We start from the raw sequence: 67,415 nt of genomic DNA, 5'->3' as shown, positions 1-67,415 counted from the left end.
CCCAAGAGCTCTATTATCCCTTTGTACAAGAAGCTTTGAAAAAACTCTTGGTGATTGCTTGCCAACCGCAGCAGTCAGATCTGCAATAATTCACCAACCTAGTCTAACCAAAGTTGTCTGCCTTTGTTTGAGGGATTAAACCTGTTGATTGCCTGGAATCTCAAAGGAGAAGACCTGAGCTTGTCTCTTACACAATGTCCTATTTTCCTCCCCAAATCACCAAACTCTTCTTTTTGCTTAGATCTATGTGAATCTATGGAGGCAAATATTTTTGTTGCTGAGCAAATTTGCATTACTTTCACTGGTAACCTGTTCATATGCCAGTTCTGATTTTGTTGTATATTATCTATCATTTACTTTGGCCTGTTCCTTGCTACTGAAATCAAACTAAGAGTTGCACAAAGACACATATAAAAATTGTTTATCCTTAAAACACAAACATGTGACAGTCACAACATGAACTGTGAACCTAATGGAGTAGGTTGAAAACAAATAACAAGTCTGTACGGTCTGTTGGGTCTACAATCAGCCAGGTGCTTACCATGCTGCCTAGAATTGGAGAGCAGAGCACTGGTGTCAATGATTCCCCAAACAAGTCATCATTCTGACATTACAAACTGGAGAAAACCAATGTGAACTTGGAGTTCCTGTTTTTAGCTTGTGAATGGTCTCCACCAATATTCAGCTTTGAGTTCTTCTGGAGGCTGCAGGTTCTCAAAGCAAACATCCACCAGCTAGGAAAGAAGGGTGATCCAAGCTGTAATCATACATTTCTAGACTGTTCCGATGTACTCATTCATTTGTTCAACAACTAGTAAGTGAGTGTCTACCATGTGACTGGGCACTCTATAAGATACTGGGTATAATCAAGTAAAAATATGAACATAATCTCTGTCCTTATGGAGCTTTAAAATATAATGGAAGAGATGCACTGTAAACAAAAAATCAACAGCAGACACTTAACCGTATTCATTTTCTTCACAGCAGATACTCATAAATGGCTGTGAAGAAAATGAATACATTATTGAAGGGAGTGAGATGTAAGCCAGAATCAAATACAAGGGGTGCCTCAGTGGCTAAGATGGTTAAGTGTCTGCCTTCAGCTTTGGCCATGATCCCAGGGTCCTGGGATCAAGTCCTACTTCCGGCTCCTGGCTCAGCAGGGAATCTGCTTCTCTCTCTCCCTCTGCCTCCCCCCTCATTCTCTCTCTGTCTCTCTGTCTCAAACAAATAAAGAAAATCCTCAAAAAATTTGACATTGGGGAGGGTATGTGCTTTGGTGAGTGCTGTGAAGTGTGTAAACCTGGTGATTCACAGACCTGTACCCCTGGGGATAAAAATATATGTTTATAAAAAATAAAAAATTAAAAGCTAAAAAAAAAATTTGTTTAAAAAAATCAAATACAAGAAGGTTGAAAATCCTCCAGTATCAACATCTGCAAGGTAAAAGAATGTCTTTACACTTTTTCAACTTTGAGCCCAGCAGAGCAAACCGGGCAAGAAGGAACAGGTTTCTTGCCAATGCAAGCATCTATTGTGTGCAGAATGTTTCTTTGGGAATGTGGGGACATTGGGGCACAGTTTGTAAATGCCTGAAAAAAATACTTTTACAAATTAAGTAGTATTTATTTACCATAGAGAAAAGAGATCCAAGTGGTTGACTTACACTACGTCTAAACACAGGGAAAAAAAACAACAAAATGAATTGAACAGTAAGACATTCACTCAATCAACAAACTCTATCGATAGCACTGAAGTGGTGATATGGCAGATTTGTTTTTCCACTGAATGTACAGTTTAGTTTGATATTAAAAATGGTTTTCAAGCACATGCAGCTTGTTATGCAAAGGACCAAATCCGTTCAGTTTTTTAATAATGCCACTAAAAATAAAATATGGTTTGCAATATGAGAGATTCAATTAATACATAAGAGAAAAGTGAAGTGATGATTGGATACTGAAGTAGATCTGTCACGATTTTTATTTTCTTGCCTATTTTACAATTAGTTACAGGATAGGCAAAAGAAGTCCTTTTGTAAGTGGAACAGTAATACCAGAAGGGAAAAGATCATGACATGCTGCATTAACACACCATGTGAGACAATACAATAGCCATCTAAATGGTAACCTAAAATAATCAAGTTCTTCCCTTCAGTGAGAGAGGAAAACACACACACCCACACGCACACACACTTTCGAGGGACAAGAAAACATTTTATTTTTTTTTATTTTTTTTAACCCACTGAGCCACCCAGGCGCCCCAAGAAAACACTTTAATGATTTGTGGGAAAACTACAAAGGAAATAACTCTGAAAAATGAACACCTGGCCTGTTCTGTGGGAACTAATAGTCTATTTCTCTTGCTTAGCTTCACCAGGAAATAACTATCCTTCACTTCCTTTTGCGGGAAGTAGGGGAAGTAGGTCCAGGGTCCTTAGGGTAGTGATCTAGTTGTCTTCTCTGAGATGGAGAGAAGTGACTTGTGGGTAATAACTGTTCACATAATCTTTTGGCTGGTGCTGTTAAATGCTGATGTGGATCAAGCAAATGATGAAGTTGTGCCTCGTGAGGATGGTTCAAGCTACGAATGGGTAGCAACAAAGGCTTGATCATTATCTCAGAAAACATTCCTGTGTTTCCTGGGAAGAGAGGCTTAAATCGAAGACAGTGTTTTTAACTTTTCTGGGGGTAACAGACCCATTGACAAACTGATAAAAGGACCGACTGCTCCCCCCAGAATAATCCACATATGCATGTTCACTCAAAATTTTTACACAATTTTAAGGGATTGACAGGCTTCCATGAATTTCATCCACAGATTTCCAGAGATTCCCTAAGTAGGATAATGTCTCTTTTATGTTGCGTATTAAAGGAAGTTAATGACCTTATGTTAAAACTATATACGAAATGAAAAAAAAAAAAAAAACCACTAGGAGAGAAATTTTAATTAACCAGAGAAGATGATGTAGGGTGGAACAGAAGTGTTGCGGTGATAAATGAGAATTCAGTATGGAATAGCACAGTGAGGAAATACTGAAACAAGATGCATAAATGCAGGGAACCTGATAGGGGAAAGATTGCAAGAGGACCAAAAGTTGACTGTTGTTTTATATCCTTGCTAACAACCATCTCTGATCTTATGGATCTATTTGAAATCCAACTAAATGCAATAAAATGCTTAGCTACACAGTCAGTGGGGTTCATTGGGAATTTAGGCCTTTGCCATGTAATTTTACCCTTTGCTGAAGTTTTACTGAACTTCGTGATTTACAGGACAATGGTATTCTTCCAGCACTCCCTGCTGCTTATGCAATATGAACTGATATTTGATTTTTGCAAGTGAATAATAATAATGGACTACAAAAATGCTGATCATATCTAACATGTCCTCTGGCTCACATTGGCTTACTGGGGCTTATCTGCTATGACCTCATTGATGACTTGTTAAAAAGATCACACTGAGCAATACACTTGTAATGTTGCTCAGTACATCACAAAACTGAATTTTTTCAGAAATACAATAAATTATGAGATGTGCAAAGACCTATCAAACCCCATCAGCCCTACAAAAAGTGTCTGTCTAGTGGAAGATAATAGTTAAGCACACAAAAAATGAGGAAAGAGTAAGAAGAGTAAGTAAACATAGAAAACATTAGCACAATAGATGGCAGGTGAAATGGACAGATGTCATAGCAGGAGAGAATGCGCACATGCTAAGAACTGACAGGTGTCCACCTTACTGACCAGAAGTTTCTTAGAGTGTTGATGCCATACTGTGAGCTTCAGGCCACAGAGAACCATTTCCAGCCTGACCTGAACCAGTCTGCACTGCAGTCTTTCAGGTTTGGGGGTGTGGGTAGGGGTCAGTCCATCATCAGTGCTGTGATGACAGAACAGAACATCCCTACTCACTGAGTATATGTCCCTGCTGTACTTGTCTAAGCAGGGCAATGGTGTCTCTAGGAGAATTATGTGGGTGGTGCTCTCGCTTCCATACTATTCCTCTTAAATAATATTAACCAGATAGCGCTTCACATCAAGATAGTCACAAAGAAATACAGAACCTTGAGATCAAAAGGAGGAAAGAACTATTGCCATCAGTAATTCATCTCTCAAACTTTCTTCAAGAGTTTTTATCCTTCAGAAACTGTGGGGTTTTTAAAATATTTTATTTATTCGATAGAAAGAGAGAGCGCGTGCACAAGCAGGGGGAGCAGCAGACAGAGGGAGAAGCAGACTCCCTGCTGAGCGGGGAGCCCGACTTGGGACTTAATCCCGGGACCTGGGATCATAACCTGAGCCAAGGCAGATGCTTAACCAACTGAGTCACCCAGGCACCCCTAGAAACTGTTGTTTTAAAAAGATCTTTTGGATTAGTAATAGTTACTGCTGTTATTACATATCAAACATATGCAAGTATTTTGATTTTTTTAAAAGATTTACTTATTTATTTGACAGAGAGGAGCGCGAGCAAACACAAGCAGGGGGAACAGCAGGAAGAGGGAGACGCAGACTCTCCACGGAGCAGAGAGCCTGATATAGGACTTGATCCCAGGACCCTGGGATCATGACCTGAGCTGAAGGCAGACACATAACTGACTGAGCCACCCAGGTGCCCCTGCAGTTGTCTTTAATAGTAGAAAATATGTAGTAACGGTAGACTCAAAGTTATGGCTAAAAGTGCTGTCCGTAATTCAAAACTAAACCTTGAAAATGACAGAAACTACAACAGTGGAGAGAATATGTCCAGTGACATTCTGAAGTAATGGATAGATTGTATCTTTCTTCAAGTCTAACTCAATAATGATCTAAATTCTAGGGAGACAATAACCAACCAGTGGTATTGTTCCAAGCGTCATCTCTGCCACCAGGCATGTATTTATGGTGTTTGAGAAAGAGCTCTGAGCAAGCCGACTGTAGAACTCCAAATTTAAGAATTAGTAACTTTCAGTTTGGTTTGGTATGGGGAAGGTGAGAGCTGCTATGTTCTGAATGTTTTATGTCTTCTTAAAATTTATATAATGAAACAGAACCCCAAAGACTTTGTTATTGGGAGGTGGGGGCTTTGGGAAGTGATTACATCATGAAGGCAGAGCCCTCCTGACTGGGATTAATGCCCATCTAAAAACAGTCTTGAAAAAATCTCCCTGTCCTCTTCTACCACGTGAGATTTATAGCAGGATCTCACCAGGTATTGAACCGCCAGTGCCATGATCTTGGACTTCCCAGCCTCAAGAACTGTGAGATAAATGTTTGTTGATTATAGGCCACCTAGTTTATGGTGTTTTTATTGTAGCAGCCCTAATGGACTAAGACAGGAGTTAATTAGTGAATGCCTAGTAGAATATGGAGCTTTACAAATCAATTCAGTTCAAGTCTCAAAATGTAGTGTGAGAAAGAATAGTTGCCTACCTATTTTATAAATTAGAAAATTATTGTTCAGAAGAGGTTAGTAACTCATTCATGGTCACATGCTAAGTAGTGGGCCAAGCCAACCAGTTTGTCTGCTTCCAAAGTCTGAGTTCTTTCTGCCATATAACACTGCATTTTATAGGATGAGGGCTTGCAAAACCTTTTTTTCCTACCTCCAGAAGTCTCCTTTATAGAAGTAGATTTTCCTACTTAGATTATTTTTACTAAAATAAGAAAACATGATTTATCTTTAATTTTTGTCAGATAACAAAGTCCCTAAATATTGTTAAAATTGTAACCAAAGAGAAATCATTGGTCCAAATTTGTCACTGAGTTTTCAAATACATGTCAGGTTTGAGCAATAGGGTCACATGAGGGTCATACCTTCAGAATCACTCTGAGTTCTTTAATACCTATTACATACTTTTGCTGGACAATGATCTGAACTTACTGTTTTTTTATTATATTTTTGCCAAAATCATGTTTGAATTTGTAACAAAGATCACTGAGCCAAAAAAACTGCACCAATAAAAACAAATATATCCAACTGCACACATATACATGCACAAATGAGTAATAAGATTATGAGGGGCAAAAGCAATTATTATACATTTGAAGAGATTTCAAACCCATGTATATTAAACTTTCTGAACAACTGAAGTTAACTGGTTTGGATCCTAAGAGGAAATCCTGCTAATGGTAAAAGCGTAGGACTTAAGGAACATTGGACATTGTGTGAGGAGCTGTGATCTCTCCACATTTCGGTTCGTGTGACCTCACATGTCAATAGAACATAAGGCTAATCTGGGTGATGAAAAACACTGTAATAGTCATTGTACTCTTTTATCTTCCGAAATGCCTCTAAACATGTCTGCGACCTATCAACAACCTGGATGTATGGGATTTGGAACTACCTACCCATGATATATTCCTTCTTAATCTAATGACTGGGAAAGATTGATTTTAAAAAGGTAAGCTATAATTTTTAACTTTTTCTTAATGGTTCCTAAGTCACTGAGGTGTATCTATCCTCTGTTAGATTCTAAAGGAAATCCATTAAATCATGTTAGCTCAGATTCCTAAATGTTTAAGAACACGTAAATTAAAATTTGTTCCAAATTTATAAAAATAAAATCCACAGACTATGGCAATGTCGACAATCTGTGCCAGAACTTTCTTGTTCAAAGCCAAACACTGTATCAGGTAAGTTTTGTCTCAAATTTAGTTTTGCCCATTATCACCAAAACTATTTCTTTCTAACATATGTAAACTAGAAATGATAAATACCTACACTTAACTGAATTTTATTTTTTCTTAATAGAGCTTTACTGGAAAAACGAAAGCAGAATGCTATTTTTCTAAACAGTTTATAAACAACACTGAAGCTTTTGGACCTTGAATGCAAGACCTTTTGGAAACGCAATACTGTCCATGCCTGAAGTGGGCAGCCTTTCCCAAAGTGTTCCCTTTTGAAGATTCTATATTCTACTTCAAAAGAAATGCCGACATGACCCAAAGACTTTGGCATATCAGTAAAGTAAAAGAGTACTAAACCAGAGAAGACCTGTATTTCTAATTCTATAATTATTTTCCTACTATGACTGCTAGCATCCATTTTCAAGAATGGAATGTTAGAGTCTGATATGTTCTTACTGGTGAGGAACTGTTTTGACTATCATCAAGCATCTGAAAACTGAATGTTTCCGGCCTTTGACACTGCCCTATACCTTACATGGTGTTTACAGGTGAAATAGAAACCATGTTGTTGGCACTCTCTGAGCGTAGTGATTCCTAAGAACTCACATGAACAGAGCAAATGGGATTGAAGTATGGCACTATTAATGATACCAATGACCTGCTTTGGGAGTATTCTTGCTACCTCCCAGCCTTGCCAGACCCCTGATGACTTTGTGGCTGCCACTTCTCCAGGACATATCATGATTGGAGGTTTATTTGCCATTCATGAAAAAATGCTGTCCTCAGAAGACTATCCCAGACGACCAGAAATCCAAAAGTGTGTCGGGTGAGTAAAGTGTCGAAGAACACATTTAGATTTCCTGATTATACTATAACACTAAGGCATGTAAGCATTCACTTGTGTTAATATCTAAAATTATTTTAATAAAATTTAAATTCTTGTGTTTTTAAGTTGCATATAGTTAGTCTTGTAATCCTTCCTTAAAAGAGAAATATGTCAGCACTGTATGTATAATCAACCTCTAAGTGCAGAGGTAATGAATACTTTCCCTTAATATATGTATTTAGATTTGGCTAAATACAAACAACCCCTGAAGTCACTTGAGAAAACCAATTAGGAGACACCATAGACTATCCATTACAAACATATATAGCATGTTTCTATTTATATTATATATATATTTATTATGTATTAAGATTAATGCATATGAATTTACATTATACTATCTATTTATAGCATGTATTGTTCATGTTTATATCCCCCACAGCATGCATTTTGTTTTAAATATAAATGCATTATTTAGTGTTTTGTTTAAAATGGGCTACATTTAAAATTTCTCTCTATACTAGCATTTTGTCAATGCTGCATTCCTTTCATACTTGAAATAATTAAATTCCTTCATGATAAGTTAAGACCTTACTTCAACTTAACGGGTTCCTTCTTCAGTGATGAACACTTTTCACTGAAAGTTTGACTATAGAAAAAACATGGCACAGTGTACTACAGAAAAGTAAAGCTGGGCAGAGGATGTTACAAATGGATTTTCTTTAAGGAGAGCAGGATATTTGAATTCTAATTTCAGTTTGGGAACAAACTTACTCTGTAGACTTATGCAAATCACTTAAACTCTTTGAGTTCCTGTTTCCAGTTTTCTCTTTGTAAACTAAGGGACCAGATAACTTCTAAGGCCACAGGCAGCATCAGCCTCTGTTCCTATGGCAATGTGTTCGCCATGCTTCCTTCCACTGGGAAATCCTGCTTTCTACCTTGATGTTTTTGTATGTAAATTTGACTTTCTCTTCCCCCCTCTCTTTTTTCTTTCTGTATCAAAAAATATTTAGCAACTCCTCTAAGAATGCTGTCAGATAAAATGTGGTTCCACATCACACTAAAATTCCTTCCTGGCATTTGCCCTAGAAGTTGGGCACTTTGAGCTACTGTCTTTTTAAATGTTGAGTATCAAAAATACCAGCAAATGCCTCAAGATAAATAATGAAGATTTTCAGAGCACTAAATTGGTACCGAAAGAAGATTTGAGGCCCACAACTATAGGCCAACTATTAAGGATGGAAAATACGAAAAAATCATTGATCTAATAAATTTATTCTGGAAAAAAAAATTGAATTGAACTTTCTTTCACCTTATTGACACTCCTTAAGAGAAACAGTATTCACTCAGCATCAAACAACTATTTATTAAGTGCCTACATTATCAGGCCCTATTCTAAGCACTGGGATACCAAAATGAATACACCAAAAAGGTTTACATTCTCATGGAGCTAACTATCATGGTGGGGGGGGACCCTGAAAATACACATTTTAATTGTCATACAATGCATTTTTTTGTCATGATTCATTACTTTAACTTTTCTCTCCTTGTTTCTTTCTTTAAATTAAAAACTTAATACACACACACACAAAAAATAAAATTAAATAAATAAATAAAAGCTTAATGCTGATTTGCCAAAATTCACTTTTAGATAGTCTCCAATGGCAAATAATATTATTAAAATACTTTAATTTATCGTAATTCAATGAACTAAAAGGACACTTAAAAATACCAAAACCCTGAACAATAATATTCTCTCCTATGAATGGATAAAGATGTGGTGTGATGGAATATTATTCGGCCGTAAAAAGAATGAAATCTTGCCATTTAAAGCAACATGGATGAGTCTAAAGAGTATAATGCTAAGTGAAGTAACTCAGTCAGAGAAAGACAAATACCATATGGTTTCCCCCATATGGTACAAAGGAAAAATAAAGAGACAAACCAAAAAGCAGACTCTTCACTACAGAGGACAAACTGACGGCTAACAGAGGGAAGGTGGATGGGGTGGGAGGGAATGGGTGAAATAGCTGAAGAGAATTGTGGAGCGTATACTTACCATGTGGAGCAGTGAGTAATACATGGAATTTTTTTTTTTTTTCAGTCCCCATGCACTTCTCTGGTTTATTTGTGTTTATAGTGTTGATTACAGTCTTACATTCTATATATTTAACTTCCTTTTCATTTTTTTTTTATTTTTATTTTTTTTAATTTTTTATTTTTGATAAACATATATTTTTATCCCCAGGGGTACAGGTCTGTGAATCAACAGGTTTACACACTTCACAGCACTCACCAAATCACATACCCTCCCCAATGTCCATAATCCCACCCCCTTCTCCCAAACCCCCTCCCCCCGGCAACCCTCAGTTTGTTTTGTGAGATTAAGAGTCACTTATGGTTTGTCTCCCTCCCAATCCCATCTTGTTTCATTTATTCTTCTTCTACCCACTTAAGCCTCCATGTTGTATCACCACTTCCTCATATCAGGGAGATCATATGATAGTTGTCTTTCTCTGCTTGACTTATTTCGCTAAGCATGATACGCTCTAGTTCCATCCACGTTGTTGCAAATGGCAAGATTTCATTTCTTTTGATGGCTGCATAGTATTCCATTGTGTATATATACCACATCTTCTTGATCCATTCATCTGTTGATGGACATCTAGGTTCTTTCCATAGTTTGGCTATTGTGGACATTGCTGCTATAAACATTCGGGTGCATGTGCCCCTTTGGATCACTACATTTGTATCTTTAGGGTAAATACCCAATAGTGCAATTGCTGGGTCATAGGGCAGTTCTATTTTCAACATTTTGAGGAACCTCCATGCTGTTTTCCAGAGTGGCTGCACCAGCTTGCATTCCCACCAACAGTGTAGGAGGGTTCCCCTTTCTCCGCATCCTCGCCAGCATCTGTCATTTCCTGACTTGTTGATTTTAGCCATTCTGACTGGTGTGAGGTGATATCTCATTGTGGTTTTGATTTGTATTTCCCTGATGCCGAGTGATATGGAGCACTTTTTCATGTGTCTGTTCGCCATCTGGATGTCTTCTTTGCAGAAATGTCTGTTCATGTCTTCTGCCCATTTCTTGATTGGATTATTTGTTCTTTGGGTGTTGAGTTTGCTAAGTTCTTTATAGATTCTGGACACTAGTCCTTTATCTGATATGTCGTTTGCAAATATCTTCTCCCATTCTGTCAGTTGTCTTTTGATTTTGTTAACTGTTTCCTTTGCTGTGCAAAAGCTTTTGATCTTGATGAAATCCCAATAGTTCATTTTTGCCCTTGCTTCCCTTGCCTTTTGCGTTGTTCCTAGGAAGATGTTGCTGCGGCAGAGGTCGAAGAGGTTGCTGCCCGTGTTCTCCTCAAGGATTTTGATGGATTCCTTTCGTACATTGAGGTCCTTCATCCATTTTGAGTCTATTTTTGTGTGTGGTGTAAGGGAATGGTCCAATTTCATTTTTCTGCATGTGGCTGTCCAATTTTCCCAGCACCATTTATTGAAAAGGCTGTCTTTTTTCCATTGGACATTCTTTCCTGCTTTGTCGAAGATTAGTTGACCATAGATTTGAGGGTCTATTTCTGGGCTCTCTATTCTGTTCCATTGATCTATGTGTCTGTTTTTGTGCCAGTACCATGCTGTCTTGATGATGACAGCTTTGTAATAGAGCTTGAAGTCCGGAATTGTGATGCCACCAACGTTGGCTTTCTTTTTCAATATCCCTTTGGCTATTCGAGGTCTTTTCTGGTTCCATATAAATTTTAGCATTATTTGTTCCATTTCTTTGAAAAAGATGGATGGTACTTTGATAGGAATTGCATTAAATGTGTAGATTGCTTTAGGTAGCATAGACATTTTCACAATATTTATTCTTCCAATCCAGGAGCATGGAACATTTTTCCATTTCTTTGTGTCTTCCTCAATTTCTTTCATGAGTACTTTATAGTTTTCTGAGTATAGATTCTGTGTCTCTTTGGTTAGGTTTATTCCTAGGTATCTTATGGTTTTGGATGCAATTGTAAATGGGATTGACTCCTTAATATCTCTTTCTTCTGTCTTGCTGTTGGTGTAGAGAAATGCAACTGATTTCTGTGCATTGATTTTATATCCTGACACTTTACTAAATTCCTGTATAAGTTCTAGCAGTTTTGGAGTGGAGTCTTTTGGGTTTTCCACATATAGTATCATATCATCTGCGAAGAGTGATAATTTGACTTCTTCTTTGCCGATTTGGATGCCTTTAATTTCCTTTTGTTGTCTGATTGCTGAGGCTAGGATCTCTAGTACGATGTTGAATAGCAGTGGTGATAATGGACATCCCTGCCGTGTTCCTGACCTTAGCGGAAAAGCTTTCAGTTTTTCTCCATTGAGAATGATATTTGCGGTGGGTTTTTCATAGATGGCTTTGATGATATTGAGGTATGTGCCCTCTATCCCTACACTTTGAAGAGTTTTGATCAGGAAGGGATGTTGTACTTTGTCAAATGCTTTTTCAGCATCTATTGAGAGTATCATATGGTTCTTGTTCTTTCTTTTATTAATACATGGAATTTTTGAATCACTATATTGCACACCAGAAGCTAACATAACACTGCATGTTAACTATATTGGAATTTAACATAATAATAATGTTCTCCTTAATTTGTTTAAAAAAATTTGAATCTTTACTATATATTAGGCAGTTTGTAACCTTTAATATACAGTGGTGGATGACATAAACTGAACAGTAAATCAGTAACCAAGCAACTCAGTGCCCTGAAGTAATCACAAATCAGAAGTCAACTGGGAAAACCCACTAAAAGAGGAAATAGCTATGTTTCATAACTCAAGTGTGCACTTTATCCAGGAGAAAGCTGCTGAACTTGTACCCACAGCCTGTTTTATATGTGATTCTGACGAGTCTTATTAATCTGGTTTCCAACCACAAAAGCCAGGCTAGTGAATCTAAAGAGCAGATACTTGGACAGCAATAAAATGGCGACATCTAACTATAAAAAAGAGCAAATATCAAACAGATCTTCATACTGCAGGATACTAAACTGAGTATTCAAATTATCCCAAAATTAATCAAGAAGAAGTTAAATCCTGTTCCATAGACCCCATTTGAGAAACAATATACCCTTTAGAAAAGTTTCCATCAAGAACGACTTTTAAATAAATGAAGTTTAGTAGAGTTTATCCTTTAAGAGTTAAGCTTTACTGACCCAGAAATCATCTATTTTAGAGCAGAGGTGTGAATAAAATAAGTTATCATCATAACTTATTGTGTGAGTATAACACACAATGTAACTTATTATCACATCATAACTTACTATGTGAATAAAATAAGTTACCATCATAACGTCTATAGAAGAGTTATGTTCTGATTTTTTAAAAAAATCTTGTTTCCCAACAGCTTTGAAATATCAATTTTTCTTCAAGCTCTTGCCATGATTCATAGCATTGAGATGATCAACAATTCACCACTATTATCTGGAGTCACACTGGGGTACGAAATCTATGACACCTGTACCGAAGTCACAGTGGCAATGGCTGCTGCTCTGAGGTTTCTGTCTAAGCTCAACTGCTCCAGAGAGATGGTGGAGTTTAAGTGTGACTATTCCAGCTACATGCCAAGAGTTAAGGCTGTCATAGGTGCTGGCTACTCGGAAATAACGATGGCTGTCTCCAGGATGCTGAATTTACAGCTCATGCCACAGGTGGGTTTTGTGTTACCACGGATGTTGGTTTTGAGTATATTCTTTTTTTTTTTTTTAATTTTTTATTTTTGATAAACATATATTTTTATCCCCAGGGGTACAGGTCTGTGAATCATCAGGGTAACCTGGGAAACCAGTTAGGGAGTTGCTTGTACTTTAACCTTTCTTTCTCTACAGTCAAAGAGGGCATGGTGCCCTATTCTGGATGGTATAGTGGACAGAGCACTAAGGAAATAGTCTCCCCCTCAATCTGTCAGATCAAGTTTCTGAAGGTTCTCAGCAGGATTCAGATAAGACTGAGAACTCTGAGGGCCTCAACTGCCTTGTTTCCGAATTAACATCAGTTGGGTACTATGAGGAAAACTGAAGAGAGACTAAGGGGTAAGGGGACATGCAGGTCAAGGAACACTTCCTGAAACTCGGATGAGAGGGACAAGGAAGGGAAGATGGGTAGAAGAGGACAGCATCTACGCTGAGAACACAGTAAGGACCAAGAGGAAATGTCCAAAGAATAACAAAAGGTAAATACAGCTAGATCAGGAGTATAGAAAGGAGTTCAGTAAGATGTGTATTTGCAGAGATAAGCAAAGGCTAGTCATTCAACATCTTATAAGCTGTAGTATAATTTGCATTTTCTTCTGAATATGATGGGAAGCTTTGAGCAGGGACTATGGAGCTACGTAATCTCCTTGTAATGCAAGCCAATACACACTCAGGAAGTAAGCAAAAAGGCCTCTTAAAGACCAAAACCAACCTCAGAGAGCTCTTCACTAGAGTCCTGCACACTCTACTCTACTCAGAGTCCAGCAAGTCCCCTTAGCTTGTATTTTGCATGAACTTACCTTCTCATCACATTGCTTTGTGACTCACTGGCCAGTGCTTTCTAGGCTCCGGGAAGATTAGAAGCCAAAAGTTAGAAAGGAAAAAGAGTTATAGTCAGATTTTCAAGAAATAGCCATCTGATAGAAGAGAATAGGTAGAAAAAAAATATATATATATATGATAGTAACTGCATAAGAACTTAGAACATCTAACTTTCTGGAGTTAGAGTCAGTAAGAGCACATACCCATGAAAGACGCTAAGAGTTCCATTATCTAGCCCAGTGAAACTGATTTTAAAAAATGTTAATATCCAAAATGACAAAACAAAAGAATTATTTCCCCAAAGAGCTCAGAGATAAGGCTTTGGCTCAAATTTTCTAGATTATGTATAATGCTAGTTAGCTGATAATTAAGAAAAGTAGACTATTTTCAACAATGATTATGGCATGTAAAAACATAATCTCCATAAATTTGACAACACTAGACAACACAAAAGGAAAGGGGACTCCCCGCAGGGAACACTAATTTTACTGAAGCCCAGGTGTCAAACGGAGATGAGCCCAGCAATGCCAGGTATAAAATGAGGTCTGCGTAGCAATGTCATGGTGGTTAGGTTAAGGCAATGTTCACTATGTGCCAAGGTGAAGAGTGTAAAGACGATTTAGGAAAAGATTACAGAAATTCACAGAAATGAAAAAGCATATGAACAGCCACCTGGAGTTCATCAATACCATGACTAAACGATTCTGTCAATTTCCAGGTGAGTTATGAATCAACTGCAGAAATCCTAAGTGACAAAATTCGCTTTCCTTCATTTTTACGGACGGTGCCCAGTGACTTCTATCAAACTAAAGCAATGGCCCACCTGATTCAGAAATCTGGATGGAACTGGATTGGCATCATAGCCACAGATGATGACTATGGACGACTGGCCCTCAACACTTTTGCAGTTCAGACCACAGCAAATAACGTGTGCATAGCTTTCAAAGAAGTTCTCCCGGCCTTCCTCTCAGATGACACCCTCGAAGTCAGGATCAATGAGACACTTGAGAAAATCATAGCAGAAGCCCAGGTTAATGTCATTGTGGTATTTCTGAGGCAATCCCATGTTTTCAATCTCTTCAATAAAGCTATAGAAAGAAATATAAATAAGATCTGGATTGCTAGTGATAATTGGTCCACGGCCACCAAGATTACCACCATTCCCAATGTTAAAAAGATTGGCAAAGTTGTGGGGTTTGCCTTTAGAAGAGGGAATATGTCTTCTTTCCATTCCTTTCTTCAACATCTGCACATATTTCCCAGTGAGAATAACAAGGCCTTACATGAATACGCCCTGCTCCTGTCTGCCTGTACCCATATCAAGAACAGTGATTTGAGTCAATGCATTGCCAACCATTCTCAGGGGACTTTGGCCTACAAGGCTAACGAGGATATGGAAAAGAACTTCTCCCTGAGAAATGATTTCCTGTGGGATTACACCGAGCCGGGACTTGTTCACAGTATCCAGCTCGCGGTTCTTGCCCTTGGTTATGCCATTCGGGATCTCTGCCAAGCTCGGGACTGTCAGAACCCCTACGCTTTTCAACCATGGGAGGTACTAACTCACACATCTGAGAAAATTCCCCTACAGTCATTTCTTTCCTTGCTTTAATTTGCAGATATTTATATTAACTGCTCTTAATTGTATTGCTTTTGTAAGTAGTCTGTGTTCACTCTGTTCAGTGTCTGAACAGCCTGCATTTCTATCATTAGTAGCTCTTTCTTCTTGAGAATTGTTATTTTGCCTTCACTATTACACTGACCCTCAAAAAGATCCAGTTGATAGTATTTTCCATGAGTTTATGGATTTGTATCTGATCTTGTAGTATTTCAGTGCTTTCATTTGAATTATCCCTTGTAGTGCTCTTGAGAAACACAAGACAGGGCATGTTTAATGGTCCCTTTTATTATTACTAAATCTTACCAATAAGAAAACTAAAGCTAGAAAGTACTAGAAATATGACTCTAATCTGGGCCTTCTGCCTCCATGCCCTTTGTTTTTCATGGTATCTCTGGTGGTTTATAGCCTTTAAAGCCTTCAGGTACAACTCTCAGGACAGTCTTCCTAGGACTCCAATCTTTCTCAAATGAATGTTAGTTAGATCAATCATCACAATTCTTCTGATATCTCAGGTTGAAATGAGCTGCAAATCCTGAGTAAAGGAAGTCTTTTCCTTTCTTCTCTTTGATTAGTTTGTAGAAACTCAAATTCAAGCTTAATGTGACCCTTTGAGTGAAAATTTTCCACTGTGTTTTTTAAATGCCGATAAAAAGATATTTAAAAGCTAACTGTTGCTTTATATGAAGATAAATTTTACTCATTAAAACAGATTTCTCAATAGTGTGTACTCAAAGACAAGGTTGTTTTCTTGATGCAGAATCATGTTCCAAAAGTACAGTTATTATAAATGCAAAAAGGAAAAAAAAGGGGAAAGGAGGTAAGACTCCATTCTTACCATATACTTGAGTTCCAGGACAGGCTATTTCTACATTAGTCATTTTCATTTTAAACACTCCCAAACACATGCTCCCAAACACGGCCACCAAGATTGCCACCATTCCCAATGTTAAAAAGATTGGCAAAGTTGTGTGGTTTGTAGAAGAGGGAATATGTCTTACATATCAGCTTACATTTTGGGTGGATCATGGGACGATCATAGGGTGTTTCAAATTGGTCATTTTAAAACCAGTTTTGATCTTGTAAATGCAAGGGGAAAAACCTAATAAAGATGTAAGACTAGAGATTGGAATTTTTTAAAAATTAAAACTATCTTTTTAAAATATACACATTTATGTCTAGCTATTTTAAGGTATCTGTTTGAAAGCACACTCTTTGTAATGTAAAATTTTAGTGAGGGATTGGTTAAAAACTGAAAATTAAGTGAACCATAATAATGAAACCATTAAACAGAATTTTTGGAATGAGAAGTTGAGGAGTAATAGAGAGAAATTAGACAATCGAGAGAAATTACACAGATAGGATAAAGGGGAGGAGCCATAAAGAGCCTTATAAGGAAAGAGAAATTCAGATAGAGCTATTGATCCACTAAAGATCTGGGAAACTATTTTAAATCAGAAATAAACCTCAAACATTCTGAGGAAAAGACTTGAGAAAGTGTAATCTGAGCAGAGTCTTCTAAAATGTTTTATTTAAACAGCAGGGGTCTGGGGTTGCTCTTTTTTCCCCCTGGGAGCCTGGTTATCTAGAAACAAACAAAAACAGATTGGAAAGGAGGAATATGTGAGTGACTCACTCCTTTGATCACAATGTGAGTGAACCACATCTGTGCCACATTCAGTGGGACAAATAATGCAGACAATTGCCTTTTTATGAAGAAATCTCCACACACTGTAAGTTTAAAAGATCAGCAACATTTAAGGTCACTAATCAAAGATATATTCTTTAAGATTATGTTGACCCCTGGTAAAATTCACTCATATTTAAATATTACTTTCTAAATAATTTTACATTCAAATAACTTTAAACAAGTTTCTCCCAATATTTGAAGTAGTTCGTACTTTGGCTCCACATTTGGCAACACGTGTGAGCAGGATTCAGGAATGGTGCAACAAGAATTGTTTTACTTCAACAGATTTTTAATGTTACTCAAATGTGTGTGACGATACCACCTTCTTGTTGTGACCAGTGATTAGGGGGTTTTTGTTTCCTTTACTTGTGATGATGTAGAAAGTAGTAAGTGATGTATGTGGGATGACAGAATGTCTAATAGTCAAATTTCTAATTCATACACTGACTTAGCAAATATCTATTGGGTGTCTCAGTGTCCCAGGCATTGTGTTGAATGTTGTAAATATTCTGGAAAACAAGATGATTCTCTTCCTAAAAGAGTCATCTGTCTACGGGTGTATACAATCAAATAATTAAGGAGCTGATTACAATGCAGAATGATACATTACTATGTTTCACAGAGACACAAAATGGTAGAGAAGCACATAATGGAGGAAACCAATCTGGCATTAACAATTTGAAGAACATTCTCCAAAGATCATGACATCTCTGAAGAATATGATGGATGGGTAGGAGTTAGCCAGGACAGAAATACTCCAAGAAGGGAGAGAAAACATGGCATCTCCAGGGATAAGAAAATAGTGCCCAAGAATCAGGTTTTTTTGTGGAAACTATAGATAAATGAAAGTAGAGAGATTAGTGAGGGATCCATCATTAGGGCCCAATCAATCAGAGCATCTCAAATTTTGATGTGCAGCTGAATTGCCTGGGAACCTTGTTATCATGCATATGCTAATTCAGTTACCACTGGGGGGATACCTGAAAGTCTGCCCTTCTAACATCTCTCAGGTGATGCTGTTACTGCTGGTACAGGGACTTCCTTTCAACAAAAACTCTGCAAACTCCGTTTAAAAGTTTGGACCTGGTAGAGCAAAGGAGAGTCAATTAAAGATATTTTTAGACAGGAAAGTGTCGTGATCTGCTTTCCATTGCAGAAATAGCATTTCATTTCCACTGTGGTGTGCACTGATAAGCGGGTCACAAACCTAAAGGTAGAAGGACCAACTTGGTAATCAAGGCATTAAATAAGGATGGCTTATACTCCAGGTACAAGTACGGCAGGTACTGTGTGTGACCATGAGATGGAGACATGCATATGTAGGTGTTTAGGAGGAAGGATGAGGAGTATCAGGAGATAGACCAGGGCAGACAAAGAGAAGCAAATATGTTGCAAGTGATTCTATATTTGGACAACTGGTGCCATTTGTCGAGATGGAAACAGAGAAAAGTAGAGGTCTGGTGGGGTGAAGTATGAAGTATTCTGTTTTGGAGATGTTGAATTTGAAGAGCTTCTGAGACATTCAGCTGTAGCAATGGCAGTCAGATACTAGTCCAGAAGTCAGAAGAGCCATATGCTGAGGAGATAGTGATTGTGAAGTAACAGGAGAATCATAACTAATAATTTTTAGAAGATTTTATTTATTCATTCATTTTAGAGAGAGAGAGAGAGGAAGAGTGAGCAAGAGAGAGCATGAGCGGGAGGGAAGAGCAGAGGGAGAGGGATGCCGACCCAGGCCTCAATCCCAGGACCCCAGGATCATGACCTAAGCCAAAGGCAGATGCTTAACTGATTGAGCCCCAAGAACTAATAGTTTTTAAGGGCTACTATAGTAGGCATTGACATATATCACCCCTAATCTCCATAATATTCTAGTAGGTCCACCATTTCATGCTCCTTACACTCCATCCTAAAGAAGTAACGAAAGGAAATGTTACTGGTAACTGATACTTGCAGCCATTTAGAGATGGAGGGGAACTCCCCAATAAGGGGAGTGGCTTATGGTCATCCACACAGGTAGCAGTGAGACTGCCCCAGCCTTAGTCCAGGATGCTTTCCACTATAGCACGGAAAACTTTATGAAAGAAGAAGACATGAGTTGAGCACCAGACAGATGCAAGGCCGTGTCCTCTGCAACCCTAATTTGCTCACCAGCACAACTTCCATAGGGAGATGTCGTGGACATTAGAGCAGTCAGGAAAAGAAAAACACATTAACCACAACAGCTTAAGTGGTGTGGTCTCCTGGGTCTTTCGTTTTTAAAAGCAAGTCATCACCATACACAGGGTGAATGCCATAATCGTGGAAATGCAAATTCCAGTTTAAGATTTAAATTTACAGTGACTTTCAGAGTCTCCATGGGAAAAAAATCGACAGAAAAACCCTTTCATAGCTTCATAACTATGTTCAAAATTACCTTAGCAACATTGAGCAACCATGTTCAGAATTACCTTAACCCAGAGCAAGTGTTCTGTCTTACTTACCAGATCAGGAATACACTGTTTTGCTTGCCTCCACCCTCTCTCCTGTGAAGACAAGCCTACAGTTACGTTGGCTTATGTACATCACACAGTGCTACCATTATTTACAGATTGGGTATGTGTCAGAACTTTACCCTGGAAAATCTAATTAAGTGCAGCAAAAAAACAGGAGGATATGCTCCCTAAAGAAGTAAGTTTTCAGGGGTTCGTGTGTGTGAATTGCTGAAGAAAGGAAGCAAGGAAAAATGAATACACATTTTTCAAAACATTGATGGTAGATCCTTGTTTCCTTTTTTAAAATTTTTGTTCCCTTTGCATTTTTTCTTCCAGACCATTGCTGGAAAAAAAAAACTTTTGTGGGTTACTTCCACCCTGTTGAATCTGATATCCTGCTTCTTTAAAGTAATACTAATCAATTTATATTCATTCAAAGAACTAAGAAATCTGTGGGGACATATAATAAAGTCAATATGCATTGCTTAGAGATTTTTCCAAAGTGACATTTCGTCATTGACCTGACTCTTGTAACTAATAAATTTACCTTAAAATATAACTGGGTGTTCTTATGTTCTAATGACAAAATTGAAGGAAAGAAACATTCATAAAAGATTAACTGAGGAGGAATAGAATAAGAATAATTCTATTCAAATAGAATAATGTCACCTCATTCCACAGATTTAGCCACAACAAAAGCCCTCATAACCTCTTTACTCCTTCTAGAGGAGTAGGCCCAGTGTGGTCAGAGAGGGTATTTACTTAGCTGTGGTTACATATCAATTTAATGATGAAGCAGGGTGTTCCTCCCTCCGGGTCCAGTGTTCTTCTTCTGCAGCACAAACTCAATACAGCCACCCTGTTTGCCAGGAAAACATTTCCTGTCCTAGCTGCATTGCCTACAATTTCTTACTGTACAAATTGGGTAACAAGGCAAGTAATTTTTCACTACATTTCTTTCCTCTCAAGCTAAAAAATAATCATTTTATGAATTGCATTGAAAATAGAATTTAGAGGGACACCTGGGTGGCTCAGTGGATTAAGCCGCTGCCTTCAGCTTAGGTCATGATCTCAGGGTCATGGGATCGAGCTGGCAACTGGCTCTCTGCTCAGCAGGGAGCCTGCTTCCCCCTCTCTCTCTGCCTGACTCTCTGCCTACTTGTGATCTCTCTCTCTCTGTGTCAAATAAATAAAATCTTTTTAAAAAGAAAAGAAAATAGAATTTAGAGATCACTTTATTAGACAATCACTGAAACAGATTTGAAAACCATTGGAGATGATAAGATCCATACCTCCTATCAAACGGAGTAACAAAGTATGGGTTTAAAGGGCAGTACCTTCCACCTACCAGCTCAACTTCTCTGGTTGGGACACACCCCAAGAACAAGGTGCTATTGTCACTGGACTGTCTCCCACATTTGTACCTCTGTCTCCTTAGCCCTCATTTTGGGCATGGTGAGTATAATAACCACCCACTCAGATCACCCACTCAGTCTTGGCCAAGGATCCAATTGTGACTAGAAGGAAAGGATGAATTGTGCTGCCTTCTATAGTTTCAGAAGACAATTCATGACTGCTTTTGAGTCAGAAGCAAAAAATAAGAAGATATTGAATTAATATATTGTAGACACAATGGAAAGACCTGAAAGTCAAATTGTGTTTTCCCAGATAAGGCCCTTGGCCCCTTGGCTGGTTGTGCTCATCTAAGAAAAGAGGAAGATGATCCTCGCTCAGCGTGTTTCACTGAGTTATTATGGGATAGAAGGATATCACACTTCTGAGTATTAGAAGGAATATATGAAGGTCAGGTGACACCATTAATTGATAGACTCAAAGTATTTTTATTTATTGTCACAATATCCCTATTAGCTAATTAACAGGGTTAACAAATATTGATCAAAACTTTACTAATCTTAATCTTTGCCCAATACTGGGCTGAATTCTTTTTAGGTTTAATTATAACTAATCCCTATAAGGCAGACTTCATTTGACAGATGGGGAAGCTAAGGCCCAGAAAAAAACTGTGGGTGTCAAGACCACATCACTAATGAGATACAGAACCAGGATTAGAGCCCAGGCAACTGCCCTGAAGGATCCATCCTGAAATTTTATAACGTGGGAAAAAAAGATGCTCAGATCTCAATGTGATAAACCGGAGAAGCTGCCCTCCATAAACATTACCTTGATTTCTCAAATTGGCAGAGCAAGACTTTGGCAGAAATAAGGCTAGAATTCTCAAGTTATTGCCAACCTTCTCAACTAGTTACCAAACTCATGGATTCAGAATGTCCTTTTTCTACCTTTTAAATGATATTCCTTATAAGGTAGTGTTATAACTGGCATAATGGATAGATATTTCTATTAGTGTCTATTTCTATTTTTATATCTTACAGTTACTTGATGTATTAAAAAATGTGACATTCATTGATGAAGGAAATTTATTTCATTTTGATGCCCATGGGGATATGAATACCGGATATGACGTTGTGCTCTGGAAGGAGATCGATGGCCACATGACTATCACCAAGATGGCGCAATATGATCTGAGGAATGATGTCTTCATCATCACGGACCAAGAAACAAAAAACGAGTTCAAAAATCTTAAGGTAATTTTGTGGTAGCCTGCTTTATAATATTCAAATCAAATGAGCACCACAGCTGCAAAAGTCCTTAATACCACCAGAATCTGCAGTGACCCTACTGTCTGTTTACTGTCCCCAAATTCCTTCCTCAAATTCTCTGGTCAACTTATGTCTTTCTCTCTTGTACATGTTCTCCTCCTTACCCTGATTTCACCAAAGCATAATCCTGGGTAAATTCAACTCTCTGCCTAGTCAATAGAGTCCCCATATAGCTGAACTTGGCAAAACAAAAACAAAAACACCTTGTTGACTGTTTTCGTTTTAAATTCATGATCTCTAATCTCCAGTGGACCCTTAATGCTGCTGGACAATCAGACTATTAGTCTGATTACCTTAGTCCATTAACTTGCCCCCCTTTCTAGAGAGCTATTCCATAGATTTTCTTCTATCCCTGAACTCCAACACATCTTCTCCATCTTCATTTTTGGTTGACCTTGCTTCCTATGTTGCTAACAAAATTGTAAAAATCAGAAGAAAACTGGAGAGTCCGCCTGCCACCACATCCACCTTCCTTCCAGCACTGTGTTCCTGGCCAAGATCAGCTCCTCCCTTGATCCTCTGGTTTCCAATTCCTTTCCACTTGGACTTGATGATACTGCTCTGGTGATTCTCCGTTCTCTCCCACATCCTCAATTATTTTCTTTTCTCCATTACCTACATGATGATATAAATATGCTGTTATTCTTTTCAACTTCAAAAAAAAAGAAAAAAAACTCCACTGATCCCCACTTCTCCTTCTACACACTGCCCCTTCCTCTATTTCTCTCTATAGCAATTATCCTTGAAAATTTTAAATACATTCACTGACCCCAATTTCTCTCCTCCCATAATTCTCTTGAATTCTTTCCAATCCACCAAAATTCTATCTAGTTCACCAGTGTTAATAAATCCAAACATCATCGTACTTCATTTACTAGTTAATAGTTCTCCTCTTTGTAAGATGCTTTCTTTCTTTGTTTCCACAACACCATGCTCCCTTAATTTTCTTCCTCTGTCTCTGGCCACTCCTTAGTCTCTTTTGCTCCTTCCTTATTGTTCCACCTGCCTATAAATATTGGCATACCCAGAGTCCAGACAGCTCCTCTTCTGTGTCTGCACTTTTCCTTAGTGATCTCACACAGGCTTGTGGATTTAAATAATGTCATTCGTTATATAGAAGGCAAATGACTTGCAGCTTTTTAATCTTCTAAATTTTAACCCAAATAAATATACAACTGCATAATTGACATCTCTCCTAGGTGTCTAATTGTCCTCTTCACGGACTACCTCCAAAACTGAGCTCCCAAACCTACACTCATCTCAACAAATGGCAATGTCCTTTTAGTTGCTCATGGCAAAACCTGGTAGAATCTTTGTCATGCTTCCTATCCAATTTAAATTTCACTTTCAAACCCATAGTCCAAAATATCAGATAAACCTAAATCTTTTGATATCCCAAAGTTACTAATACCAGACTTTAGAATGTCTTTGCTGTCTCTTATGTGGGAGGTGGGGAGGAGAAAGGAGGTCTCTCTTTTATCCCATAATGATGTCCTGCCTGCTGCAAACAGATCAAGAATAACTGTGATAAGAAGAATAATGCCACCGCTTGTGGACACGGGGCTACCAAACCTTGGCTTCTTTTCTCCCTTAGCCAGATCATTTTCATCTCCCAGAGAAAGGGCAAGTTAGCTTAGTCCTTGGATTGTGTTCCTGGCTTAGGAAGAGCTATTAAGAGACTCTAGGCAAATCCTCATTTACCCATTTTGCGTTGGCTTTCCAAAAGTAAAAGTGAGACAATAACAGGTTTATTTCACAAGATATGCCACAAGAAAGGGACTGTAAATGGAAAAAAAAATCACAGCTGAAGTGCAAAGAATTATTAGTTAAATTGGAAAGGGCTTCATAAAAACAGGATGCTACATATGATTCACATTGTGACATGCACAATTATAACCTAAATTCTCAGGATTATTAAAATATTATTTATATATCTTTGGTTGCCTTTTTCATTAATACACTACTGGTTTTAAATTCAAAATTTCCACTTTTTTTTTTAAAGTTTATATAATATATATATATATATATATATATATATATAAGGAGAGAGAGAGAGAGAGAGAGAGAGAGAAACTGTGTGTGAGAGAGAGTGGGAGGAGGGGCAGAGTAAGAAGGAGAGAGAGAATCTCAAACAGACTCCCTGCTAAACGAGAAGCCCAATTAGGGGTGGGGAGTGGCAGTTGATCTCAGGACCCTGAGATCATGACCTGTGCAGAAATCAAGAGTTGGGTGTTCAGCCAACCGAGCTACCCAGGTGTCCCTCCACTGTTTTGTTTTCGAAGTTTAGACTGGACAGAGACCTTGGACAGCATGATTAATAACCTTCTTCTAAAGAATATAAAAGCCCAATAAGTTAGTATTTCTTATATAGTTGAACTTTTTAATACAATGCAAGATTGGAAATCTCTTCTTTAGTTCCATCATTACACATTTGTCCCTTTGCTAGGAACTTTCTGAAAGAACTAATTTCCCTTATTTTCTTATAGAAGCTATTCATGCAACAAAAATTACTTCTTCTTAACGCAGTTTCACTATTTGAAATATTTTTCTGTCTTTTAAACTTTATATTTCTCCAGATGACAAAACAATTCTATTTGCTATTTTTAAAGAGATCACTATTTAGTAAATGTATTTTCAAAATTTATTACTTAATTAATTAATTTATTTTTTATTAATATATAATGTATTATTTGTTTCAGTGGCACAGGTCTGTGATTCGTCAGTCTTAACACAATTCACAGCACTCACCATAGCACATACCCTCCCCAGTGTCCATCATGCAGCCATCCCATTCCAACAACCCTCACTTTGTTTCCTGAGATAAAGAGGCTCTTATGATTTATCTCCCTCTCTGGTTTCATCTTGTTTCATTTTTCCCTCTCTTCCCCTATGCTCCTCTGTCTTGCTTCTCAAATTCCTCATATCAGTAAGATCATATATATACAATGGAATACTATGCAGCCATTAAAACCCCCCAAATCTTCCCCTTTGCAAGGATGGAACTAGAGGGTATTACACTAAGCGAAATAAGTCAATCAGAGATAGACAATTATCATGTGATCTCACTGATATAATAAACGTATTTTTAAATTAAGTTAAATTTGGGGCGCCTGGGTGGTTCAGTCGGTTAAACATCTGCCTTCTGCTCAGGTCATGATCCCAGGGTCCTGAGATCGAGTTCCACATCAGGCTCTCTGCTCAATGGGCGAGTCTGCTTCTCTCTCTCTTTCCACCCCTCCCCCTGCTTGTGCTCTCCCTCTCTAATAAATAAACAAACTCTTTTAAAAATTAGTTAATTGGGGTGCCTGAGTGGCTCAGTGGGTTGAGCTCTGCCTTTGGCTTGGGTCATGACCTCAGGGTCCTGGGATTGAGCCTCGCATAGGGCTCTCTGCTCAGCAGGGATCTTGCTTCTCCCTCTCTCTCTGCCTGCCTCTCTGCCTGCTTGTGATCTCACTCTCTCTGTCAAATAAATTAATAAAAAGAAATTAATTAATTAAGTCAAAATTACTTAGGATAAATCTTTTAAAAATTTATTTGAGACTTCTTTCACTTTGCAGCAAATTCAGTCTAAATGCTCCAAGGAATGCACTCCTGGACAAATGAAGAAAACCACAAGAAGCCAACATATCTGCTGCTATGAATGTGTGAACTGTCCTGAAAATCACTACAGTAACCAGACAGGTAATTATCGTCACCACAGCAGGTACAGTGAAACACCTGGACCATTTCTCTTAGGCAGATTTTTTTTTTACATGAATCTTTTTTTTTTTTCATTAAAAAAAAAGCATTTCATGCTTCTGCTAGATTAAATTTCAGTGAAATTTCATATGATCTTGGAATTTGTTCTATTATATCAGCAAATGTACAACCAATATGTAACAGAGATATAAAAGTAACTTCACTTCCAAGGGAAGTTGTCACCCCCTCAACTGGACTTCCTCTCTCACATCTCTCAAAACACTGTGGCTTCTGTCAATTTCTGTCCATGTAGCCCCCACACAGACATGCCTGGCTTGTAACTGGAGCACAGTAACTATAAATAAATAAATGATAAATTAGTTAGACAGGGTATGGTAGAAACCCATAGATGTACATACCCTGGAGAGCTCATTATTTCTACCAAGAGGCAATGGTAAAGGCTAAAAAGAACCTTCTGTGAGAGGATGGGATGAACTGTTGACATAGATGAGATGCTACTAATTGTTTGACAAACCTATCTTTAACAATTTCACAAGATCAGAGCAAAATACACAGATTAAAGAACAAGAATAAGGTCAGCAGCCTTTAGGGTCTTAAGAGGAGCTATCAGCATTTGCCCTGGAGTTCAGCCTACTTTAAAGCATCATGTTCCCTTGTTTACTGCTGCATCCCTCTTGATCTGTGACAGTTGGAACAGTTATCAAATGCTTACTCTTTTTTTTTTCATTGCCTCCAAGGGGAATGTATCGCAATGTTAACATTCCAATAGTCATGTTCTGTCACTATTTTGTCACAAAATAGTGTGGTTATTTGTCACAAAAATGTGACTTGTCCCAACCTGAAATGGGCTCCACTGTGTAAATAATTAGTTATTGTTGGTTGTGTGTGTGTGTGTGTGTGTGTGTGTGTGTGTGTGTGGATTTTCCAGGTAATACAGTGTCTGGCAACTCTGCCAGGTGGAATAAATAAATACATCAAGAGAGTAGGAGGCGTTTATTTCCCATCAAGACGTACACGAGTTTTCAAAATATAATTTGGGTTATCATTGGACAACCAGGAAAAGATCAAGTGTTGAAGACTGACTTTCCCTTAGAGGAAAAGCAAGGGTTTAGGGTGATCTGAAAGGACATCCTCTCTTGTTCTCCACATCTCCAGCGCACAGCTCTTGTACATAGACAAGACCATTAAGTGTTCACTGAACAGCAGAGGCCATCAGGGAAGAACAGGAAACGAGGTTTGGAAGAGGAAGAGGCTGAAGAGGTAATGAAGTGTGTACACAGACACACAATCTGACTTTAAGGTTAATGAAGAGAACGCAGACCCCATATAAACTTGAATGGGCACTGTGGGGACTCTCAGATGGATGCCCAGAGAGGGGCTTCTGGCAAGAGATGGGGCGCCATCTTTAGGACATGAGACTGGAGATCAAATGCAATCCCACTCCCAGAGACTCCATTCTGATATCAGCTCTACATCCCGCCCTGCCCTCAGAATCAGCAGAAATCACTTCCAAGCTTATCCCTCCCTGTGTGAAAGGCTCAATTTTACTGACCTCCTAGCAAAAAAAAAAAAAAAATTAACTTTAATTCTTCATTCATGGTCATTGGTTACAATCTTGAGCTATCTTACTTTTAGAGAGCTTTTAGGGTGGCCCAACCATATTTTCTCTGCTTTTAAAAGAGCTGCAGCCTCATTTATAATAGCAGGTCTCACTACATTGAGTGTCTATCATGTGTAATGCTCCTTGCAAAGCATTTTCTATTTATTCTGCCACTGAATGCAGCACTCCAGTGAGGCATAGTCTTCTAACATTTTTTTAGAAGATTTTATTTATTTATTTGAGAGTGAGAGAGCGAGCAAGAGAGAGAGCACAAGCAGGGGTAGGGGCAGAGGGAGAGGGAGAAGCAGACTCCCCGCTGAGCAGGGAGCCCAATACGGGGCTCAATCCCAGGACCCTGGGATCATGACCTGAGTCAAAGGCAGACACTTAACTGACTGAACCACATAGGTGCCCCGCTTTTTAAATTTTTTTTTTAAAGATTTGGAAATAGACTTGGAAAATTCAGTTTACTTGTTAAAGATTATGGGAATCAGAAGTGATAGAGAAAAGGACTTGAGGTCATCCAAGTCCAAAGCCCTCCTTCTTCTTTTTAATTTTTTAAAAAGATTTTATTTATTTATTTGACAGCCAGAGATCACAAGTAGGAAGAGAGAGAAGGGGAAGCAGGCTCCCCACTGAGCAGAAGGCCCGATGCAGGGCTCAATCCCCGGACCCTAGGATCATGACCTGAGCCGAAGACAGAGGATTTAACCCACTGAGACACCCAGGCGCCCCGAAAGGCCTCCTTCTTAACAGTGTCCCTGAACAGCCACCTATATGACAGGAAGTTCCTAAGAGGCTAGCATCTATCCTGAGTATATGGATTTCCGAAAGACTCAAACCCCAGCTGCTTTTTTTCTTTCTGTTCCCCTCTTTTTCTTCCCTCACTCTCACACTTTCTCTCTTGCCTTCTTTTAAGTTTTGTGCATACTTTATTTCAATAAATAACCAATACGACAATGATCTCTATCCCTTTTCTCCTCGGGACTGTAACTAAGGAGTCTCATTTGTAGCATCATTGTGGGCAATCTACCTGGTTTAAATGTCTGCAATGTAACTGAATCTCCTCCTATCTTTCAGATATGGATCACTGCTTGTTATGCAACAATGAAACTCACTGGGCTCCTGTAAGGAGCACAAGGTGCTTTGAAAAGGAAGTTGAGTACCTCAACTGGAATGACTCCTTGGCTGTACTGCTCCTGGCCCTCTCCCTATTGGGCATCATGTTCGTTCTGGCCATCGGCATAATATTTACAAGAAACCTGAACACACCCGTTGTGAAATCATCTGGAGGACTGCTGGTCTGCTATGTGATCCTTCTCTGTCATTTCCTCAACTTTGCCAGCACAGGCTTCTTCATTGGAGAACCCCAAGACTTCACCTGTAAAACCAGGCAGACGTTATTTGGTGTGAGTTTCACCCTCTGCATCTCTTGCATTTTGATGAAGTCCCTGAAAATTCTGCTAGCCTTCAGCTTCGATCCCAAGTTGCAGAGCTTCCTGAAGTGCCTCTATCAACCGATCCCCATCATCTTCACTTGCACAGGGATCCAGGTTGTCATTTGCACAATCTGGCTGATCTTTGCCGCACCTGCCGTGGAAGAGAATATCTCCTTGCCCAGAGTCATCCTCCTGGAATGCGAGGAGGGATCCATCCTTGCATTTGGCACCATGCTGGGCTACATTGCCATCTTGGCCTTCATTTGCTTCATATTTGCCTTCAAAGGCAGGAAATTACCTGAGCATTACAATGAAGCCAAATTCATAACATTTGGCATGCTCATTTATTTCATAGCTTGGATCATATTCATCCCTGTCTATGCCACCACATTTGGTAAATATTTGCCAGCTGTGGAGATTATTGTTATTTTAATATCTAACTATGGGATCCTATGTTGCACATTCTTCCCCAAATGCTATGTTATTCTTTGTAGGCAAGAGGCTAACACAAAATCTGCCTTTCTCAAGATGATTTACAGTTACTCCTCCCAGGCTGCGAGCAGCCTTGCCATAAGTCACGTTTCACTGGACTCCACTAATAGTAATATCACAATGACTGATCCCAGCTCTGGTGGCAGGTCGGCAACCCGGCAGGAAAGCAAGGATCTTCAGGCGCAAGCATTTGCACACATATGCAGAGAAAATGCCACACGTGTATCTAAAATTTTGCCTCGAAAAAGAATTTCAAGTATATGAAAGCGTCCATAAGAGATGGCATGTTCTAGATTAAAATGTATCTAGGATCTTTGTATTTAAAATGTGCATTTAGGGGCACCTGGGTGGCTCAGTTGGTTAAGCGGCTGCCTTCGGCTCGGGTCATGATTCCAGGGTCCTGGGATCGAGCCCCACAGCGGGCTCCCTGCTCAGCAGAGAGCCTGCTTCTCTCTCTCCCCCTCTCTCTGCTGCTCTGCTTATTTGTGCTCTCTCTCTAGCTCTCTGTCAAATAAACAAATAAAATATTAAAAAGAAAAAATATAAAAAATAAAATGTGCATTTATTTTCCAACAAATACATTCCCTGCCACCATGTTCACCGATGCTCCCTCTGTTCAACCAGCTGTTTAACAAAGAAATATAGAGCCGTTGCCCTGAAACTGCCTTCATTTCTCCACCTGCCTCCATCTTTACCCCCTTCCTCTCAGGCACATCTCTATCCAAAAGTCACCCAGAATACATCATCTGTATTACATCCTCTGTCTCCTCAAACCTCTTTGTATGGGTTCTCCTTCTTTCCTAAAGCATCTTTATCTTCCCAATTCCACTGCTCAGTTCGGTTGAACAAATATTTGAACGATTACCCTGTGCCAGGGGATATGCTAAATATGAAGGTACAAGAAGGATCAAAGCATCATTTCTTACCTCAAGGAGTTCAAATTCCAGGAGCAACAGTTACATACTGACATCTTCATTCCAGTGTGGGGAATTCTAAGACTGCCATGCACATGGGGCACTGGAATACAGTGACGTGGCACTTGGCCACCCTGAGGCATGATGAAGAGCTTCTAAGAAAGCGAAATAAACCATATGACATTTAGGTGAAGTCTCTAAAGATGAGTAAGAATTAGCTAATCAAAGAAAGTGCAGAAAGCTGGTCCAGATAAAGGGGGAGAGCCAGGAGCAGAAAGTGTCAAGAAGGTGCACTCAGGGGAGTACAGTCATTTGGAATCACTAGAGAAGAGTCCTGTTTTGCATGTTGAGGTTAGATCATAAAGGAATACCAGAGACTGGAGTTCTTTTATTGGAAGCTTGGGACTTTATTGTATGTGCAGAAGGTCGTCAAGATGACAGGTTCAAAGTCCCATTTTAAGAAGGTCATGCTGAGACAGGGTAGATGACGGAGTCTAGTTGGGAGAGGATTAGGATCTACATAAAGGAATAGAGAAAAGAATATGAATATGTACTTAATCCCTATAGGAAGTGGTAATTGACCCCAAGTAGTTGGTGAGAGTTGAGGTATAAGCTTCTAGGTTGATTTATTGAAAGATATATGCAATGTGAGAAGACTGATTCAGAATAGAAGATGGAATATTGAATTTGAAGTGCCTGGAGGAATTTCAAGATGTATCAAGTGTCTATATGGATATAAGACTCTGAGCTCAGGGGACAGGGCGGGGTTGCTGATAAGGATTTGAAGGCCATGTTCACATTGTCATCCATCATTATAAAACAATAAGCTTCCAAAATAACATTATCTCCAATCTTGACATCCTTTTTAACTACAACTCTCTCTCTCCCTCCTCTTCACAACTGAACATTGGAAGGAATAGTATCATTATTGATTTGTGACCCACTGAGCCCAATGGAATCTGGCTTCTAGTATGCCACTCTGCCAAAATAGTTTAGAGAACAGTTGCCTGTGACTTTTTAATCTGTCAGATTCAATGGTCATGCTTAAGCCTCCATCTTCCCTGAAACTGATAGGTATTTCTGGTATAATTCCTCCTCCTTAAAATTCTCCTTCTTCATTACCTACCTAATTTTCCAAAGTTTTCAATTATTCAAAACTCTTCAATCTGATGAGAAGTCTCTTTTGGTTCTATTCTGGCATCTTGACCATATGTCTTCCTCCACTTGACTCTTAAATGTGGGTAATCCCCAGAGTTCTACCCACAACCTAAATCTCTTATCTCCCCACAAACTCTCTCACTATAATATCACCATCTTTATACCCTAACTAGGACCCAGATAACTCTGCAAACCACATCTCTGGTTCAGGTCACTCTAACCAACCCACTTACTTGTCCCTTGTCCTTTGACTTGTTAAAGTCAACATTCCTAACATTTAATCCATTACTTCCTTCTCACGGCTGCGGCTCCTGTTTTCTCCTTCTCGGCATATTGCACCACCTTTGAACTCACTGGACCCTACAATTCATCTGCTGATGAACCATCTGCTGCACCCTGCTATACCTTTTATTCATCATCTGTCTTTTCTTTTCTAACTCCCGAATTTTCTCAAAACTTTGCCACAGTCTCTATCCCTGTTATTACCTCCTTAATCTAGACCTTCATTTCCTCTTTCACAGATGTTTACAATAGCTTCCTAATTTGACATGGGTCTTTCATTTTATTTCAAACATACAGAAGGTCCCACTAAGCCTTCCACTCGTTTCCACTTGACATATATTCGAGAGCAAAAACTTCTTTATGTTACTCTATTGTCTGAAAACCTACAGTAAGTCAAAACTCCTTATCTTGATGCTCAGTCTTTCCACTTCCAGTACCAATGGCTGTCCCTTTCTAGTTGGTACATTACTTTGAGAAATGGCCACCTGTTGGTGATTGTCTGTACCCACAGCATGCGGCTCCATGCCTGCGTCTGCCTCTCCTCTTGGCCTATGATGTTCTTTCCACCCCTGTCCTCCTGGAACACTCCAGCTAATCCACCAGACACAATCAGGTGTCTCCCATTCTACCAAACCATCTTTCCTGCCACTGTCACAGCACCTGCTACACTTCATCACATTCACTTTTTTTTTAAATTTTTTATACACATTGACTTGTTTTTATTTTAATTGATTTAACTAACATTTATCAAGTGCCTACTGTGTACCAGGCATAATTTTATGCACAGGGAGTATACAATGATAGAAAAAAGACAATTTTTTCATCTCAAGGAATTTATATTCTGGTGTTTTCACCATTTTGCAGTGAACAGTCCTTTTGGAGCAACGCTCTTGGCTGCGCTTTCATCTCTACTACTACTGCTATCATCACCCCAGTTTAGACTCTCATGATCCCCCACACCTCTGTTGTTGAAACAGTCCAAGTTAGTTATCACCCCAGGACTCCCCTTCTATTACACACAATAAATACATCATCACGGATTGCTTTTACTCAAGTTAGTTCCAGTACTACCATTCTCCTACTCAGAAAAATGTAATAACCTCCTATCACTTTCAGAACTAAATTCCCCTATCTTGCTAAGCAAGATCTTCCACAGTATCACCCCAACATAGGTAGAATGTTAAAAACAAAACAAAACACCAAGATAGTAATCCAAGTTTACTGCTTAACCCAAATGTATTCACATATAATATGGTGATAACATCTCATGAAATTGTTAAGGGTAAAATATCCTGAGGTACATGAAAGTGTTAAGAAATGAGTATTGTGTTTGTTATTTCACTGACTCATTGCTCTGTTGATATGAAAACTGTTTCTCCTACTGACATGAGAGCAAAACTGTAGGAAAGCTTCCAGATTCTTGAATGTGATCACACAAAACAGAATTCCCAGGACTGTTGTGCCAATAGAACAATGAAAGGAATATTGTTTCATAAGATTTGTGACTTTTACTACAGTTACATAGCTTTCAACAATTATTCCAAAATTTTAAAAATGTTATTTAACATAAGAAATTAAGTTTTGAATTCCTTGATACCAAAACTACATCTTTGACATCATGTAAAATAGACAGGAGAATGGCTCTGGTACTTTTAATTTTTCTTTTTTTCTAAATTAATTTATTTATTTTCAGCATAACATTATTCATTATTTTTTCACCACACCCAGTGCTCCATGCAATCCGTGCCCTCTATAATACCCACCACCAATTTTTCTGTCAAATTTTGAGGATTTAAATTCAATAGGGTGTAAGTTAAATAATTTGCTTACTCTTTTTGGAATAAAGTGCTTTTTTCTATTATAAAACCAATATCTAAATATTACTAAAAAATAAGTAAATAAGAGCACCTGGGTCAGTTATTCACCATCTGCCTTCAGCTCGGGCCATGGTCCCAAGGGCCTGGGATCGAGCCCTGCATCAGGCTCCCTGCTCAGTGAGAAGCCTGCTTCTTCCTTTCCCACTCCCCCTGCTTGTGTTCCCCTTCTTGCTCTGTCTCTCTATGTCAAATAAATAAATAAAATCTTTTTAAAAAATAAGTAAATGAAAATAATCAAAACTAACACACAAAAAAAGAACCTATCACTCTACAACCAACCAACAGTCCACCATTATATTAGCACTCAATTTTTTACAGGTTGTTTAAGTCAAATCCAAATCATTATTGAGACAGAAACATTCTCATTGGTCAAGACAAAGTGATCTGGGGGTGGGGGAGTATTTAGAGTTCACTGATGGACTGGTTCATATAGTTATCCTCTTACCTTGATCACAGAGATGCACTTACTAAAATATTTTATTGCTAAAATGTAGGGGTAAGGGAACAATACACATTACCCCACAGCCTTTATTGGTTGGATGAAATCAGAAGCTGGTCAACCCAGGCTGTGAGGATCTCAAGAGCAGGGTCCAAATATAACCGTTTTCTGTGTACTCATACAAGGTGATTCCCAAAATTAGTATTCAGTAGGTGTTGAGTAAGTAACTTTAATGTTCTCACAAATATTCTTAATGTCTTAATCAGCACAATAACGCAAGATTTTTTTTCCCTGCCTTCATCCCTCATGTTAGATTCTCCACAGCTCTTAAGCTGTCTTTAAGCCAAACCCTCACACAGGTTCTTATTGCCATTATCAGCAACATAAGACTTCCAGAAAGTTAAAGTAGAAAGCAGTTAATTGCAGAATCCTTGAAACTTGGGTTAAAAGAAGGTGAAGAACAAACATATGAAAAATTAAACATAGAAGTGGTAAGTTGGGGACACCTGAATGGCTCAGTCAGTTAAGCACCTGCCTTCTACTCAGGTCATGATCTCAGGGTCCTGGGAGCCCTGCATTGGGCTCCCTGTTCCATGAGGACCCTATTTCTCCCTCTCCCTCTGCCTGTCACTCCCCCTGCTTATGCATGCTCTCTCTCTCTTTGTCAAATAAATAAATAAAATATTTTTTTTAAAAAAAGAAGTAGTAAGTGGAACTTCCACTGTGATATTAAAAAGAAATGAGTGTGCCCTCCTTCTACTTCCATTCCTCTTCTTGCTGGCTCTTTTGCAGAAATGGAACAGCCATCTTGGACCTTGAGATGTGATCTGCCAGCTGAAGAGGGCAGAGCAACAAGACTGAAGAAGACTTGGTTGCCAAAATCTGATTTGCTTTCCAGCCCTGGATTTCTTATGCTTAGCAAACAGCCTGATAAATTCATGTGTGGGCTGACCCTCTGCTCTAATGAAAGCCCAAGTCACAAAAAAAAAAAAAAAAAAAAGTGAAGAGTTAGAAGACTGAATAAAGCAAAAAGATGCACTCATATGCAAGAGCCTCTTGTAGGAAAACCTCAGGTGATCAAAATTTCTTACATTTACAACTTCTGCACTTACATAATTTTTCTGATACCTGGCATTATATTTCCACCCCAACTCAGGTTATGAGAAAGTGAAATTTTGAAAATTCCGGACCTATCTGAAAACATATTAATCAAATATTTTCCCATTTTTACAACTAACCATCCTTTCATACCCATAAACATGTGACCTTGATCTGTTTCTTTCTTGTTAGACATTGAAGGCATGACTAAAAACGTACAAGCTGAAAGTGTAAAATCTAGTCTGCAATTAACCAATGGGTCTGTGTTAGGAATATTTCTCATCTAAACAGCTATCCATTGTAGATACTAAGATAAAATAGAAAACCTAGACCCAGGTTCCAGGAGTTAGCAGCGTAAAACTAATGGATTCTGGCATATTAGAAAAATTGCTATGTCCTTATATGAGACTGAATAGAAGGGAGACTATCTAGGGAGAGACCACCAGGTAGGTAAAAAGCACAGGAAAAGTGTTGGTGGGTACGATTTATTTATCATGTTTGCAACCACCTATTTCCAAGACCTAATGTGAATTTTATGAAAAGAAAATGTATTTTAAAAAATTCTTAAAATAAGTATTTTAAAGGTCAAACATGGAGTGGGACAAGGCAGGTAACTGAAATCAAGGCTAGGAACCATTCACCCTGGGCCTCAAGGAAGAGAGAAGTGGACACCATAGTCCTCCACAAGCATCAATTGAAGTAATGTTGGAAAGTCTATAGCCTAGGAGGTTTGTTTTCTGGTTTCAGCTCCTTCTGTATTTACCACACAACCTTACAAGACTGCTTTCCTCTTCAGAATTCTTTGAGGAATTGTCCATTCTAGGTGCCACTGGAAGGACTGTCGATCACCTGGAACACCACACACCACAGCGGTGGAAAGGTGGCTCACACTGAACCGTAAGAGTCCTTTTGGGTCCTTTCTGCCCTTGGAGGGAGACAGGAAGATTCTCCCTGATTTCAGTTTGTGAATGATAAGACTTCCAACCACCATCTTTCCTGTCAGATGAAGGAAAACAGTTTGATACAGGAGATAATGAGGTCAAAATGAAAAGTGAAGCAGAGCCAAGTGACAGAGAGGAGGAAGGAAGGGCCAGAGGAAAGAGAAGGGATGTGAACAGGAGGGAAAGGGGGAGCAAGGAAAGGGAGATGAGATTTGAGCACCTTGATCTAGCTGTGCCCAAGGCTGAACTATATCCTTAGACTTCAGCTGTGCCCAAAGCCAAACAATCCTAAACTATTGGCTACAAGAGGCAAAATTTTCCTGTTTTTCTTTAAATTATTTTTTTGGATTTCTGTAATTGAAACGAAAGAACTGTGACTGAAACCCTTGTGTTTCACATCATTGGTTACATTTTCCCATCTGTAAAATGGAAAACATGGAAAAAGTTTATTTCAAACTTCCCTTTTGAGCCTAAAATCTATAGCTCTAACTAGATTAATGCATGAACTCCTTCAGGTCAGGAATATTATTTCACCTAGTTTAGTACCCAGAATTTCTAATATTTTGTAGGCTCTCAATAACTATTTCTTGTAGTAATTGAAAAGGACAGGGTGGCCACTCTCTAAGCCTATCCTTTTATGAAAAAACTTTGCTTACTTATTTCCCATCAACATCCTCGAAAAAGCAGTGTCAGATACATGTTCCCCAGTCTCCCTTTCTTGGGAAAGGAGCTAAATAATGTGATTAAATTACTGAATGTGTTTAAACCCCAAGTGAGAAATACACATTGTACAGCAAATCTGATTCCATGGGAAGTATAATACCCCAAAAGAGTTACTTATTGTTGACATAAACAAGCTAAAGGGAAAATGATTAATCATTCCATTCATAATGAACATGAAGATCTGATATTTCTTGATTTCTGTTGGTGGAAAACAGGGAATATTTTTAAAGGGTTTACTGGATCAGTAGATTAAAGTATGATCCAAGTTTTAGAACTTGAACTCCTGCTTCTCTTAATGTCAGGGCTTTCTTCTCTTTCAAGTCAACCCCCTTCCCCTCCAAAAAATATATATGTATACATACATATCAGTGCGTGTAATGAGGCTCCAGTGGAAGCTCAGAAAAGAGAAGCTACAAGCCAGATGTAGCTACAAGCTACAGTCAAGGCTTCCAGTGGTGATCAATGGAGGAAAACGTACCCATCCTATCTTCGTTGGGCATGGATGAGATGAAGTGTTATATGAACCCAATGCCTATCTGATGATTCTCAGTTTTTAAACAATGTAAATGCTTATAAATCACATGCAGATTTCTACTTTCTAGTAATTAAGCTTTCTCTGTGACCACATACAAGGAGTTTGGATGGGAAAAGAGAAGGGGGAAAGACTGGTCACAAACATCTTCTGGAACGTTGGGAAAAGGCATGTCATACACATACATGTACTGTATTCCCCAAAGCTCCTTGACAGCAACACTTACATTTCCTTGTCCTTGGTATTAACTTTGTGAAAAAACTTTAACTTCTCGAAGGAACATTTGTTGATAGTTTTACCTGATATTTACTGTACCTTCATTTTCTTATGTGAAAAACCAATGATAAAAATGTTTGTCCTATCTACCATATAAGGTTATTATGAAGATCAAAAGAGATAATGGGCATCAAAGTGCTTTGAAAGGTATATATCACTACTCAAAATATTATTACTACCCTCATCACTGTCATTATTTGTTTTCACAACAAGCTCGTGAGTTTGGTAACTATTACTGAGGAGGAAATCAGGGAACAGTAAGATTAATTGTCTTCCCTCGAGTCCCAAAACTATTTGGTGCACAAGGTGATATGAATTCACACCCCCCAAGTTGCTACTAGACCATAAAATTCCGTGCCCTGCACATAAGAGAGAGAAAAGATTTCCAGAGTTGTACAGAAACACTTTTTTTTCATACCGTTGATCTAACATGCTTAAGCTTGTGAAGAGCTGTGTTAAATAATTTCACAGGCATCTGAGTCAAATTACCAGGGTAGAATCATAAATCTGTTTGTCCAGTGTATCAACCAAAACCAGATATGAAACAAGAAGAGAGGATGTGTTTGTTCCACAGAATGTTTACCCAGCCATAAAAAGACAGATATTCTCCGACCTTCAAAATATGTTAAATATACTAGTTTGGACATGGGAATTACTATATGCTGTGGAGGGAAGGACAGTTCAGAGCAACTTTTTAGAGGCCATTTTGTCCATGTCTATCATAATTATACAGTTTCTGACTTAGCAATTCTTCTGCTACAAATTTAAACCTCAGATATAAATTCTCAACTACACAGAGATATATTTATTTAGAGGATGTTCTTTATAACAACCCTTACAAATAATAAAAAAAAAAATTTAGGAACTTGAAAAAATTGAAGGTCCTTAAAGAATTTGTTAAATAAATTATAACACATTTGTTCAATAAAAGACTGTTCGGCCATTTGAAAAAGTAAAGTAAGTTTATATGAGCAGATATTAAAAGACCATGCCATCCATTGTAAGTAATGGAAACCAGCTTCAGAATAATACAATTTTTGCATAGATAATATATACAAAGATTGGAAAGACACGTATCTGAGTGTTAATACAAATTTTCCCTAGAAAGTGTGTGACTGAGGGGCACCTGGGTGGCTCAGTTTGTTAAGTGTCTGCCTTTAGCTCATGTCTTGATCCCAGGGTCCGGGGATTGAGCTTCCTGCTCAGCGGGAAGCCTGCTTCTCCCCCTCCTTCTGCTTGTTGCTCCCCTGCTTGTGCGTGCATGCTCTCTGTCAAATAAATTAATAAAATCTATATTTAAGAAAGGGGTGTGATTGAGAAGACTTTCACTTATTCACTTGTTCACTTATTTTCGCTTATTTCACTTATTTTATTGTCTGAATGTTCGTTAAAATGAGCATGTTTTATTTCAAAATAAAGATAATTTCTTAACCAGTTTGTTTGTTGATTTGGTGCTATCTCAATGAAAAGCATAAAAATATGTTTTATGTAATAAAAATAAAAAATAAGTGGTAAAGAATATTCCAAAAAAGAGTAAGGATAAAGATGGAAGACGTGCCAAACATCTCTAGTCCTTCCAGATAAAATAACAGTAATTAAATGATGCCAAACTGACACAAAAACAAACATAAATGAATTTGAATTTTAAAACCTAGATATATCACTATATATGTTATGTTTAAGTGTTCAGTGAAGTAAGAATTACATAATTTCAGGATGCTTGTGTGGCTCAATCAGTTAAGTGTCTGACTCTTGATTTCGGCTCAGGTCATGATCTTAGGGTCGTGAGATCAAGCCTCACATCAGACTCCCTCTTGGACATGGAGGCTGCTTAAGATTCTCCCTCTCCTTCTGTCCCTCCCCCGCTTCTCTCTCTCCCCCTCTCAAAAAAAAAAAAAAAACCCACATAATTCTGGGCAAGTGAACATTATTTAATAAATAAAGAGGGATAATTGCAGTGCAATATAGAGAAAATTGATTTAGACTAAAACTTACACCTCAAGTGAACTCCCTGTCAGTTATTTGGTTATAGAAATGTAGAAAGAAGAAAAAAGAAAAAGAAAACATTAGTTACAAAAAATAATGTTATACTAACATTTCCAGAATTTCAATATAGTATGAAGAAACATCCTAACACTGTATTACTCAGACTTTTTAGTTTGTGTGTTTGAACTATTTCCTTAAGACAATTTCCCAGAATAAAACTCTTGGCAAACACACACACAATTTACATGGTTCTTGACAGGTGTTGGGAATCAAATTCAGAACATGTTTTGATAAAGATGAGAGTATTTACAAACAGAATTAAACAAGATATCTGACCTCAAGCCCATCTGAAACATCATACGTTCTAGAAATTACAACATATAAAATTAGATACAACCCGTATCCACAACAAAAGTAAAATAAATTATAATCTTTCTTTCTAACTAAATATTAAGATCCACACAAAAAGGGGTGCTTGGGTGGCTCAGTGGGTTAAGCCTCTGCCTTCGGCTCAAGTCATGATCTCAGGGTCCTGGGATTGAGCCCCACATTGGGCTCTCTGCTAAGCAGGGAGCCCGCTTCACCCTCTCTCTCTGCCTGCCTCTGCCTACTTGTGATCTCTCTCTCTCTGTCAAATAAGTAAATAAAATCTTTTTTAAAAATCCACACAAAAAGATATAAAGATGAGGCTAAAGATAAAAAATGGTTTACGAAATAAGTGAAAGATTTTCGGTGCTATGGGTACTTTAATTAGAACTCTGTATAAATGTAGATAAAGATTCACAGGAAGCAGAGAGAGAGAAAAAATATTTGTGTTGAGAATGTGAGAATATGGGATAATTTTGTGTTACCTTTAATTTTATTGTAACAATATATAATATATTTAAATAACCTAATGGAGCATATTGAAATGTACAGATGACAAGAGTAAGATTTTTACCACCAACTTGCAACTCTGTGGCCACTAGTTAGGATGAGACAGGATACCTTGAAAGCACAACTTTCTTACCAGTTTTAATTGTCTAGGAACAATGGAATAGCACACAAAAAAGTGCAATGCCTAAAATCACATATATTTTTAGTGGAAATACTATCACAGAATGTCTATTAGATTAATCTAGGGACAGCAGGGGAGGGATGCCAGGCTCATAATATGATTCTAAGAACATCACAAAACCACTTGGTAGCTCAGGCTCCACACTAGCAAAGGAGCTATGGTAGCCTCATTTTCCTCCCATAACATATGAGAATAGTCTGTACTTGGAATTCTTACTAGCAAAAGAAAAAGAGACACAAAGTACATATATTTGAGTTACAGAACAGACTGTGAGTTAGCTGAAGGCCGGGACAGAACTCAATTTCTTCACACCCTAAGAATTTAGTAAGGGGCCCCTACTTTGCAGATGTGCGTTTGTAGAACAATTTGATATACTACTGCCACCTGGTGGAAGGTTATGTTTTTACTTTTTATTTATAGACCATAGAATAACTGGAACTGAAACCCTCCTGAACACTTTTAGATAAACACTGGTAATGATGTTTCCACTTAGACTAATACTGATTAATACAGGCATTAAAGTATATATTTTATTAGTTTGCCAAACAAAAAAAATAGGAAATGATAATGTAGATATATATTCTTAGAAACAAAGATTCTTTGAATTGATTCTTTGGAAAAAAATACAATTTTTAATATCAACAGGGTAATAATTCCTCATTTTCAACTTTCACACATTTTTCTTCCTTAGGAAAAAGTCATTTTAGAAATTATTCTTTCTTCCCAAATATTCTAATTATAATGTATACGAACAAAACCTTTATAGAAAAAATTTAAACATTTCACCATTTATTCATTCACCATATGTGTACAGTGGCACCCTTGAGGCAAGTAAAAAGAAAATTATTTTGAGATATTTTAAATATATTGTATAATTCATGCCCTGGTTCATTGATTATTATAACAGGCATTAAACACCCTCAGGTATTCCTAGCTTAACTCTGTGCCTACTCAAAACTATATTCAAGTATTTCTCTGATGTCAAAGAAGTACTTGTATTGTCAACATATAAGTGAAACAAGATTTAAAAGTGCATAATTTTTAACAATCTTCATTAGAAATTTTGTTTTGCATCCTCTAAGTTTTCAAAGCCTCAGTTGCCTAGTCCTGATCATAGCTAAGTTTTACTTCTAGGAATTATTTGAAGAGCTGGAGCATCAGAAACAAAGAAGACCTGGTGAGAAGCACAAGCTTCTTTAACACCAGGGCAAAAACGTGCCACAAGTGCTATGACATTGGTTACTGGGCACTGATAGACTCTTAGCCATCATCAGCCGACCTGATGATACCAACACCACAGGAGAATTAGCATTTCCCCAGGTACAAACTCTGCTCTTCCTGGAGTATTGGAAGATGAGATGGACAGGAGCAGAGGGAATAACCAACCAGAAGACTAAATGTGTCTGAAGTATATATTCTCAAGTGATTTGCAGATGGGTTCTTACTGAGCTACTAAATACACCTTAATGTTTGCCTCAGACTAAAGGAGAAAAGGAGAAAACTGCTAAGCTGGACATCCATTCATCATGATGTACTACAATTTCAGATTAAAAACAAAGTAACAGGGGTACCTGAGTGGCTCAGTGGGTTAAAGCCTCTGCCTTCGGCTCAGGTCATGATCCTAGGGTCCTGGGATCGAGACCCACATCGGTCTCTCTGTTTGGCAGGGAGCTTGCTTCCTCCTCTCTCTCTGTCTGCCTCTCTGCCTAGTTGTGATCTCTGTCTGTGAAATAAACTAATTAATTTTTTAAAAATCTTTAAAATAAATAAATAAATAAAAATAAAGTAACAGTTGCTTCTTTAATGTCTTGAGGAGTTTTCTGCTCTTTCATGCCTATTTCAAATTTCCTTTTAAGAGATATTTATATTCCCTCTTTCCTCTGGGGATATATCATTTTATCATCCAAACAGGGACATTTTGGTAATGCAAGAAAGCACTAATAACAACTATTCCAGGACAACAGTCATCCCAACCCCTTCGGGGATTCCCATCCTCTCCTAAACCCACTGCAGTGAGGTTCTAGTCCCCACCAAAAGTGCTCCCAGTAAGGTGCCATGTTGTTAATGACTAAAATCCCCAGTTCTTAATGTCAGTTTTACTGACATTCTGTAGTAGTGAATACAGTTGATCACATTTCCTCCTTAGTACTTTCTTTACTTGCGTTCAGAAATATTGCACTCCTTTTTCCTTCTTCCAATCAAGCAGATGTTTCATTCTCCTTTGCTAGTTCCTCTTCTAATCCTTGATCTCTTCAAGTCATAATGTTCCAGGACACGGTCCTTGGTCCTTTTTGCTGTCTTGGTGATCTCAACCAACCCCTAAATATACTGAAATATCTCTCATTCATGTCCTAAACTCTAGACTTGTATATTCATCTCCACTTGGATGTCTAATAGACATTGGTGATGGTTAATTTTCTGTGTCAACTGACTAAGCCATGATACCCACCCACACAGTTGGTCAAACATCATTCTAGATTTTTCTGTAAAGGCATTTTTTTAGATGACATAAACATTTAAACCAATAGACTCTGAGTAAAGCAGATTACTCTTTATAATGTGGATGGGTCTCATCCAATCAGCTGATGGTCTTAAGAGATGAGGACTGAAGTCCTCCAAAGAAGAGGGGATTCTTCCCCCAGACTGTCTTGGACTCAAGCTGCCACACCAACTCTTCCCTAGGTCTCCAGTCTGCTGACCTTCAGTGTGGATTCTGGACTTGTCAGTTCCCACAATCCCATTAATCCCAAGCAATTTCCTTAAAATCTGTCAATCTCTCATCCTCTCTCTCTCTCTCTCTCTCTCTCTCTCTCTCTGTCTCTCTCTGTCCCTAGTTCTCTCCCTCCCTCTTTCCCAGCCACCAAATATATATGTAAATATTTGAGGAGACAGACAGAAATAATATATATAAACACATACATATGCGTGCGTACATACATATGCATTTTATTTCTCTGGAGAACTCTAATACACCTTAAACTCAAAATATCCCAAACTGAACTACATATCTTGCCCCCCAAATCCTTTCAGCCTACAGTCCTATATTCTTCTCCATCTACTAACAACTACATCTATCAAGTTTCTTGAATGGAATCTTCTCTTTATCTCATATTTCACCATCATTCCCTACAGGAATTCTGCTGACTGAGCATTCAAAATACATCTACCCTATATAAAACTGCAATCTGCCTTCAATCCTGGCATTCTGAATCCTCTTTAATATTATATTTAAAACAATTTTTGTATAACTTTTAACATAATAATTCTCCTATTTATGACATTTAGTTTTTGCTCTGTTTCCTCCAAACAGACTAATAATTTCAAAAGATCAGAAATCTTCATTTTAGTCACTGACGTTATCATAGTGCTTAGGACTTTTCTTTTCACAGCATAGACAATCAACAATTATTTTAAAATAAAGAGTAGGTTTGAAAAATAAACCTGAGAAAAACTCTGAAAAGTAAGTTAAAAGACAAAGAGATAGAAAACAGTAGAAAAAAATTAGACAACCTCTCTAAGAGACCCACCTCTAAATAGAGATTCCAGAAATAGAGTGCAGAGAAATGATAGATGGACTTTATCAGAGAAAGATTTCAAGAAATTGCCCACTACTCTCATTAGTAAGTAATATGCATTTTTGAAAACAGAATCGAAAAAACACCAAGTGCTTGGGATGAAAGATATCCATGACAAAGCACTGCATTCTGAAATTTCAAATCACCAGAGCCAGAGAGAATATTCCAAAAGTGTTTTAAGGGGCAAAAGGCATTTACTTCTAAAGATTTAGAATCTGAGTAACACTGCACTTCTCAACAGCAATACTGGTGCTAAAGTTCAATGGAACAATCTTTAAAACATTTCTTTTGTCCTAGAATTTTATGCTCAGTCAAGCTTTTAACTGAGGATGAGGGTCCTTTTAAGAAATGTACTGGTTAAATAAAATTCATCAGTATATCAAAAATAATTTAACAAGCAGCTTTTAATACAAGCATCCAAAATCTTATGATGGTGTACTCTCCTAGAGACTTCAGAGAACTATGACCCTGCGAACACCTTGGTTTTGAACTTCTAGCCTCCAGAACTCAAAGAGAACAAATTTCTGTTATTTTAAGGCACTCAGCTTATGGTAATTTGTTATGGTAGCTCCTGGAAACTAATACACCACCCAAACTTTAAGGACAGTTGTCTTAGTCCACTCAGGCTGCTACAACAAAAATCTCATAAACTCAGCAAACACTTATTTACTGTAGTTCTGGTTGCTTGGAAGTTTAAGATCAAGTTGTTGGTGGAGTCCCTGTCTGGTAAGGCCCATTTCCTAGATCATCCCTAGTTCCACATGGCAGAAAAACAAGGGTGCTTTCCTGGATCTTTTTAGTAAAAGTACTAATTCTATTCATGAGGGCCTCACCCTAATGACCTAATGACCTCCCAAAGGCTCCATACCACCGCCGTGGTGGTGAGCATTTCAAGAAATGAATCTTGGGAAAACAAACATTCAGACAATAGAACCAATATTAGATTTCGTGGTGAAACTTTTAAAAGTATTCCCATCAAATTCAGGGACAAAATCAACTATGGTGCTTTCTTATCAACATTGTTCTGGAGTTCATAGCCAATGGTTATAAGGAGGTACAAAAGTGGGAAAGAAACAAACTGAAATGCCTTATTTTGTTGATAATATAATTATATAAATAGAAAATTCAAGAATATGTACAAACAAACTAAAAGAACTATAACAAAATTCATCAAGATCAATGGATACAAAACCAGCATAGAAAATTCAATAGCATGTCCATATACTGCTAATAGCCCATCAGAAATTAGTATTGATAAAATAATAAACAAAATAAAATAAAACAAATAATAAACAAAATAAAACACAAACTATAAGACCCCTAGGAATAAATTAACAGAAATACAGTATTGCCTTTATGAAGAAATAACTATGTTTATGAAGGATATGAAAGAAAACCTGAATAAATGGAAACTTCCAATCATGAATTAGAAGACTTGCTATCAGAGAGAGGTCATTTTCTATGTGATTAATTTCAACACATTTCCAATAAAATCTCAACAAGATTGACAGATTTTAAATATATGTGAGAGAACAAAGAATTAAGTTACTCTTAAAAAACAAGGGAAAGTGGATCCAAGGAGCATGGCAATGGTGAAGGGACAACCAACCCAACCAATAAAACAGAAATGAAAGCCAGATCTATGTTTTGGCCACATAAAAATCAATGGCTCATTAAATAATGGCAGGAACAAGCAGCTCTCCTTACTAGGGGAAAAAAAAAAATTAGATCCCTAACTCAAAATACACAAAACAATAGGTGCTAAATATCTCCATGTCTCAAAGCAAGGTGCTGGGCCATCCATGAAGATGTGAAAAAGAAATCACCAAAAAGAACTCTGTGGTTTATTGTGGACATGTGGACCTACTCATGGATGCCCACCATGAGTGCTGCTTTTCCAAGATGAAATAAAAAATAACAACAGATACATTTCCCATTCTCCTTGTTGTTGCTATGCCTCCATATGAAATTTAGGCTTAGCAGTGACAAGTCAGCATGTTCTGGGGTCACCCGTGGCAACAAGAGTTGCCCAACCGGGACAAGGGTGGGGTGGCTCTCTGTCGGAGAAGACAGAGTTGCCTACCAGGCCAGTTCTGTGTGGGCTTCTAAGAGCAGTTACTGGAAGCTCAGCGGCACCCCTCCAGCATCCCCCTGATACCAGGAGCTTCACACTATCCATAATAATTCCTCCGGTTTAGACAAAATTGTCATATGCAAAAGACACAGGATCCTTATTACTTACCTTATGAATATTTAAGATGTTGGACAAGCCAGGAGGATGTATGTGTTTAAGAGAGACATTTTTGGAAAAAGTTATTGAAGTGCTTTGGAATCTCCCTCATTCCCATGCGGGATGGTTAGGAGGAGAGTGGAGGAGCAATTCTTTTCTCTCACTTCAATTCCAGGGAGACAGGTTCTGGAAAAAACTGTTGGAGAACCTGACCCATGTAATACTGAATTTGACCCATGACCAACATATTTAAAGGCAAAAGGTTGTGACAGAAGCCATCTATCCAGCCTCAGAGAGATGATGGCTGCTTCAGAAGTCAGCCCTACCTCCACTGATGCTGGGGCAGGCTGTACACAGTATCTCTCAGGAACCCCCAGAAAGCCCCCAGCCCCCACCAAGAAAAAGGGTCAGTTTCTGACAACCATCAAAGACAGAGTGCCTACATCAGATCACAAAAATAAGTAAGTAAGTAAATAATAAATAAATCTGTCAAGTAAGACCTTTCTTGTCCCTTGCCTCTCTTTCCACCCCTTCTCCTTTCCAGGTTTGCAGGAACCCCCGGGGACCTGGTGAAGGGGATGAGAGGGAGGGTCAATCAGAGATAGAAGAGAAGCAGGAGGCAGAGAGGTGACAGACAGGAAACGTATGACACACACCCATCCCGGTAGCAGTCTTCCAGCCTGAAACAGACCTGAGCTCAGAGAGAGAGGCCAGTTTCTTTTTAAATAAAGCCCAAGATAGTAGTTATCATTATACTAAATTCAACATTTAATTTCTAATATGAGATCATTTCTAGATTCAAAAATTCCATTACTGGTAAATACCCCAAGACAAAATATTACACACGTACCCAAGGAGCTATGTCAAAAATAGTCATTGCAGCATAGTTTATAATAATAAAAGTTCAAAAGACAGGAGACTTGATGAAGAAATGAATAAATTAATGAACAAATAAAATAGCTGATCTTTAACCTCTAGAACATTCTCATAGATTATTCAGTTTCAACCTTAAAAAATTTCCCTAGATTTTGGTTCTTTAAACCAACCAAGCCTAACCTCTTGTTGGAGAACTTTGGTAATTTAAATGATTTGTGCTAATCATCTGTACCAAATTCTGTTGTATATCTTTATTATCATGATCATAAATAATAATTGTTTCCATTTGTAGATGGTGGTGTCATGAGAAGTATGAAAAAAAAAAAAAAAAAACTTGGTCTCTGCCCTTTTAATTAACTCTGCCTAGATAGTACTATACTTCACACTGGAAATCAGAAATCAGTATAAGTAACCCCAAGTAAAATGGCTTGAAAGAGAAAAAAAGAAAATTCTTTGATAAGTTGTTTTTTTTTTTTTAATCCCTCAATAGGCAAAGTACTCAAACAGGTCAGTTCCCAGTTTCCAAGAAAACATGACCATATAAGTCAAGAGAGAGACAAGCGGCTGAGAGAAACTAAGATTTGTATAAATGCAGGTAGGACAAAAGGAAATTATCTTATAGGACTTCGGGGTGGCATCATTCACGTTGTGATTGTGAACAGCCTTCTTTAATTATAATTAGATAGGAAAGGTATCACACTGCACGTTTATAATGGGTCCAATTCATTTTGCAAGACCTCTTCTCTATACGTGTCTGAAGAGGGTGGTGTGAGATGGGGAGCTGAGCAGCAGTCTTAAGCCATCCTAAAATTCTTTCAAAGCATACACATTTGAATGACATAAAGTCATCACTGTGCCTCAAGGGTGAAAAGTCTGTAGCAGATTTAGACCCTGGGACTATAAAATGCTGATTTTGCTACAAGAGATTGTTACCAGAAATTTTGAAGTTTGATCACTGGGGAAGGACCAGAGGCTGCCCCATTGTGAAGTGGTTAAGCAGTTGCATACAATCTGACACATGCAGGAGGCTTAATAGATATCGAAACAGCCAAAGAATGTGAGAGACATGGCTACTGCAGACACCCCTTCACTGTCCTGGGCCAGTCCGCATAAACAGTACTTAATAAATATACATGTGTTTCAGATTTGCTATTTCTAGAACAAATAAAAGCCATGCATTATTTTTTAAATTATATTATGTTAGTCACCATACAATACATCGTTAGTTATTTTTTTTCTTTTTTTTCTTTCTTTTTTTTTAAATTTTTTATTTTTTATAAACATATATTTTTATCCCCAGGGGTACAGGTCCGTGAATCGCTAGGTCCACACACCACATCGCTAGTTTTTGATGCAGTGTTCCATGATTCATTCTTTGCGTATAACACTCAGTATTCCATGCAATACGTGCCCTCTTTAATACCCATCACTGGGCTAACCCATCCCTACATCAACCCCCCCAAAACCTTCAGTTTGTTTCTCAGAGTCCACAGTCTCCATGGTTGGTCTCCCCTACTCATTCGCCCCTTTATTTTTCCCCTTCCTTCTCCTAACGTCCTCCATGCTATTCCTTATGCTTCACAAGTAAGTGAAGCCATGTGATAATTGACTTTCTCTGCTTGACTTATTTGACTTAGCACAATCTCCTCCCGTCCCGGCCATGTTGGTGCAAATGTTGGGTATTCATCCTTTCTGATAAAAGCCATGTATTATTAAATAGTGCAGGAGATGTTAATCTAATCTGCTTTCTTACGAATGTATTTCTCCGACTAATGTTTAGAACAATGGGACAAAAGCAACTCATCCAGTCAGAACTCAGCCACATCCTGATGAGCGCTGGTCACACACACAGTGCCTATCCCTCCATCCAAGCCAGAGCTACACTGTGATGTTAACTGATAGCACACACCAGTGACAGCACACAATAATTCTATGTGACCCGCCTACCTGTGGTTAGTGACATTTTCAATGTCTAGGGATATGACAGGGCAGAGAACTTGAATCAGACTTTGCAAAATATCAAAGCAGGAGACTTTGAAAGAGTCCTCTTTGCCTCATTATGATTTTTTTCAGGGTCCTCTTTGGAGTCTGTGGATAAGGAGGTCGAGTGCAGGATTAGGGAGGGAATAGGGAAGAGACTGGCCCCATGAAAGTTTTACATGATAGCTTCCGAGTTTTCGAAAACTATCTCTGGGGGCTAGGCAGAGAAAGGATGAAAGAAAGAATTAACTAGAGATAGGGAAAAGTCTTTAGGGGTCATTACAATGGCACGGTTGAGAGAGAATGAGAGAATGAAAGATTGAACTATGAGAATGAAAATGTGAATTAAGAGGAAGAACAAGAAGATCTGAGTGTAGGAGCTCATTAATGGCTTCTCAGATCTCATTTTGAGCTTCTGCTAGTGCTATAAAGTTATGCTTAATACCTATTGGGTAACTGGGCTACCGCCTGGACCATGTATTTAAATAAGGTTGCCTGAACCACTGGAGACTCCAGTGAATTGGGTCTGCAGGTCAACAGCCACCTTAGAGCTTTCCCTACAGATAGGCTAGTAGGGGGTTGGAAAATAAATTAGTCAAGTTCCCTCCCAACCCCTCATCATCCTAGCCAGAGTGGGAAATTCTCAGGGATAGCTTTGTGACAATTTTGGCATCTCCTGTCTTAGCCCAGTGGAGAGCACACAGTGGCTTTTGATAATAAATAAAGATAATAAAATAATTTCAAATTCACCCCCATTTCCCCCTCAGTCTACATAATAGCTTCATTTAAAATATAGTCCTAGTTTTAACTGTGAATCTTAAAGATTTTATTTATTTATTTGACAGACAGAGATCACAAATAGGCAGAGGGGCAGGCAGAAAGAAAGGGGGAAGCAGGCTCCCCGCTGAGCAGAGAGGCAGATGCAGGACTCCATCCCAGGACCCTGGGATCATGACCTGAGCCGAAGGCAGAGGTTTTAACCCACTGAGCCACCCAGGTGCCCCTTAACTGTGAATCTTAAGAAGTAACTAAATTAACTGTAAGAAATGGAAACATACACCATCCTAAAAAATTAAAACATAAACCATACTAATCAAAAACCCAGAAGGAACAAAACTGAAAATAGTTTATACAAATCAGATAAACCACGGGATTGAAAAGTAATATAATATAGTACACAATGGGTAGACTAAAACCACCACAGATTAGTAATAAACTCTGTAAGGGGCAAAGAGTTTTATTCGCTTACCTGCTGCAACATCAGATCCTAGAACACAGCCCAGCACAGGGGAGGCACTCAGTAAATACTTGTTCAATGAATAAATAAGCTGCTCTGGTTTGAAAAGAAACGAAAAGAAAGGAATACAATTAGTGTTTTCTTCTATTAAAAGTTGATTTGAGTTTGTTTGTTTGTTTGTTTGTTTGTTTAATTTGGTCCCATTCTAGAACCAAAGAAAACATCTCCCATGCAGCTGTATTTTTTTTTTCTTATGCAGACCACGGCCAAATAGAGATGTTTTAATCCCGTAAGGAATAGAGAATAGAATGCAAATTGTTCTTTTTCTCATGATAGAAGCTCTTACACTCTTGCTCTATCATTCTGCCTTTCTAGAGAAGCTGGAGATAGAAAATCATGCGTAGATGCTTGACATTTAGTTCTTTCCAGGGAAATAAACTTACTTGGCCAGTTTAATAACTCCTCAGTGAACGATTAATGACTGGTTGTTTCCCAGAGATATTTTTCTCAGAAACATGAAGAAAAATAAAATCTTAAAAGGAAAAAGGAACGTGTCTGAGCAATGGGAGAATTTTCAAGTAGCATTTTCCTAAAACAATCACATGTTATCCATGGTAATGTACTTTGTCAAGCAGGAATTCATTCAGTTTATTGTGTCCTCAAATACTTCAGTCTTTTCTTAAACTAGCCCAAACTATCTATTTTATCATTGAAGACTTGCACTCATTTCTTCATTTAACAAATACGTATCAAGGATCTAAGTGCCAAATTTTTCGCCTACATCCTAAGAATATGGTGTTCAATAAAACATAACCTTTACCTTCCGGGAGGTCATAGCCTCCCATAATTCACTCCATGAGATTTCACAAGTTAAAATGCCCGTGTGTTTTGGGACGAGTGAAACAAAAGATGTGAAGGGAAGAAATGACAACATCTTTTTGAAATGTTACTATGTGCCAGGCGCAGTTAGAAGGGTATCCCGAACCAAGTTTTCTAAACATCTTCCTCTCTCCACCCTACTTCCTTTGTTTTTGTTTGTTTGTTTTGTTTTGTTTTTTTTTTTAAGATTTTATTTATTTATTTGACAGAGAGAAATCACAAGTAGGCAGAGAGGCAGGCAGAGAGAGAGAGAGGAGGAAGCAGGCTCCCTGCTGAGCAGAGAGCCCGATGCGGGACTCGATCCCAAAGGCAGCGGCTTAACCACTGAGCCACCCAGGCACCCATGTTTTGTTTTGTTTTGATCCTGCTTTTTGTTTTGTCAGCTACTCATTCCCACTTGACATTGTTCAAGGCTCTATCCCCGGCTCCGAGAAGTAGCTGGCCGATTGTACCGTTTTTTGTAGTCATTGCCTGAATGAACTTGAGAGGTAGGAATACTTTTACAAATGAGACCAAGACTGATAGCATAAATGATTTGCTTATTATGACTGTAAGACTCTTAAGTCATACATCAGGGCCTTCAAACTTTGTATGAAGGCAAAGCCAGTGTTCTTTCTAGAGCCTCTCCTTCAAATGCATATTTCTGTAGGGAGGTATGACTCTCTTCTTTTGCTAAGCATTGTTATGTGAAAGACACTTGGAGGTACAGGGATCTGTCCTTAAAGAGCCTGACAGTCTGCTTAGGAAGAAAAGAAATATCTGGAGATTCAGCTAAATGTGTAAGGCAGTGTCCGGCTCTGGAAGGAACCTCAGAGACAATAATGGGAGGAGGGAGAGGAGGGCCTGGGGCTGGTCCTGAAAAGCACCCTTACTTGGCTGGGGTCTGTTGTCCAGGGAATAGGAGTAAGCAGAGTTAAGAAAAGTCCTTCAGAGAAGACAGCTTTCCTCACCCCCTTTCCCAGAATCTGCCAGAGAATAGCAGATTCCTCCCCACTCCTTTCTTGCAGAGGAAAAATGGAAGGTAGAAGAAAGGCTCATTTTGAAGAACGTTTGGAGAGGGTGTGGTCTTAGGAAGAAATGAAAGATGGGGAAAAAGAAATTGCAGCAACTGAGGTGGTTTTGCCTAGGAAAGAGAAAAAGTGTGAGAATGGAGGGGGGATGAGGAGCCAACTTCAAAATCTCTCTTCATGGGGAATTCAGAAGTTTGTTGCTTGTCCTCACACTTACTTGGAAAACATCTGGCGTGCCCTGCCCTTGAGGGACAGTTGGTTTTTTTCTGAAGGAGAGGGTTTAGGTTTATTCTCTTGACACCAAACATTGGAACCCAAGGAGGAAAGTCTGAGGGAAGCGTTTCTACTCAACACAAAGAAATGGCTTTATAAAAGGAGCTGCCGGGAGCAGTCTCAGGAGGTGGTGAATCTGCTCCCAAAGTTTTCCAGCAGAGACGACAAGCCTCCTGGGCCCTGCTCGCAGGGGACTCGGGCCCCAGGGTCATGGCCAGGGTCTCAGGCCGGGGGCGGGACCGGGAGCGAGTGTGTACGTGCGAGAGGCTCCAGCTGCGGGGCCCGGGCTCCCCTGGGAGCGCCGCGGGGGTGGGGCGGGCGGGGGAGCAGCTGCAGAACTCCGCCGGGAAGCTGGGAGCGCCGAAATGGGGCGCAGCATGCTCGCGGCTCTCGGGGGCCTCCGGGGCCTCCGCCTAGGGCGCCTCTTCCGCAGGCCTCCGGGAGCGCACGGAGAAGCAGCGACGCGGCCCATAGCGCCCCTGTGGCCTCGGGGTCTCCCCCGCTACTGCAGCGGCCGGGCCGCCAGCGGCTCTGAGCCCCAGGGTCCAGGTGAGTCCGGGCTGGGAACGACCTGGAAAGGAGAGGGTGCGGAGCAGCGGGCGAGGAGCCGCGCCTGGGGTGAGGGAGGAAGGCGGTGGTGTGAGTGCGCTCTGAGCCACTGTGCCATCGGTCAGTCGGTTCCTCCGGCCACCCCTGTCGCCTTCGCAGCAGGAAAGGTCCACCGGGTCCCCGCCGAGTACAAGCCTTCGCAATTCGATAAGAAAATCCTGGTGTGGACCGGGCGTTTCAAAGCGATGGAGGACATCCCGCCTCGGATCCCGTAAGTGTGGCCTGTGCGGCGGCCAGTTTTCGTGCGCATGAAGGGGTGCGGGCTCCATGCACCTCCCGACCACGGCGCGCCCGGGAAAGAAGGCAGCCGCGGTGCTTCACGACACCCACCACCTTGAGGAATACCCCTCCCCAGCTTCCCCCTAGTGCGGTTAAATGTCAAATGCCTTGAGTGAACAGTGGGCACCTAAGCTTACAAGGAGATTGTTGAAGTTGAGTGAAAACCCAGTTCGGTGGGCACTTGCACCATCGCCCACATACCCGCCCCAGGGAGCTCAGAGCTTCAAGGCAGCGGAGCACTTGGGTCACAACAGACGGCAAGGTCCGCGCGTGCACCCCGGGTGGTTGCAGGGTCCCCAGAGAGGGAGAGGGGCTCTGCCCGGGGAGCAGCTCCCTGCTCCACCTAACGAAGGCCTGTGGCTCCTGGGAGGACTAAAGAGCCTCTGGGAGGAAGCCGCATCCAGGAGACCTCCTGTTCTGGGGCGGGAGAAGCCTGATGCTCCTGGTTCTGCAGCCCACGGAGCCCCGGGTTCCCTCGGGCTGGGACCCTCGGAGCGTCAGCATCGCTGGTCTCTTCACTATTCCAAAACCAAGATAGAGGGTCGCTTAAATGATAAAACGCAAGCTGGCAATTTCACCCCAAAGGTAAATTTAACCTGTAGAAATCATCTTTCTACAGTTTCAGTTTATTCAAGCCCAAAATACTTCCAGCATTTGTTACAAGGGAGTGGATTTTAAAAAGGGAATGAAGGAAACTAAGCATAAAACCAATCTACTACTTTTTAAGCTGATCTAAAAAATTAAAAAAAAAAAAAAAGAGGAGACTAGAACTATAATATCAGATACGGATTAGAGATGTCCTGTATATAATTTTTATACGATGTAATAATAATCCATGCCTAGTGGAATGAATGTGCAGCTTGTTCTGCACATATTACCTACACGTTTTAAAATCAAAATTTAAATGTACATTTTTTTACATTGAAGTATAGTTGAAACACAATATTATATTAGTTTTAGGTGTACTTGTCAACACTTTTGTTACTTTGTAATTTACTAGTTACCAAAAGCATATTTTTAAAAAATGAGGAAAGAAACATGTGCTGGGAAATGTTGGCTCAATAGTGAATTCTCAAACCTTTTTATCCCTTTCTTGGATCAAATTATTTAATTAGGAATGGACATGGAATTTGAAAAAACAAAGAATTTGGAATCTATATTCAGCATTTATTCAACCCCAGAGACTTTTTTTAATATTACAAGACAAATATTGTTTTCCTTGAGATCTGTAGATTCTAAACTACAGACTCAGCCCAAAGCAGAAATCATCCTCAGAAAAGCTAAAATACCATCCTTAATTTTTTGGAATTTTGAGTTTCTCAGTGCTATAACAGAATAATCAATACTTCAGTAATAAAAAAAAATTAACTTAATAAAAATAAATGTAAAAAAGAATGTAAAGAACCTGCAGTATTGTAAATTAATACTTGTCAGGAGACAGTAGGTCTAGTATGGCGTGTGAAGGGACCCATTTTATAGAATAATTTAATTTCCCCAGGACACAGTCAAAAGAAGTGTTCTAAACAGAGGAATCTAACTTCAAATAAAATGTCTAAGAAAGGAATTGTAGTTTGGTGTTGGAAACATTAAAGTATTTGAATATTTTTCATTTTGCTCTTTCCTATAATTTTTTAAAGCATTGCTGTTGAGGGATATACCTCCCAAGCTAAGTTTTAGGCTTACAATGTGAACAGCTTTCACATTGTATGCTCTTAATGGACATGTAATTAGCAAGTGAGCTATAATTTTTGTATTATACACTAATGTTACTTAATCATAACTGTGCTTTTTCATGTTTTTTTTTCAGTGCACACCTAATTTGGTATAGCAGATCAAAGCCAGATGGATGGGTAAAAAAGATCATATCTTCTGGGCTCCATCTGGAACAAAAGTCAGCAACAAATATAATCTAATAATGTCTTCATATTCACCTGTTTGCAACTAACATCTTAAAATACACATTGGCTGTCTCAAATCTAAGGAAAACAGGCTAGATATTGGTTTGCCATGCTCTTTAAACTGGTGGAAAAGTTAAAGAAAAGGTTTTTCATTTTTTTTTAAAGATTTTATTTATTTATTTGACAGAGAGAGATCACAGTAGGAGAGAGGAAAGGAAGAGATCACAGAGAGAGAGGAAGGGAAGCAGGCCCCCTGCTGAGCAGAGAGCCCGATGTGGGACTGGATCCCAGGACCCTGAGATCATGACCTGAGCCGAAGGCAGCGGCTTAACCCACTGAACCACCCAGGCGCCCCCCAGGTTTTTCATTTTTTTTTTTTTTAAGATTTTATTTATTTATTTGTCAGAGAGAGAGAGAGAGAGTGAGAGCGAGCACCGGCAGACAGAGTGGAAGGCAGAGGCAGAGGGAGAAGCAGGCTCCCTGCGGAGCAAGGAGCCCAATGTGGGACTCCATTCCAGGACGCTGGGATCATGACCTGAGCTGAAGGCAGCTGCTTGACCAACTGAGCCACCCAGGCGTCCCAGGTTTTTCATTTTTAAGAGAAATTGCAACTTGTCTTTCTGACAAGTAATAGAAGGAAGTAACTACAAATAATAGAAGTAATAGAAGAATGTAACTACATTCTATTTAAACTTGGCATTAGATAAGAAAGAATACTGTTGCATACATTCTCAAGAATCATTCTTTAATCATGTGTATCTATAAACTGCACTTCATATTATTGCAAATTGTTAAAGTTTATTTCAGTATAAAAAGCCCACAGACACAATTAAGTTTGTGACTCTGCTTTGTTAAGTAACATTGCTAAAATCTTAAACAATTTGTCTATAACTTTATATTAATATATAAGCCTCCCCAGTATTCAATCAAGTATAGAAAATTTCAGAATAATAAGAAAACGAAGGTGACTTTGTCTTTTTCTTCAACAAATCATTGTAATTTTGATCACTTATTTTGAAAACTTCATGCAAAAGCCACAATGGAAACACCTTTTCTCTAATAGAGGAGAATATACCCACAAGGTATAACGGCCTCTTTAACCAGGAGAGGATGGGAGAAGGCAAGAAGGGATTGGGAGCCCAGTGAGAAAACAAAATGAGGGGAAAATATTTTAAAAAAACAACCTGATTAAAACCAAGAAGGAGAGGTGCCTGGGTGGCTCAGTGGGTTAAAGGCCCAACTCTTGCTTTCAGAGCAGGTCATGATGTCAGGGCCGTGAGATGGAGTCCCACCTCAGGCTTCAGGCTCAGCTCAGAGTCCCCTTGAGATTCTCTCTTCCTCTCCCTCTGGCCCTCCCTTTTGCCCCCACGCTCTCTTGCTCTCTCTCTCTCTCTCAAAATAAATAAATAAAATCTTAAAAAAAAAAAAAACTAAAGATGAAGCCCACTTAATAACAAAGGGACCAAATGAACACAAGTCATAGATATATATAGACTTAAATTCTTAACCTTTACCCTGACCTGTGACCAAAAAAATGAAAAAAAAAAAAAAAAAAAAAAAAAAAGAAGAAGAATCAGGCCATCATTTCAAGAAGTTATATTTTATATTTTGAGAAGCTAGAAACTAAATATACTACACTGTGGTTTCATGGTGACTAACATTAATGAAGATGTAATTATACCTGTTATTTTGAAATTGGGAACATAATGGGCTCGGCTTTGGACATCTTCCACATCTGCAGTTGGCATCCAGGGATTGTCTGTCATGCCAGGGAGAGAAAAGCAGATTGCTGCAATATAATTAACAGAATACACATCTTGGTTTAGGCCAGAAATGATAGATGCTGCAAGAAACAAGGCTCGAGTGAAAGCTTGTTACATAATGATTGGACTCACCATTATCGCCTGTTTTGCAGTGATCGTCTCAGCCAAAAGGGTGAGTATCTCTTTAAAATACAGCTGGACTGGTGAATTTTAAGAAATACTGTGAGCTTTATTCTTAATTTGAAGATTATTGTTCTGTTTTACATGTAAGCACAATTTCATCATAGACTTCTTGAGCCATCCATAAATATCTCTCCTCCTGGAAACAATTTCTGTCATGAAAATTTCAGCCTGCAAATGCAAACTACATGGTTAGAGAGGAGGAACAAAAGTTTGTTTCTGTTTATAAGGTAAAAACAGTTCATAGCCTCATTAAATAGGACAATTCATAGCCTGGTTAAAATCTGTGCAAGAAGAAGTTTGCTGTGTGAAAGTTACCCAGACTTGGTAATTCCCTGAAGTCATGAACTCAATCATAACTATCGCACAGAATCATGAAATTCTCAGAAATGGCAAATATTGGACATGCTTAAGGCCAACTTGTCTGTATCCTGCATGTGAGCCCTTGCCTTGTCATCTCCAGTATGTGGTTTCTAGAGAGAAATTAAGAGCTGATTACTCGAATTGTGGTTCTTGCTTCCCCAAATCCTTTCATCTGCCGATCACTTTTTACCATGAAGAGCAGCCCACAAATATTGGGGGACATCTAACACATCCCTGAGTCTTCTCTTCTCCCATCTTAATTTCCCTATCCCGTACAACTTTCCTCTCCTCTGAACACACTGCCCTTTATCAGTGTCTCCCTTCACAGTGGCATTTGCAACTGAACCCATTAGAGCGCAACTAACTTCCCTGTTTGTGAACTGTATTCTAGTAACACAACCAGAGTTGAAGGCAAGTTTTGGCAGCCGCATCACACAGAAGAATTTGCTTGGATCTGCACATCTTCCCTCTCTGGGCGTGTGTAGCCAATTACCATTCTCCCTCATCCTGTGATTCTGCCCTGGGTTACTTTTCAGGTTTTTGAGAGTATTTGAGAGTAATTCACATAGTAACTGAGTCTGTACGTTTACTGATGTCACGTACATACCCTTTCATGGGTCTGTGTCAGAGAATGTGCGCTTTGAAAGGATTCTCATCAAAGGGGAAATTTATTAAATATTTCTTAAATGTTCAAAAATAGGAATAAAGAAATTTGGTGACCTCTTATTTATAACCTACTGTAGATAAAATGACTGTCCACCAAGGTCATGATTCTCTAGCTCCTGAATGACAGAATGGAGTCTGATACTGTCTGGACCCTCCTTGTTTTTATAACATCTTCTCTTTGTTCATTATGCTCCATCTACTCTAGGTCTTTTCTATTTTTTAATACACTAAACCCTTTCTCCTCACTAGGCTTTCCTTCCTTCCTCTGGACTTTCCATAGCTGGCTTGTTCTCACTCCAGGCAGAGATCTTCCATGACCACCTGCTTTAACATGGCTTTGCCCAGGTGCTCACGATTTTATCATCTTCCAGCTACTCATGAGTAAGCCATGATACATCAGCAATCCTGTTGACTCCATTTTAAAATATACGTATGGTTGGACCACTCCTCACCATCTTTCTTGATATCACCCTGGTCTGAGATAACCAACGTCTGTTGCCAAACTGATTCCAATATCTTCTAAAGAGTCTCATAATTGTCCCTCTTGCCTCTCTCTAATTCTTTTGTTTTAAATAATTAATGCATATACTTTAACTGAGATTGTCATAGATGGAGGTGGAGAAAAGTTTAGCAATCAGAGATGTATTGGGGGGTGTAGAAAGGATAGAACTTCGTGGTACATTTGATGTGGGAGGAGGAAAGTAAATGGAAGAAAGAAACCAAAAAGCCTAGGTTTTTTACTTCAGCAACAAGGTTGATGGTGCCACCATTTGTGGAGATGTGTAATGCTGGGGAGAGAAATGATAGGCACAACAGGCAAAATACACCAAGTCCTGTACTGGGAATATAGTAAGTGTGAGGGACGGATTAGGCATTCATCCATATCTTTTTTTTTTTTTTTTTTTCTGCTAAGGACTTCATACACTCTTCAGTCTGAGGACCTATATATAGATTTCCTTACTTCTGAAAAAGTCCAAGCTGTCATAACTTCAAATATGGCCTCCTCACCCAGTCTCTCTATTCTTTCCACCTGTTATGTATGTATGTTGGAACTTCTAAATTCTACTCTCCATGTCTCTTAACTTTTTTTCTTTTCTTTTTTTTTTTTGTATCTGTTTCTCTGCACTGCCCTTAGATTATTCCCACAGATCTGTTTTCTAGCTAGAGTTTTTATGTCTTAATTATGATGCTGATCTTTTCTTTTCAGAAGCGATTTCTTCCCCCAGAAAATTTCTAGTTTCTTTGCCAGTTCCTTCGGCTGGTAAGAGTAATTTTAGTCATTTCAATGGAGTACCTGATACTTCCAACTCCAGATCCAAACTCTGCTCTCACCTTTTGGGGCAGAGATTAAACTCCCAGCTCCCAGCTGCTAAAACCTGTATTTTTCCCTAATGCCCCCTGCCTGAAATCATCCCTTCTCTTCCTGGTTTCAATCCTTCTTATTCCTTACCATTTCATGCCTTTTGAGTTCTTTCCATTTCTGATACCTGAAGATTTCCCTTTCTTGATTTTTAGCATAACTATTTGAAAATATTTTTGTTATTTTTCTATCCAAAAAATATGTCTTTGTGTGCGGAGAGATCCAGGGCAGATTTCCGATGTCAGTTGTCCTGTTGACTACAAGTCTTGCAACTTACATAGCTACTTTGTTCTACACCAAAGGATCATTTTTCTTGGATACTGTTTGTGAACAGATGTATTAAGTTACTTTTCTCCTTTTCACAGAGGATCTCGTATATGTCTGAAATACAAATTCTTTCCAGAGAGTTACAATGCTTTGCTTCATTTTTTGTTTTTTGTTCGTTATTCTTATTTTTCAGGCAGCAGAGCGACATGAATCCTTAACAAGTTGGAACCTGGCGAAGAAAGCTAAGTGGCGTGAAGAAGCTGCACTGGCCGCACAGGCTAAGGCTAAATGAAATTCCGAGAGACACGGTGTTAATCAGAGGATCATTACTATTACCAAAACAATAAAAAATAGGTAAAACAGAATATTTAATGAAATAACTGCCATAGTTTTAAAGAGAAGCAAAAAGTCTTTTTATTTTTATTTTCAGTAAAATTTTACTGAAGTGGAACTGTATTCAGAAAAGTGCATAGAGTGTGTATAGCTTGATACCTATTTACATAGTGAACACACCTGCAAAACCACCTCCCAGGTCAAGATGCAGAACACCAGTAACATCTCAGAAACCTCTCTTCTACCCTCTGTCAGGCATTACCATCCAAAGGTAACCACTGTTGTGAGTTTTATCACCATAGATGAGTTTTGCTTGTTTTTGAAATTTATATTAATAGAATTACACAATATGTACTTGTGAGGGTGAATTCTTAGACTCAACATTATGTTGTGAGATCCTTATACAAATTTTGTGTAGCATGAGTTTATTCATCTTTATTTTGTTAAAGTATTCCATTGTGAATATGCAACATTTTATCTGGATATTTGGTCCAGTTTGGGGCCGATACAGATAATGCTAAAATGAGCACTCTGTGTATGTCATTCGCTAAGTGTTCTTCAAAATCTAAATTTTCAACCAAATTTCCACTGTATTTGTGTAGGACTCTTGCACTGACTGAGAGGAATGTAAAACTATCAACTTTAGACTTTTTTAAGGTAAATATATATGCTAAGATTTCTAGGGTAATGAGAAAATATGAACCCTCAAACAAGTAGAGATTTTTAAAAAATAGACAACTGACTTTAGTCAAAAGGCAGAAAAGGGGGAAGGGAAAGAAAAAGAATAGAAAAGAGAGAAACAGGACAAAATAACATGGTTAAAATGAATCCAGATTTATTGGTATTCCAAATAAATGAGACAAACTGGTAAGTGAATACAAAGATACTTGGAATGTATTAAGAACAGTAATACACTGTATAGAAAGGACACTACCAAAACTATAGAATACTGTATAGACCATTACAAGAGCACAGATTCATAGAATGTAAAAATGGGGATTTTGTCAATGGAGAAACGAAAAAACCAAATGGACACCTATCTTCAATACATTAACTTTCCTAAAGCTTATTGATTCATCAGTGGAGAATGAAACCAAACATCAACCAGTTATTTTATCTTTTATGACAGAATTGCCTTATGGCCAATTAGGTCGTAAAAAGATTTGAAGGGAAAATGCTTAAAGCAAAGATGTTTACAGAAAAACTACCTAGAACAGAGATTGGGAGCAGGACTTCTGTTGTTAGTCCTCTTTTGTTTTAGTTACTTCATCTTATTAATCAATCTGTTCCCTATTACCTAAGTTTTTTTTAACATCAGTAAATCCTAGACCAAAGGTTTTGTATTCTTTCCTTCTGTATACTTACTGCTTTTTGGGGTGGTGGCCATTCTCTAGTGCCCAGGTACAGAAGATTTCACCATGAAAAGCTATGATTGAACCTTCAATCTGATCTCATTTTCATGTTGGCATAATAAGGCTGCTGTGTCTTCAGCTTTCAGCAGCAAAATCCATTGTTCCCACCATAAGAACTAAAAAAAATATTCTCAATTAGGTTTCAACTTGTTTGTTTTATTTTAATTCATGCATCATATATGCTGCAAATAAAATTTGTAATAACTATTCTGGTTTTTTAAAGCATAAATATACAAATTCTCATTCAAACTTGAAAAATGTTATACTAATTCTAAATTTGTATGCACAAAATAATGTAGCATCTAAATACATTAAAAAATGGTCCAAACTACAAGAAAAAAATGGACAAGCCCACCATTAACTTGGGAAATTAACACATCTCTCTTAGAAACTGACAAATTCCACTGACTAGTAAATATATAAAAGATGTGAATCAATTAATAATACACATTCTTTTTTAGCACTCATGGAACATTCACTAAAACAGCATATGGTAAACCATAAAGCATCAACTTTTTTGAACTACATGCAATATCACAACTTAGAAATTAATGGCATAGTGTTTTTTAATCACTTATTTATTGTCATAAGGTTTTTAAAAGCTTGAAGATTCAAAACATTTCTAAGTGACTCGTAGACCAAAGAGTAAATCATAATGGAATTTTAAAATGCTTAGAACCGAATATTAAGAAAAAGCTATATATCAGAACTTGTGGAATTGGTAAAGTGATAGTGAAGTGGTAATTCAAAGTAGATTATTAGCCTCAATATGCCTTTCTTAGAAAAGAAAGGTTTATAACAAATGTACTAAACATCTCTAAGAAATTAGAAAAAGAAATATAGAATAAATCCAAAGGAAATAAAGGATGGGAAATTACAAAATTAAGAGAAGAAACTAATGAAGTAAATAAAAACATAGAATATAGAGAGTTGATATAACAATTTGGCAAAGTCTTCAGGACAAAAGATAAAAAGTATAAAAAAACAGTTTAGAAATGATTAAAGGGATGAAAGCCACAGTACAACAGAGATTTTAAAAAGAACATTATGAATTGGTATGCCATCTTCTGCTCTGGCCAAAATGGAGTAATAGGGGTAAGATATACTCTCTTGCCTGAGACAACTAAAAAAATAGACAAAAACATGAAACAACAATTTCCAGACATTGGGCATCTGGCAATGAAGAGCAGTGATCTGTGAAATAGAGAAAATAAGTTAGTCTGGCCCAGTAATTGTCCTACTTTACTGCCTAAAGAGTTTCAAGACTGCATGGCATAGACAGAAAACCTGGGTGGGACCTGAAAGTTTCTCAGAGTTGAGGAGAAGAGTCAGGAAAGATAAAACAATTAGGTATCACAGGCTAGGGAACCAAAGTGAGGGAGCTGTACAGGGAGCTCTAGAGATCTACAGCTGAGTACTGATGACCGTAAGTGATCACTACCCATGGTCATGTAAAGAACCACCTGGGAGTACAAGGAGAAACAATTCTTGGAGCTCACACGTGGCCAAGAATAGTTTGAGTTCCACCCGTCAAATTAGAAACTCTCGTATTTGACAGAGAAGAGGAGCACTTAGAATGGCTTGCCTCAGTAGTAAAATAAAGGTTGTTCTGTGCCTGCCTTACAACGTTTAAGAGTAAAACAACAACAACAAAAAAAAGACAAAACAAAACCCGCCCAAAAAAAGCAAGACTGCAAGACAGTGAAGGATCAAATCGTCTTTGAGTAACTTTGTTGTGTCCCATCACAAAGCTTAAGAATAAATGTAGGAAACATTCACAATGCCCTGTATCTAATAAAACATTATCAGACTTGAAAAGATACATGCAAAATGGAACAAATCAAATGAAGAAAAAGGATAAAAAGAAACAGACCAGATGATAGAATTAGCAGATAAGGATGGCTTAACAGCTATAATCATACTTGCTGTGTTCAACAGAGTACAGGAAAGCTTGAGTATAAGAAGAAACATGGGATATGTGAAACAGACCCAGGTAGAACTGCTAAAGATAAAGTATATAAAATCTGACAAGAAAAATACACTAATGGAATTAAGAGTGAATTAGACACAACAGAAGACAAAATTACTGAATTTAAAGACTCAATTACCTCTCCCCCCCAGCCAGCTCCCCTCCAGCAATCCTCAGTTTGTTTCTTACAGTTAGGAGTCTCCTACAGTTTGCCTCTCTCTGTTTTTTATCTTTTTATTTTTCCTTCCCTTCCTTTATGCTCAACTGTTTTGTTTCTTAAATTCTACACTTGAGTGAAATCATATGGTATTTGTCTTTTTCTGACTTATTTTGCTTAGCATAATACCCTCTATTTCTATCCACATCCTTGCAAATGGCAAGATTCTAATTTTATTTTATGATAGGTGAGTAGTATTCATAGATAGATAGATAGATAGATAGATACATACATACATACATACACACACACATATCACATTTTCTTTATCCATTCTTCTGTCGATGGACATCTGGGCTCTTTCCATAGTTGGGCTAATGTGGACATTGCTGCTATAAACATTGGGGTGCATGTGCCCCTTTGAATCACTATTTTTGTATCCTTTGGATAAATACCTACTAGTGCAACAGCTGAGTGATAGGGTATTTCTGTTTTTAACTTTTTGAGGAAACTCCGTACTGTTTTCCAGAGCAGCTGCACCAGTTTGCATTCCCACCAACAGTGTAAAAGGGTTCCCCTTTCTCCACATCCTTGCCAACATCTGTTGTTTCCGGACTTGTTAATTTTAGTCATTCAGGAGGACACTTGACATAATGAGCACTGGGTGTTAATATGCAACTGATGAATCACTAAATTCTACCCCTGAAACGATACACTGTATGTTAACTAAATTGAATTTCAATAAAAAAAATAAAGTCAAAGCACTGAAAGCTATCCAAACACATAAAGAAAAAGAAATGAACAAAGCATCAATAAGCTGTATGACTATTTTGAGCAGCCTAGTAAAAGTGAAATTGGAATGGAAAAAATATTTGAAGAAATAATGGTTGGAAGATTTCCAAAATTGATGAAAACTATAAACCCATGGAACCAAGAAGCTCAGCTACCTGCAAGAACAAGAAACATTGAAAAAAGGCAAATGAGGACACGTCATTAACCAAATTGCTTAAAATCAGTGACGAAGAAAAAAATCTAAAAGTAGCAGGAGAAAAAGTTAGTATTACTTACAAAAGGACAAAGATAATAACAATAGAAAAATTGTTGTCAGAAAAAAACAAGTCAGAAGACAGTGGAGCAATTATCTTAAAAGAACAAAGTACATCTAGAATTCTATACCCAATAAAAATCTCTCTCAAGGGGGCTAGGGTGGCCTCAGTTGTTCTCAGTTGGTTACGCATATCCGCTCTTGATTTCAGTTCAGGTCATGGGCTGTGGAACCTACTTAAGATTTTCTCCCTCCCTCTCCCTCTCCTTCTCCCTCTGTATACCCTCTCTCTCCCTCTCTTAAAAAAAAAAAAAAAAAAAAAAAAAAAAACTTTCAAAAACAAAGGTGAAGACTTTTTCAGGCATACAAAAGCTGATGGAATTCACCACCAGCAAACTTACAATACAAAAATACTTCATGTAGAAGGAAAATGATACCAGATAGAAATCTACATCTATACAAAGAATTGAAGAGCACTAGAAATGGTAATTATGAAGGCATATACTAAAAACTTTATAATTTTAAGCCACTTTTAAAAAAATAATGGACCATAGCAAAAATTTATGACTAAACCATGAATGTATTATGGGGTTTATAGCCTATAGAGGAGTGAAATGCATGAAAACAATAGGACAGAGGCTGAGAAGGAGAAAATGGAAGTAAGCTGTATTTAAGCAGGTTATACCAGTATTGTCAAATAGATAAATAAAGCCACATATGAAATTTATAATTTTCTAATAACCTTGTTAAAAAAGCAAAAATAATAATTTTCTAATAACCTTGTTAAAAAAGCAAAAATAATCAGTAAAATTAACTTTAATGGAACTTAATCTAATATGGCCAAAACAGTATTTTAGCAGGTAATCATAATATAAACAATATATTTTACATTCTTTTTTGCTTTTTAAATTTTTAGTTCCAATGTAGATTTTACATCTCAAATACTGAATTTTGATCGGAAACACTTGGTCTATATTTGACTTCACAAAATGTACAGTAAAAAAATTTCCCATATCCAAGTTGTTCCAAATATACTTATGTTTTCTAATAACCAAGTAAAGGTATCAGTTTTTATTTTTAACTTGATTAAAGTAAAATAATATTAAAAGTTCAATTTCTCAGTGGTACTAGCCACATTTCAAGTGCTCAAAAGTGCAGTGTTACATGTGATATACTTCTATATTATTTGAGAATAGCCAAAGTTTAAAATGCCTATTTTAAAGCATAAAGCAACCAATAAAAAATGAAAAACAAATATAAAAAGTAATAGTTAATAAGTCAAAAAGGGGATGAAATGGAACCTTAAAAAATACTTAGTTAATCCAAAACGAGGTAGAAAAAGCAAAGCATTCCCCCCCATAAAAGGACAAAAAACATGATGGTAGGTCTAAACTAAATCAATAATCATAATTGTTAATGATATATAAACACTCCAGCTGAAATGCAGATATTATCAGAAAAAATGCAAGACCTGTATGTTGCCTACAAGAAATCCACTTTATAAAGGTGGAAATTGATTAAAAATAAGAAGATGGAAAAGATATACCACGCTAACATAAAACTAGTAGAAGTGGCTATAATAGATTTTAGAGCAAAGAATATTACCAACCATAAAGAGGGTTATTTGGTAAAGGGGATAATTCATGATAACCAATGTGTGGAAGAAACCCAAATGTCCATCAGCTAATGAATAGATAAATAAAATGTGTTATAGCCATACAATGGAATATTATTCAGTAATAAAAAGCAATGAAATATTGATATATGGTACAACATGGATAAACATTGAAAACATTATGCTAAATGAAAAAAGCGAGTCTCAAAATAAAATGTTCTACAATTGATTGTGGTGACAGTTACACATCTGTTTGAATACAGAAATCACTGAAACCACTAAATTGTGCACTTTAAGTGGCTAAACTGCATGGTATGTAAGTGAATATCTCAATAAAACTTTTTTTTTTTTTAAAGAAAGCAGCATATCCTTGATGCCCTGAGCAAGGAAAATTTAATGTAATAAGATTATGTAATGAGGGATTGGCTGCTAGAGATAAAGAGAAGTCTGATAAATAACA

At 38.2% G+C, this 67,415-nt stretch overlaps 2 protein-coding genes across 2 annotated transcripts; both read left to right on the top strand.

Moving 5' to 3' along the window:
• Positions 1-7,181: 7,181 nt before the first annotated feature.
• Positions 7,182-30,197, top strand: GPRC6A (G protein-coupled receptor class C group 6 member A). The gene is made up of 6 exons (XM_059399119.1): positions 7,182-7,434; positions 12,836-13,139; positions 14,722-15,558; positions 22,179-22,391; positions 26,024-26,147; positions 28,846-30,197. Exons 1-6 carry the CDS (start codon positions 7,241-7,243, stop codon positions 29,958-29,960), a joined length of 2,787 nt encoding a protein of 928 aa, XP_059255102.1. The 5' UTR covers positions 7,182-7,240; the 3' UTR covers positions 29,961-30,197.
• A 22,977-nt stretch (positions 30,198-53,174) lies between these two features.
• FAM162B (family with sequence similarity 162 member B) lies at positions 53,175-62,376 on the top strand. The gene is made up of 5 exons (XM_059399117.1): positions 53,175-53,588; positions 53,748-53,859; positions 55,735-55,818; positions 57,652-57,760; positions 60,618-62,376. The coding sequence occupies exons 1-5, from the start codon at positions 53,405-53,407 to the stop codon at positions 60,714-60,716; spliced, it is 588 nt and encodes a 195-aa protein (XP_059255100.1). The 5' UTR covers positions 53,175-53,404; the 3' UTR covers positions 60,717-62,376.
• Positions 62,377-67,415: the final 5,039 nt, after the last annotated feature.

Source organism: Mustela nigripes, chromosome 5, assembly GCF_022355385.1.
Source record: "Mustela nigripes isolate SB6536 chromosome 5, MUSNIG.SB6536, whole genome shotgun sequence".
Lineage (NCBI taxonomy): Eukaryota > Metazoa > Chordata > Mammalia > Carnivora > Mustelidae > Mustela > Mustela nigripes.
This window is presented reverse-complemented; position numbering and strand designations above follow the sequence as displayed.

Excerpts from the sequence above, each read along its gene's own strand:
- FAM162B (XM_059399117.1), top strand. The coding sequence starts at position 53,405 with ATGGGGCGCAGCATGCTCGCGGCTCTCGGGGGCCTCCGGGGCCTCCGC. Across the intron at positions 53,589-53,747 it reads CTCTGAGCCCCAGGGTCCAG|CAGGAAAGGTCCACCGGGTC; the intron begins GTGAGTCCGGGC and ends TCGCCTTCGCAG. Across the intron at positions 55,819-57,651 it reads GGGCTCCATCTGGAACAAAA|GCCAGAAATGATAGATGCTG; the intron begins GTCAGCAACAAA and ends ATCTTGGTTTAG.
- GPRC6A (XM_059399119.1), top strand. The coding sequence starts at position 7,241 with ATGGCACTATTAATGATACCAATGACCTGCTTTGGGAGTATTCTTGCT. Across the intron at positions 7,435-12,835 it reads GAAATCCAAAAGTGTGTCGG|CTTTGAAATATCAATTTTTC; the intron begins GTGAGTAAAGTG and ends GTTTCCCAACAG. Across the intron at positions 22,392-26,023 it reads ACGAGTTCAAAAATCTTAAG|CAAATTCAGTCTAAATGCTC; the intron begins GTAATTTTGTGG and ends TTCACTTTGCAG.